Here is a 70,574-nt window from a genome sequence, read left to right as displayed (position 1 = left end):
CTTGTGATTTCTACCAAGTAAATATACACTCTAGCTACACACTGGTCCCTTCCTTGAATAAAGTTTATTTGGCACGGAATTCTGCGTGTAGCCAACCGCCTCCCCTTGGGAGCGCTCTGGGTAGGCTATCGGGCTCTGCTGCTTCTAAAACCCTGGAGTGTAAGAGGAAGAACTGTGCTTTGGTTACAGCAGGAAAGCAAGCCGACTTTCTCCTGTAAGGATGGGGTCTTAAGGTTTGACTTTAAAGAAGGAATGCGTTGCAGTTTTGGTTTCTCAGTGCTGCTCAGCCTAGGGCAATGAGGGAGATTTGAATGACATATAGGAATTGAGAGAACACATTTCCTGGAGTTGTTGGAGAGCTGAGGAAATCTAGCTCTTCCAAGGAAGAGTGCAGTGTTGCCCTACACACAAAATACACAGTGACTGGGAAACGTTTCCGGGCCTGGATGTTTCTTAGTAGCCCAGTGGAGCCTGCTGGTACTCGGTGCTCTTGCAGGGAATAGGGTGCCCACGAGAGGTCCTCGGTGTCTTGACAAGCTTACTAACCTTAAAAGAAAACAGACCTAAAACAAATGCCACAAGGAAACTGCTTCAAGCTCAGCTTCGGCAGGGCTATTCAAGGCTTTACCTGGAGGAAAGAACTCACGTCAAGTTTCCTTTATCTCTAGGGCGTCTGAGGAGAGGCTCCCACCCAGGCTATGAAAGCACCCTGTTGATGCAGAGAACACTCGTTCCCTTCCCAGAGCCCTGCCTACAATGACTAAAGACTCGTCCTAAAACTGTTATTTAGGTAACTTCAAGGCAGCATGCATGGAGCATTCAAAATGGGAAAGCAAGGCTTGTGCCATAAGGTCCCCGTTACCAGCGAACACGCGGCCTACCTACTTGTGATTTCTACCAAGTAAATATACACTCTAGCTAAACACTGGTCCCTTCCTTGAATAAAGTTTTTTTGGCACGGAGTTCTGCGTGTAGCCAACAGCCTCCCCCAAGGAGCGCTCTAGGTAGGCTATCTGGCTTAGCTTCTTCTAAAACCCTGCAGTGTAAGAGGAAGATCTGTGCTTTGGTTACAGCAGAAACGCAAGCTGACTTTCTCCTGTAAGGATGGGGTCTTAAGGTATGACTTTGTAGAAGGAATGCGAAGCAGTTTTGGTTTCTCAGAGCTGCTCAGCCTAGGGCAATGAGGCAGATTTGCATGATATGTAGGACGTGAGAGAACACATTTCCTGGGTCTGTTGGAGAGCTGAGGAAATCTAGCTCTTCCAAGGAAGAGTGCAGTGTGTTGGCCTACACACAAAATACACAGAGTGACTGGGAAAGGTTTCCGGGCCTGGATGTTTCTTAGTAGCCCAGTGGAGACTGCCGGTACTCGGTGGTCTTCCAGGGAATAAGGTGCCCAGGCGAGGTCCTCGGTGTCCTGAAAAGCTTACTAACCTTAAAAGGAAACAGACCTGAAACTAATGCCTCAAGGACTCCGCTCCAAGCTTCCACTTCGGCAGGGCTATTCTAGGCTTTACCTTGAGGAAAGGACTCACGTCAAGTTTCCTTTTAGCTGTAGAGCGTCTGAGGAGAGGCTCCCACCCAGGCTATGAAAGCACCCTGTTGATGTAGAGAACACTCGTTCCCTTCCCAGAGCCTTGCCTACAGAGACTAGAGACCCGTCCTAAAATTGTTATTTAGGCAGCTTCAAGGCAGCTTGAATGGAGCATTCAAAATGGGTAAGCAAGGCTTGTGCCATACGTTCCCCGTTTCCAGCGAACATGCAGCCTACCTCCTTGTGATTTCTACCAAGTAAATATACACTCTAGCTACACACTGGTCCCTTCCTTAAATAAAGTTTATTTGGCACGTAATTCTGCGTGTAGCCAACCGCCTCCCCCAGGGATCGCTCTGGGTAGGCTATCGGGCTTAGCTTCTTCTAAAACCCTGGAGTGTAAGAGGAAGAACTGTGCTGTGGTTACAGCAGAAACGCAAGCCGACTTTCTACTGTAAGGATGGGGTGTTAAGGTATGACTTTGTAGAAGGAATGTGAAGCAGTTTTGGTTTCTCAGTGCCGGTCAGCCTAGGGCAATGAGGCAGATTTGCATGATATGTAGGACGTGAGAGAACACATTTCCTGGAGCTGTTGGAGAGCTGAGGAAATCTAGCTCTTCCAAGGAAGAGTGTAGTGTGTTGGCCTACACACAAAATACAAAGAGTGAATGGGAAAAGTTTCCGGGCCTGGATGTTTCTTAGTAGCCCAGTGGAGCCTGCCGGTACTGGGTGTTCTTGCAGGGAATAGGGTGCCCAGGCGAGGTCCTCAGGGCCTTGAAAAGCTTACTAACCTTAAAAGAAAACAGACCTGAAACTAATGCCTCAAGAACTCCGCTCCAAGCTTCCACTTCGGCAGGGCTATTCTAGGCTTTACCTTGAGGAGAGGACTCACGTCAAGTTTCCTTTTAGCTCTAGAGTGTCTCAGGCGAGGCTCCTACCCAGTCTATGAAGGCACCCTGTTGATGTAGAGAACACTCGTTCCCTTCCCAGAGCCCTGCCTACAGACACTAGAGACCCGTCCTAAAATTGTAATTTAGGTAGCTTCAAGGCAGCTTGAATGGAGCATTCAAAAGTGGTAAGCAAGGCTTGTGCCATAAGTTCCCCGTTTCCAGCGAACATGCAGCCTACCTCCTTGTGATTTCTACCAAGTAAATATACACTCTAGCTACACACTGGTCCCTTCCTTGAATAAAGTTTATTTGGCACGGAATTCTGCGTGTAGCCAACCGCCTCCCCTTGGGAGCGCTCTGGGTAGGCTATCGGGCTCTGCTTCTTCTAAAACCCTGGAGTGTAAGAGGAAGAACTGTGCTTTGGTTACAGCAGGAAAGCAAGCCGACTTTCTCCTGTAAGGATGGGGTCTTAAGGTTTGACTTTAAAGAAGGAATGCGTTGCAGTTTTGGTTTCTCAGTGCTGCTCTGCCTAGGGCAATGAGGCAGATTTGAATGACATATAGGAATTGAGAGAACACATTTCCTGGAGTTGTTGGAGAGCTGAGGAAATCTAGCTCTTCCAAGGAAGAGTGCAGTGTTGCCCTACACACAAAATACACAGTGACTGGGAAACGTTTCCGGGCCTGGATGTTTCTTAGTAGCCCAGTGGAGCCTGCTGGTACTCGGTGCTCTTGCAGGGAATAGGGTGCCCACGAGAGGTCCTCGGTGTCTTGACAAGCTTACTAACCTTAAAAGAAAACAGACCTAAAACAAATGCCACAAGGAAACTGCTTCAAGCTCAGCTTCGGCAGGGCTATTCAAGGCTTTACCTGGAGGAAAGAACTCACGTCAAGTTTCCTTTATCTCTAGGGCGTCTGAGGAGAGGCTCCCACCCAGGCTATGAAAGCACCCTGTTGATGCAGAGAACACTCGTTCCCTTCCCAGAGCCCTGCCTACAATGACTAAAGACTCGTCCTAAAACTGTTATTTAGGTAACTTCAAGGCAGCATGCATGGAGCATTCAAAATGGGAAAGCAAGGCTTGTGCCATAAGGTCCCCGTTACCAGCGAACACGCGGCCTACCTACTTGTGATTTCTACCAAGTGAATATACACTCTAGCTAAACACTGGTCCCTTCCTTGAATAAAGTTTATTTGGCACGGAGTTCTGCGTGTAGCCAACAGCCTCCCCCAAGGAGCGCTCTAGGTAGGCTATCTGGCTTAGCTTCTTCTAAAACCCTGCAGTGTAAGAGGAAGATCTGTGCTTTGGTTACAGCAGAAACGCAAGCTGACTTTCTCCTGTAAGGATGGGGTCTTAAGGTATGACTTTGTAGAAGGAATGCGAAGCAGTTTTGGTTTCTCAGAGCTGCTCAGCCTAGGGCAATGAGGCAGATTTGCATGATATGTAGGACGTGAGAGAACACATTTCCTGGGGCTGTTGGAGAGCTGAGGAAATCTAGCTCTTCCAAGGAAGAGTGCAGTGTGTTGGCCTACACACAAAATACACAGAGTGACTGGGAAAGGTTTCCGGGCCTGGATGTTTCTTAGTAGCCCAGTGGAGACTGCCGGTACTCGGTGGTCTTCCAGGGAATAAGGTGCCCAGGCGAGGTCCTCGGTGTCCTGAAAAGCTTACTAACCTTAAAAGGAAACAGACCTGAAACTAATGCCTCAAGGACTCCGCTCCAAGCTTCCACTTCGGCAGGGCTATTCTAGGCTTTACCTTGAGGAAAGGACTCACGTCAAGTTTCCTTTTAGCTGTAGAGCGTCTGAGGAGAGGCTCCCACCCAGGCTATGAAAGCACCCTGTTGATGTAGAGAACACTCGTTCCCTTCCCAGAGCCTTGCCTACAGAGACTAGAGACCCGTCCTAAAATTGTTATTTAGGCAGCTTCAAGGCAGCTTGAATGGAGCATTCAAAATGGGTAAGCAAGGCTTGTGCCATACGTTCCCCGTTTCCAGCGAACATGCAGCCTACCTCCTTGTGATTTCTACCAAGTAAATATACACTCTAGCTACACACTGGTCCCTTCCTTAAATAAAGTTTATTTGGCACGTAATTCTGCGTGTAGCCAACCGCCTCCCCCAGGGATCGCTCTGGGTAGGCTATCGGGCTTAGCTTCTTCTAAAACCCTGGAGTGTAAGAGGAAGAACTGTGCTGTGGTTACAGCAGAAACGCAAGCCGACTTTCTACTGTAAGGATGGGGTGTTAAGGTATGACTTTGTAGAAGGAATGTGAAGCAGTTTTGGTTTCTCAGTGCCGGTCAGCCTAGGGCAATGAGGCAGATTTGCATGATATGTAGGACGTGAGAGAACACATTTCCTGGAGCTGTTGGAGAGCTGAGGAAATCTAGCTCTTCCAAGGAAGAGTGTAGTGTGTTGGCCTACACACAAAATACAAAGAGTGAATGGGAAAAGTTTCCGGGCCTGGATGTTTCTTAGTAGCCCAGTGGAGCCTGCCGGTACTCGGTGTTCTTGCAGGGAATAGGGTGCCCAGGCGAGGTCCTCAGGGCCTTGAAAAGCTTACTAACCTTAAAAGAAAACAGACCTGAAACTAATGCCTCAAGAACTCCGCTCCAAGCTTCCACTTCGGCAGGGCTATTCTAGGCTTTACCTTGAGGAGAGGACTCACGTCAAGTTTCCTTTTAGCTCTAGAGTGTCTCAGGCGAGGCTCCTACCCAGTCTATGAAGGCACCCTGTTGATGTAGAGAACACTCGTTCCCTTCCCAGAGCCCTGCCTACAGACACTAGAGACCCGTCCTAAAATTGTAATTTAGGTAGCTTCAAGGCAGCTTGAATGGAGCATTCAAAAGTGGTAAGCAAGGCTTGTGCCATAAGTTCCCCGTTTCCAGCGAACATGCAGCCTACCTCCTTGTGATTTCTACCAAGTAAATATACACTCTAGCTACACACTGGTCCCTTCCTTGAATAAAGTTTATTTGGCACGGAATTCTGCGTGTAGCCAACCGCCTCCCCTTGGGAGCGCTCTGGGTAGGCTATCGGGCTCTGCTTCTTCTAAAACCCTGGAGTGTAAGAGGAAGAACTGTGCTTTGGTTACAGCAGGAAAGCAAGCCGACTTTCTCCTGTAAGGATGGGGTCTTAAGGTTGGACTTTAAAGAAGGAATGCGTTGCAGTTTTGGTTTCTCAGTGCTGCTCAGCCTAGGGCAATGAGGGAGATTTGCATGACATATAGGAATTGAGAGAACACATTTCCTGGAGTTGTTGGAGAGCTGAGGAAATCTAGCTCTTCCAAGGAAGAGTGCTGTGTGTTGCCCTACACACAAAATACACAGTGACTGGGAAACGTTTCCGGGCCTGGATGTTTCTTAGTAGCCCAGTGGAGCCTGCTGGTACTCGGCGCTCTTGCAGGGAATAGGGTGCCCACGAGAGGTCCTCGGTGTCTTGACAAGCTTACTAACCTTAAAAGAAAACAGACCTGAAACTAATGCCTCAAGGACTCCGCTCCAAGCTTCCACTTCGGCAGGGCTATTCTAGGCTTTACCTTGAGGAAAGGACTCACGTCAAGTTTCCTTTTAGCTGTAGAGCGTCTGAGGAGAGGCTCCCACCCAGGCCATGAAAGCACCCTGTTGATGCAGAGAACACTCGTTCCCTTCCCAGAGCCCTGCCTACAATGACTAAAGACTCGTCCTAAAACTGTTATTTAGGTAACTTCAAGGCAGCATGCATGGAGCATTCAAAATGGGAAAGCAAGGCTTGTGCCATAACGTCCCCGTTACCAGCGAACACGCGGCCTACCTACTTGTGATTTCTACCAAGTAAATATACACTCTAGCTAAACACTGGTCCCTTCCTTGAATAAAGTTTATTTGGCACGGAGTTCTGCGTGTAGCCAACAGCCTCCCCCAAGGAGCGCTCTAGGTAGGCTATCTGGCTTAGCTTCTTCTAAAACCCTGCAGTGTAAGAGGAAGATCTGTGCTTTGGTTACAGCAGAAACGCAAGCTGACTTTCTCCTGTAAGGATGGGGTCTTAAGGTATGACTTTGTAGAAGGAATGCGAAGCAGTTTTGGTTTCTCAGAGCTGCTCAGCCTAGGGCAATGAGGCAGATTTGCATGATATGTAGGACGTGAGAGAACACATTTCCTGGGGCTGTTGGAGAGCTGAGGAAATCTAGCTCTTCCAAGGAAGAGTGCAGTGTGTTGGCCTACACACAAAATACACAGAGTGACTGGGAAAGGTTTCCGGGCCTGGATGTTTCTTAGTAGCCCAGTGGAGACTGCCGGTACTCGGTGGTCTTCCAGGGAATAAGGTGCCCAGGCGAGGTCCTCGGTGTCCTGAAAAGCTTACTAACCTTAAAAGGAAACAGACCTGAAACTAATGCCTCAAGGACTCCGCTCCAAGCTTCCACTTCGGCAGGGCTATTCTAGGCTTTACCTTGAGGAAAGGACTCACGTCAAGTTTCCTTTTAGCTGTAGAGCGTCTGAGGAGAGGCTCCCACCCAGGCTATGAAAGCACCCTGTTGATGTAGAGAACACTCGTTCCCTTCCCAGAGCCTTGCCTACAGAGACTAGAGACCCGTCCTAAAATTGTTATTTAGGCAGCTTCAAGGCAGCTTGAATGGAGCATTCAAAATGGGTAAGCAAGGCTTGTGCCATACGTTCCCCGTTTCCAGCGAACATGCAGCCTACCTCCTTGTGATTTCTACCAAGTAAATATACACTCTAGCTACACACTGGTCCCTTCCTTAAATAAAGTTTATTTGGCACGTAATTCTGCGTGTAGCCAACCGCCTCCCCCAGGGATCGCTCTGGGTAGGCTATCGGGCTTAGCTTCTTCTAAAACCCTGGAGTGTAAGAGGAAGAACTGTGCTGTGGTTACAGCAGAAACGCAAGCCGACTTTCTACTGTAAGGATGGGGTGTTAAGGTTTGACTTTGTAGAAGGAATGTGAAGCAGTTTTGGTTTCTCAGTGCCGGTCAGCCTAGGGCAATGAGGCAGATTTGCATGATATGTAGGACGTGAGAGAACACATTTCCTGGAGCTGTTGGAGAGCTGAGGAAATCTAGCTCTTCCAAGGAAGAGTGTAGTGTGTTGGCCTACACACAAAATACAAAGAGTGAATGGGAAAAGTTTCCGGGCCTGGATGTTTCTTAGTAGCCCAGTGGAGCGTGCCGGTACTGGGTGTTCTTGCAGGGAATAGGGTGCCCAGGCGAGGTCCTCAGGGCCTTGAAAAGCTTACTAACCTTAAAAGAAAACAGACCTGAAACTAATGCCTCAAGAACTCCGCTCCAAGCTTCCACTTCGGCAGGGCTATTCTAGGCTTTACCTTGAGGAGAGGACTCACGTCAAGTTTCCTTTTAGCTCTAGAGTGTCTCAGGCGAGGCTCCTACCCAGTCTATGAAAGCACCCTGTTGATGTAGAGAACACTCGTTCCCTTCCCAGAGCCCTGCCTACAGACACTAGAGACCCGTCCTAAAATTGTAATTTAGGTAGCTTCAAGGCAGCTTGAATGGAGCATTCAAAAGTGGTAAGCAAGGCTTGTGCCATAAGTTCCCCGTTTCCAGCGAACATGCAGCCTACCTCCTTGTGATTTCTACCAAGTAAATATACACTCTAGCTACACACTGGTCCCTTCCTTGAATAAAGTTTATTTGGCACGGAATTCTGCGTGTAGCCAACCGCCTCCCCTTGGGAGCGCTCTGGGTAGGCTATCGAGCTCTGCTTCTTCTAAAACCCTGGAGTGTAAGAGGAAGAACTGTGCTTTGGTTACAGCAGGAAAGCAAGCCGACTTTCTCCTGTAAGGATGGGGTCTTAAGGTTTGACTTTAAAGAAGGAATGCGTTGCAGTTTTGGTTTCTCAGTGCTGCTCAGCCTAGGGCAATGAGGGAGATTTGCATGACATATAGGAATTGAGAGAACACATTTCCTGGAGTTGTTGGAGAGCTGAGGAAATCTAGCTCTTCCAAGGAAGAGTGCTGTGTGTTGCCCTACACACAAAATACACAGTGACTGGGAAACGTTTCCGGGCCTGGATGTTTCTTAGTAGCCCAGTGGAGCCTGCTGGTACTCGGTGCTCTTGCAGGGAATAGGGTGCCCACGAGAGGTCCTCGGTGTCTTGACAAGCTTACTAACCTTAAAAGAAAACAGACCTAAAACAAATGCCACAAGGAAACTGCTTCAAGCTCAGCTTCGGCAGGGCTATTCAAGGCTTTACCTGGAGGAAAGAACTCACGTCAAGTTTCCTTTATCTCTAGGGCGTCTGAGGAGAGGCTCCCACCCAGGCCATGAAAGCACCCTGTTGATGCAGAGAACACTCGTTCCCTTCCCAGAGCCCTGCCTACAATGACTAAAAACTCGTCCTAAAACTGTTATTTAGGTAACTTCAAGGCAGCATGCATGGAGCATTCAAAATGGGAAAGCAAGGCTTGTGCCATATGGTCCCCGTTACCAGCGAACACGCGGCCTACCTACTTGTGATTTCTACCAAGTAAATATACACTCTAGCTAAACACTGGTCCCTTCCTTGAATAAAGTTTATTTGGCACGGAGTTCTGCGTGTAGCCAACAGCCTCCCCCAAGGAGCGCTCTAGGTAGGCTATCTGGCTTAGCTTCTTCTAAAACCCTGCAGTGTAAGAGGAAGATCTGTGCTTTGGTTACAGCAGAAACGCAAGCTGACTTTCTCCTGTAAGGATGGGGTCTTAAGGTATGATTTTGTAGAAGGAATGCGAAGCAGTTTTGGTTTCTCAGAGCTGCTCAGCCTAGGGCAATGAGGCAGATTTGCATGATATGTAGGACGTGAGAGAACACATTTCCTGGGGCTGTTGGAGAGCTGAGGAAATCTAGCTCTTCCAAGGAAGAGTGCAGTGTGTTGGCCTACACACAAAATACACAGAGTGACTGGGAAAGGTTTCCGGGCCTGGTTGTTTCTTAGTAGCCCAGTGGAGACTGCCGGTACTCGGTGGTCTTCCAGGGAATAAGGTGCCCAGGCGAGGTCCTCGGTGTCCTGAAAAGCTTACTAACCTTAAAAGGAAACAGACCTGAAACTAATGCCTCAAGGACTCCGCTCCAAGCTTCCACTTCGGCAGGGCTATTCTAGGCTTTACCTTGAGGAAAGGACTCACGTCAAGTTTCCTTTTAGCTGTAGAGCGTCTGAGGAGAGGCTCCCACCCAGGCTATGAAAGCACCCTGTTGATGTAGAGAACACTCGTTCCCTTCCCAGAGCCTTGCCTACAGAGCCTAGAGACTCGTCCTAAAATTGTTATTTAGGCAGCTTCAAGGCAGCTTGAATGGAGCATTCAAAATGGGTAAGCAAGGCTTGTGCCATACGTTCCCCGTTTCCAGCGAACATGCAGCCTACCTCCTTGTGATTTCTACCAAGTAAATATACACTCTAGCTACACACTGGTCCCTTCCTTAAATAAAGTTTATTTGGCACGTAATTCTGCGTGTAGCCAACCGCCTCCCCCAGGGATCGCTCTGGGTAGGCTATCGGGCTTAGCTTCTTCTAAAACCCTGGAGTGTAAGAGGAAGAACTGTGCTGTGGTTACAGCAGAAACGCAAGCCGACTTTCTACTGTAAGGATGGGGTGTTAAGGTATGACTTTGTAGAAGGAATGTGAAGCAGTTTTGGTTTCTCAGTGCCGGTCAGCCTAGGGCAATGAGGCAGATTTGCATGATATGTAGGACGTGAGAGAACACATTTCCTGGAGCTGTTGGAGAGCTGAGGAAATCTAGCTCTTCCAAGGAAGAGTGTAGTGTGTTGGCCTACACACAAAATACAAAGAGTGAATGGGAAAAGTTTCCGGGCCTGGATGTTTCTTAGTAGCCCAGTGGAGCCTGCCGGTACTGGGTGTTCTTGCAGGGAATAGGGTACCCAGGCGAGGTCCTCAGGGCCTTGAAAAGCTTACTAACCTTAAAAGAAAACAGACCTGAAACTAATGCCTCAAGAACTCCGCTCCAAGCTTCCACTTCGGCAGGGCTATTCTAGGCTTTACCTTGAGGAGAGGACTCACGTCAAGTTTCCTTTTAGCTCTAGAGTGTCTCAGGCGAGGCTCCTACCCAGTCTATGAAAGCACCCTGTTGATGTAGAGAACACTCGTTCCCTTCCCAGAGCCCTGCCTACAGACACTAGAGACCCGTCCTAAAATTGTAATTTAGGTAGCTTCAAGGCAGCTTGAATGGAGCATTCAAAAGTGGTAAGCAAGGCTTGTGCCATAAGTTCCCCGTTTCCAGCGAACATGCAGCCTACCTCCTTGTGATTTCTACCAAGTAAATATACACTCTACCTACACACTGGTCCCTTCCTTGAATAAAGTTTATTTGGCACGGAATTCTGCGTGTAGCCAACCGCCTCCCCTTGGGAGCGCTCTGGGTAGGCTATCGAGCTCTGCTTCTTCTAAAACCCTGGAGTGTAAGAGGAAGAACTGTGCTTTGGTTACAGCAGGAAAGCAAGCCGACTTTCTCCTGTAAGGATGGGGTCTTAAGGTTGGACTTTAAAGAAGGAATGCGTTGCAGTTTTGGTTTCTCAGTGCTGCTCAGCCTAGGGCAATGAGGGAGATTTGCATGACATATAGGAATTGAGAGAACACATTTCCTGGAGTTGTTGGAGAGCTGAGGAAATCTAGCTCTTCCAAGGAAGAGTGCTGTGTGTTGCCCTACACACAAAATACACAGTGACTGGGAAACGTTTCCGGGCCTGGATGTTTCTTAGTAGCCCAGTGGAGCCTGCTGCTACTCGGTGCTCTTGCAGGGAATAGGGTGCCCACGAGAGGTCCTCGGTGTCTTGACAAGCTTACTAACCTTAAAAGAAAACAGACCTAAAACAAATGCCACAAGGAAACTGCTTCAAGCTCAGCTTCGGCAGGGCTATTCAAGGCTTTACCTGGAGGAAAGAACTCACGTCAAGTTTCCTTTATCTCTAGGGCGTCTGAGGAGAGGCTCCCACCCAGGCCATGAAAGCACCCTGTTGATGCAGAGAACACTCGTTCCCTTCCCAGAGCCCTGCCTACAATGACTAAAGACTCGTCCTAAAACTGTTATTTAGGTAACTTCAAGGCAGCATGCATGGAGCATTCAAAATGGGAAAGCAAGGCTTGTGCCATAACGTCCCCGTTACCAGCGAACACGCGGCCTACCTACTTGTGATTTCTACCAAGTAAATATACACTCTAGCTAAACACTGGTCCCTTCCTTGAATAAAGTTTATTTGGCACGGAGTTCTGCGTGTAGCCAACAGCCTCCCCCAAGGAGCGCTCTAGGTAGGCTATCTGGCTTAGCTTCTTCTAAAACCCTGCAGTGTAAGAGGAAGATCTGTGCTTTGGTTACAGCAGAAACGCAAGCTGACTTTCTCCTGTAAGGATGGGGTCTTAAGGTATGACTTTGTAGAAGGAATGCGAAGCAGTTTTGGTTTCTCAGAGCTGCTCAGCCTAGGGCAATGAGGCAGATTTGCATGATATGTAGGACGTGAGAGAACACATTTCCTGGGGCTGTTGGAGAGCTGAGGAAATCTAGCTCTTCCAAGGAAGAGTGCAGTGTGTTGGCCTACACACAAAATACACAGAGTGACTGGGAAAGGTTTCCGGGCCTGGATGTTTCTTAGTAGCCCAGTGGAGACTGCCGGTACTCGGTGGTCTTCCAGGGAATAAGGTGCCCAGGCGAGGTCCTCGGTGTCCTGAAAAGCTTACTAACCTTAAAAGGAAACAGACCTGAAACTAATGCCTCAAGGACTCCGCTCCAAGCTTCCACTTCGGCAGGGCTATTCTAGGCTTTACCTTGAGGAAAGGACTCACGTCAAGTTTCCTTTTAGCTGTAGAGCGTCTGAGGAGAGGCTCCCACCCAGGCTATGAAAGCACCCTGTTGATGTAGAGAACACTCGTTCCCTTCCCAGAGCCTTGCCTACAGAGACTAGAGACCCGTCCTAAAATTGTTATTTAGGCAGCTTCAAGGCAGCTTGAATGGAGCATTCAAAATGGGTAAGCAAGGCTTGTGCCATAAGTTCCCCGTTTCCAGCGAACATGCAGCCTACCTCCTTGTGATTTCTACCAACTAAATATACACTCTAGCTACACACTGGTCCCTTCCTTAAATAAAGTTTATTTGGCACGTAATTCTGCGTGTAGCCAACCGCCTCCCCCAGGGATCGCTCTGGGTAGGCTATCGGGCTTAGCTTCTTCTAAAACCCTGGAGTGTAAGAGGAAGAACTGTGCTGTGGTTACAGCAGAAACGCAAGCCGACTTTCTACTGTAAGGATGGGGTGTTAAGGTATGACTTTGTAGAAGGAATGTGAAGCAGTTTTGGTTTCTCAGTGCCGGTCAGCCTAGGGCAATGAGGCAGATTTGCATGATATGTAGGACGTGAGAGAACACATTTCCTGGAGCTGTTGGAGAGCTGAGGAAATCTAGCTCTTCCAAGGAAGAGTGTAGTGTGTTGGCCTACACACAAAATACAAAGAGTGAATGGGAAAAGTTTCCGGGCCTGGATGTTTCTTAGTAGCCCAGTGGAGCCTGCCGGTACTCGGTGTTCTTGCAGGGAATAGGGTGCCCAGGCGAGGTCCTCAGGGCCTTGAAAAGCTTACTAACCTTAAAAGAAAACAGACCTGAAACTAATGCCTCAAGAACTCCGCTCCAAGCTTCCACTTCGGCAGGGCTATTCTAGGCTTTACCTTGAGGAGAGGACTCACGTCAAGTTTCCTTTTAGCTCTAGAGTGTCTCAGGCGAGGCTCCTACCCAGTCTATGAAGGCACCCTGTTGATGTAGAGAACACTCGTTCCCTTCCCAGAGCCCTGCCTACAGACACTAGAGACCCGTCCTAAAATTGTAATTTAGGTAGCTTCAAGGCAGCTTGAATGGAGCATTCAAAAGTGGTAAGCAAGGCTTGTGCCATAAGTTCCCCGTTTCCAGCGAACATGCAGCCTACCTCCTTGTGATTTCTACCAAGTAAATATACACTCTAGCTACACACTGGTCCCTTCCTTGAATAAAGTTTATTTGGCACGGAATTCTGCGTGTAGCCAACCGCCTCCCCTTGGGAGCGCTCTGGGTAGGCTATCGGGCTCTGCTTCTTCTAAAACCCTGGAGTGTAAGAGGAAGAACTGTGCTTTGGTTACAGCAGGAAAGCAAGCCGACTTTCTCCTGTAAGGATGGGGTCTTAAGGTTGGACTTTAAAGAAGGAATGCGTTGCAGTTTTGGTTTCTCAGTGCTGCTCAGCCTAGGGCAATGAGGGAGATTTGCATGACATATAGGAATTGAGAGAACACATTTCCTGGAGTTGTTGGAGAGCTGAGGAAATCTAGCTCTTCCAAGGAAGAGTGCAGTGTTGCCCTACACACAAAATACACAGTGACTGGGAAACGTTTCCGGGCCTGGATGTTTCTTAGTAGCCCAGTGGAGCCTGCTGGTACTCGGTGCTCTTGCAGGGAATAGGGTGCCCACGAGAGGTCCTCGGTGTCTTGACAAGCTTACTAACCTTAAAAGAAAACAGACCTAAAACAAATGCCACAAGGAAACTGCTTCAAGCTCAGCTTCGGCAGGGCTATTCAAGGCTTTACCTGGAGGAAAGAACTCACGTCAAGTTTCCTTTATCTCTAGGGCGTCTGAGGAGAGGCTCCCACCCAGGCTATGAAAGCACCCTGTTGATGCAGAGAACACTCGTTCCCTTCCCAGAGCCCTGCCTACAATGACTAAAGACTCGTCCTAAAACTGTTATTTAGGTAACTTCAAGGCAGCATGCATGGAGCATTCAAAATGGGAAAGCAAGGCTTGTGCCATAAGGTCCCCGTTACCAGCGAACACGCGGCCTACCTACTTGTGATTTCTACCAAGTAAATATACACTCTAGCTAAACACTGGTCCCTTCCTTGAATAAAGTTTATTTGGCACGGAGTTCTGCGTGTAGCCAACAGCCTCCCCCAAGGAGCGCTCTAGGTAGGCTATCTGGCTTAGCTTCTTCTAAAACCCTGCAGTGTAAGAGGAAGATCTGTGCTTTGGTTACAGCAGAAACGCAAGCTGACTTTCTCCTGTAAGGATGGGGTCTTAAGGTATGACTTTGTAGAAGGAATGCGAAGCAGTTTTGGTTTCTCAGAGCTGCTCAGCCTAGGGCAATGAGGCAGATTTGCATGATATGTAGGACGTGAGAGAACACATTTCCTGGGGCTGTTGGAGAGCTGAGGAAATCTAGCTCTTCCAAGGAAGAGTGCAGTGTGTTGGCCTACACACAAAATACACAGAGTGACTGGGAAAGGTTTCCGGGCCTGGATGTTTCTTAGTAGCCCAGTGGAGACTGCCGGTACTCGGTGGTCTTCCAGGGAATAAGGTGCCCAGGCGAGGTCCTCGGTGTCCTGAAAAGCTTACTAACCTTAAAAGGAAACAGACCTGAAACTAATGCCTCAAGGACTCCGCTCCAAGCTTCCACTTCGGCAGGGCTATTCTAGGCTTTACCTTGAGGAAAGGACTCACGTCAAGTTTCCTTTTAGCTGTAGAGCGTCTGAGGAGAGGCTCCCACCCAGGCTATGAAAGCACCCTGTTGATGTAGAGAACACTCGTTCCCTTCCCAGAGCCTTGCCTACAGAGACTAGAGACCCGTCCTAAAATTGTTATTTAGGCAGCTTCAAGGCAGCTTGAATGGAGCATTCAAAATGGGTAAGCAAGGCTTGTGCCATACGTTCCCCGTTTCCAGCGAACATGCAGCCTACCTCCTTGTGATTTCTACCAAGTAAATATACACTCTAGCTACACACTGGTCCCTTCCTTAAATAAAGTTTATTTGGCACGTAATTCTGCGTGTAGCCAACCGCCTCCCCCAGGGATCGCTCTGGGTAGGCTATCGGGCTTAGCTTCTTCTAAAACCCTGGAGTGTAAGAGGAAGAACTGTGCTGTGGTTACAGCAGAAACGCAAGCCGACTTTCTACTGTAAGGATGGGGTGTTAAGGTATGACTTTGTAGAAGGAATGTGAAGCAGTTTTGGTTTCTCAGTGCCGGTCAGCCTAGGGCAATGAGGCAGATTTGCATGATATGTAGGACGTGAGAGAACACATTTCCTGGAGCTGTTGGAGAGCTGAGGAAATCTAGCTCTTCCAAGGAAGAGTGTAGTGTGTTGGCCTACACACAAAATACAAAGAGTGAATGGGAAAAGTTTCCGGGCCTGGATGTTTCTTAGTAGCCCAGTGGAGCCTGCCGGTACTGGGTGTTCTTGCAGGGAATAGGGTGCCCAGGCGAGGTCCTCAGGGCCTTGAAAAGCTTACTAACCTTAAAAGAAAACAGACCTGAAACTAATGCCTCAAGAACTCCGCTCCAAGCTTCCACTTCGGCAGGGCTATTCTAGGCTTTACCTTGAGGAGAGGACTCACGTCAAGTTTCCTTTTAGCTCTAGAGTGTCTCAGGCGAGGCTCCTACCCAGTCTATGAAAGCACCCTGTTGATGTAGAGAACACTCGTTCCCTTCCCAGAGCCCTGCCTACAGACACTAGAGACCCGTCCTAAAATTGTAATTTAGGTAGCTTCAAGGCAGCTTGAATGGAGCATTCAAAAGTGGTAAGCAAGGCTTGTGCCATAAGTTCCCCGTTTCCAGCGAACATGCAGCCTACCTCCTTGTGATTTCTACCAAGTAAATATACACTCTAGCTACACACTGGTCCCTTCCTTGAATAAAGTTTATTTGGCACGGAATTCTGCGTGTAGCCAACCGCCTCCCCTTGGGAGCGCTCTGGGTAGGCTATCGAGCTCTGCTTCTTCTAAAACCCTGGAGTGTAAGAGGAAGAACTGTGCTTTGGTTACAGCAGGAAAGCAAGCCGACTTTCTCCTGTAAGGATGGGGTCTTAAGGTTTGACTTTAAAGAAGGAATGCGTTGCAGTTTTGGTTTCTCAGTGCTGCTCAGCCTAGGGCAATGAGGGAGATTTGCATGACATATAGGAATTGAGAGAACACATTTCCTGGAGTTGTTGGAGAGCTGAGGAAATCTAGCTCTTCCAAGGAAGAGTGCTGTGTGTTGCCCTACACACAAAATACACAGTGACTGGGAAACGTTTCCGGGCCTGGATGTTTCTTAGTAGCCCAGTGGAGCCTGCTGGTACTCGGTGCTCTTGCAGGGAATAGGGTGCCCACGAGAGGTCCTCGGTGTCTTGACAAGCTTACTAACCTTAAAAGAAAACAGACCTAAAACAAATGCCACAAGGAAACTGCTTCAAGCTCAGCTTCGGCAGGGCTATTCAAGGCTTTACCTGGAGGAAAGAACTCACGTCAAGTTTCCTTTATCTCTAGGGCGTCTGAGGAGAGGCTCCCACCCAGGCTATGAAAGCACCCTGTTGATGCAGAGAACACTCGTTCCCTTCCCAGAGCCCTGCCTACAATGACTAAAAACTCGTCCTAAAACTGTTATTTAGGTAACTTCAAGGCAGCATGCATGGAGCATTCAAAATGGGAAAGCAAGCCTTGTGCCATATGGTCACCGTTACCAGCGAACACGCGGCCTACCTACTTGTGATTTCTACCAAGTAAATATACACTCTAGCTAAACACTGGTCCCTTCCTTGAATAAAGTTTATTTGGCACGGAGTTCTGCGTGTAGCCAACAGCCTCCCCCAAGGAGCGCTCTAGGTAGGCTATCTGGCTTAGCTTCTTCTAAAACCCTGCAGTGTAAGAGGAAGATCTGTGCTTTGGTTACAGCAGAAACGCAAGCTGACTTTCTCCTGTAAGGATGGGGTCTTAAGGTATGACTTTGTAGAAGGAATGCGAAGCAGTTTTGGTTTCTCAGAGCTGCTCAGCCTAGGGCAATGAGGCAGATTTGCATGATATGTAGGACGTGAGAGAACACATTTCCTGGGGCTGTTGGAGAGCTGAGGAAATCTAGCTCTTCCAAGGAAGAGTGCAGTGTGTTGGCCTACACACAAAATACACAGAGTGACTGGGAAAGGTTTCCGGGCCTGGTTGTTTCTTAGTAGCCCAGTGGAGACTGCCGGTACTCGGTGGTCTTCCAGGGAATAAGGTGCCCAGGCGAGGTCCTCGGTGTCCTGAAAAGCTTACTAACCTTAAAAGGAAACAGACCTGAAACTAATGCCTCAAGGACTCCGCTCCAAGCTTCCACTTCGGCAGGGCTATTCTAGGCTTTACCTTGAGGAAAGGACTCACGTCAAGTTTCCTTTTAGCTGTAGAGCGTCTGAGGAGAGGCTCCCACCCAGGCTATGAAAGCACCCTGTTGATGTAGAGAACACTCGTTCCCTTCCCAGAGCCTTGCCTACAGAGACTAGAGACTCGTCCTAAAATTGTTATTTAGGCAGCTTCAAGGCAGCTTGAATGGAGCATTCAAAATGGGTAAGCAAGGCTTGTGCCATACGTTCCCCGTTTCCAGCGAACATGCAGCCTACCTCCTTGTGATTTCTACCAAGTAAATATACACTCTAGCTACACACTGGTCCCTTCCTTAAATAAAGTTTATTTGGCACGTAATTCTGCGTGTAGCCAACCGCCTCCCCCAGGGATCGCTCTGGGTAGGCTATCGGGCTTAGCTTCTTCTAAAACCCTGGAGTGTAAGAGGAAGAACTGTGCTGTGGTTACAGCAGAAACGCAAGCCGACTTTCTACTGTAAGGATGGGGTGTTAAGGTATGACTTTGTAGAAGGAATGTGAAGCAGTTTTGGTTTCTCAGTGCCGGTCAGCCTAGGGCAATGAGGCAGATTTGCATGATATGTAGGACGTGAGAGAACACATTTCCTGGAGCTGTTGGAGAGCTGAGGAAATCTAGCTCTTCCAAGGAAGAGTGTAGTGTGTTGGCCTACACACAAAATACAAAGAGTGAATGGGAAAAGTTTCCGGGCCTGGATGTTTCTTAGTAGCCCAGTGGAGCGTGCCGGTACTGGGTGTTCTTGCAGGGAATAGGGTGCCCAGGCGAGGTCCTCAGGGCCTTGAAAAGCTTACTAACCTTAAAAGAAAACAGACCTGAAACTAATGCCTCAAGAACTCCGCTCCAAGCTTCCACTTCGGCAGGGCTATTCTAGGCTTTACCTTGAGGAGAGGACTCACGTCAAGTTTCCTTTTAGCTCTAGAGTGTCTCAGGCGAGGCTCCTACCCAGTCTATGAAAGCACCCTGTTGATGTAGAGAACACTCGTTCCCTTCCCAGAGCCCTGCCTACAGACACTAGAGACCCGTCCTAAAATTGTAATTTAGGTAGCTTCAAGGCAGCTTGAATGGAGCATTCAAAAGTGGTAAGCAAGGCTTGTGCCATAAGTTCCCCGTTTCCAGCGAACATGCAGCCTACCTCCTTGTGATTTCTACCAAGTAAATATACACTCTAGCTACACACTGGTCCCTTCCTTGAATAAAGTTTATTTGGCACGGAATTCTGCGTGTAGCCAACCGCCTCCCCTTGGGAGCGCTCTGGGTAGGCTATCGAGCTCTGCTTCTTCTAAAACCCTGGAGTGTAAGAGGAAGAACTGTGCTTTGGTTACAGCAGGAAAGCAAGCCGACTTTCTCCTGTAAGGATGGGGTCTTAAGGTTTGACTTTAAAGAAGGAATGCGTTGCAGTTTTGGTTTCTCAGTGCTGCTCAGCCTAGGGCAATGAGGGAGATTTGCATGACATATAGGAATTGAGAGAACACATTTCCTGGAGTTGTTGGAGAGCTGAGGAAATCTAGCTCTTCCAAGGAAGAGTGCTGTGTGTTGCCCTACACACAAAATACACAGTGACTGGGAAACGTTTCCGGGCCTGGATGTTTCTTAGTAGCCCAGTGGAGCCTGCTGGTACTCGGTGCTCTTGCAGGGAATAGGGTGCCCACGAGAGGTCCTCGGTGTCTTGACAAGCTTACTAACCTTAAAAGAAAACAGACCTAAAACAAATGCCACAAGGAAACTGCTTCAAGCTCAGCTTCGGCAGGGCTATTCAAGGCTTTACCTGGAGGAAAGAACTCACGTCAAGTTTCCTTTATCTCTAGGGCGTCTGAGGAGAGGCTCCCACCCAGGCTATGAAAGCACCCTGTTGATGCAGAGAACACTCGTTCCCTTCCCAGAGCCCTGCCTACAATGACTAAAAACTCGTCCTAAAACTGTTATTTAGGTAACTTCAAGGCAGCATGCATGGAGCATTCAAAATGGGAAAGCAAGGCTTGTGCCATATGGTCACCGTTACCAGCGAACACGCGGCCTACCTACTTGTGATTTCTACCAAGTAAATATACACTCTAGCTAAACACTGGTCCCTTCCTTGAATAAAGTTTATTTGGCACGGAGTTCTGCGTGTAGCCAACAGCCTCCCCCAAGGAGCGCTCTAGGTAGGCTATCTGGCTTAGCTTCTTCTAAAACCCTGCAGTGTAAGAGGAAGATCTGTGCTTTGGTTACAGCAGAAACGCAAGCTGACTTTCTCCTGTAAGGATGGGGTCTTAAGGTATGACTTTGTAGAAGGAATGCGAAGCAGTTTTGGTTTCTCAGAGCTGCTCAGCCTAGGGCAATGAGGCAGATTTGCATGATATGTAGGACGTGAGAGAACACATTTCCTGGGGCTGTTGGAGAGCTGAGGAAATCTAGCTCTTCCAAGGAAGAGTGCAGTGTGTTGGCCTACACACAAAATACACAGAGTGACTGGGAAAGGTTTCCGGGCCTGGTTGTTTCTTAGTAGCCCAGTGGAGACTGCCGGTACTCGGTGGTCTTCCAGGGAATAAGGTGCCCAGGCGAGGTCCTCGGTGTCCTGAAAAGCTTACTAACCTTAAAAGGAAACAGACCTGAAACTAATGCCTCAAGGACTCCGCTCCAAGCTTCCACTTCGGCAGGGCTATTCTAGGCTTTACCTTGAGGAAAGGACTCACGTCAAGTTTCCTTTTAGCTGTAGAGCGTCTGAGGAGAGGCTCCCACCCAGGCTATGAAAGCACCCTGTTGATGTAGAGAACACTCGTTCCCTTCCCAGAGCCTTGCCTACAGAGACTAGAGACTCGTCCTAAAATTGTTATTTAGGCAGCTTCAAGGCAGCTTGAATGGAGCATTCAAAATGGGTAAGCAAGGCTTGTGCCATACGTTCCCCGTTTCCAGCGAACATGCAGCCTACCTCCTTGTGATTTCTACCAAGTAAATATACACTCTAGCTACACACTGGTCCCTTCCTTAAATAAAGTTTATTTGGCACGTAATTCTGCGTGTAGCCAACCGCCTCCCCCAGGGATCGCTCTGGGTAGGCTATCGGGCTTAGCTTCTTCTAAAACCCTGGAGTGTAAGAGGAAGAACTGTGCTGTGGTTACAGCAGAAACGCAAGCCGACTTTCTACTGTAAGGATGGGGTGTTAAGGTATGACTTTGTAGAAGGAATGTGAAGCAGTTTTGGTTTCTCAGTGCCGGTCAGCCTAGGGCAATGAGGCAGATTTGCATGATATGTAGGACGTGAGAGTACACATTTCCTGGAGCTGTTGGAGAGCTGAGGAAATCTAGCTCTTCCAAGGAAGAGTGTAGTGTGTTGGCCTACACACAAAATACAAAGAGTGAATGGGAAAAGTTTCCGGGCCTGGATGTTTCTTAGTAGCCCAGTGGAGCGTGCCGGTACTGGGTGTTCTTGCAGGGAATAGGGTGCCCAGGCGAGGTCCTCAGGGCCTTGAAAAGCTTACTAACCTTAAAAGAAAACAGACCTGAAACTAATGCCTCAAGAACTCCGCTCCAAGCTTCCACTTCGGCAGGGCTATTCTAGGCTTTACCTTGAGGAGAGGACTCACGTCAAGTTTCCTTTTAGCTCTAGAGTGTCTCAGGCGAGGCTCCTACCCAGTCTATGAAAGCACCCTGTTGATGTAGAGAACACTCGTTCCCTTCCCAGAGCCCTGCCTACAGACACTAGAGACCCGTCCTAAAATTGTAATTTAGGTAGCTTCAAGGCAGCTTGAATGGAGCATTCAAAAGTGGTAAGCAAGGCTTGTGCCATAAGTTCCCCGTTTCCAGCGAACATGCAGCCTACCTCCTTGTGATTTCTACCAAGTAAATATACACTCTAGCTACACACTGGTCCCTTCCTTGAATAAAGTTTATTTGGCACGGAATTCTGCGTGTAGCCAACCGCCTCCCCTTGGGAGCGCTCTGGGTAGGCTATCGAGCTCTGCTTCTTCTAAAACCCTGGAGTGTAAGAGGAAGAGCTGTGCTTTGGTTACAGCAGGAAAGCAAGCCGACTTTCTCCTGTAAGGATGGGGTCTTAAGGTTTGACTTTAAAGAAGGAATGCGTTGCAGTTTTGGTTTCTCAGTGCTGCTCAGCCTAGGGCAATGAGGGAGATTTGCATGACATATAGGAATTGAGAGAACACATTTCCTGGAGTTGTTGGAGAGCTGAGGAAATCTAGCTCTTCCAAGGAAGAGTGCTGTGTGTTGCCCTACACACAAAATACACAGTGACTGGGAAACGTTTCCGGGCCTGGATGTTTCTTAGTAGCCCAGTGGAGCCTGTTGGTACTCGGTGCTCTTGCAGGGAATAGGGTGCCCACGAGAGGTCCTCGGTGTCTTGACAAGCTTACTAACCTTAAAAGAAAACAGACCTAAAACAAATGCCACAAGGAAACTGCTTCAAGCTCAGCTTCGGCAGGGCTATTCAAGGCTTTACCTGGAGGAAAGAACTCACGTCAAGTTTCCTTTATCTCTAGGGCGTCTGAGGAGAGGCTCCCACCCAGGCTATGAAAGCACCCTGTTGATGCAGAGAACACTCGTTCCCTTCCCAGAGCCCTGCCTACAATGACTAAAAACTCGTCCTAAAACTGTTATTTAGGTAACTTCAAGGCAGCATGCATGGAGCATTCAAAATGGGAAAGCAAGGCTTGTGCCATATGGTCACCGTTACCAGCGAACACGCGGCCTACCTACTTGTGATTTCTACCAAGTAAATATACACTCTAGCTAAACACTGGTCCCTTCCTTGAATAAAGTTTATTTGGCACGGAGTTCTGCGTGTAGCCAACAGCCTCCCCCAAGGAGCGCTCTAGGTAGGCTATCTGGCTTAGCTTCTTCTAAAACCCTGCAGTGTAAGAGGAAGATCTGTGCTTTGGTTACAGCAGAAACGCAAGCTGACTTTCTCCTGTAAGGATGGGGTCTTAAGGTATGACTTTGTAGAAGGAATGCGAAGCAGTTTTGGTTTCTCAGAGCTGCTCAGCCTAGGGCAATGAGGCAGATTTGCATGATATGTAGGACGTGAGAGAACACATTTCCTGGGGCTGCTGGAGAGCTGAGGAAATCTAGCTCTTCCAAGGAAGAGTGCAGTGTGTTGGCCTACACACAAAATACACAGAGTGACTGGGAAAGGTTTCCGGGCCTGGATGTTTCTTAGTAGCCCAGTGGAGCCTGCCGGTACTCGGTGTTCTTGCAGGGAATAGGGTGCCCAGGCGAGGTCCTCAGGGCCTTGAAAAGCTTACTAACCTTAAAAGAAAACAGACCTGAAACTAATGCCTCAAGAACTCCGCTCCAAGCTTCCACTTCGGCAGGGCTATTCTAGGCTTTACCTTGAGGAGAGGACTCACGTCAAGTTTCCTTTTAGCTCTAGAGTGTCTCAGGCGAGGCTCCTACCCAGTCTATGAAGGCACCCTGTTGATGTAGAGAACACTCGTTCCCTTCCCAGAGCCCTGCCTACAGACACTAGAGACCCGTCCTAAAATTGTAATTTAGGTAGCTTCAAGGCAGCTTGAATGGAGCATTCAAAAGTGGTAAGCAAGGCTTGTGCCATAAGTTCCCCGTTTCCAGCGAACATGCAGCCTACCTCCTTGTGATTTCTACCAAGTAAATATACACTCTAGCTACACACTGGTCCCTTCCTTGAATAAAGTTTATTTGGCACGGAATTCTGCGTGTAGCCAACCGCCTCCCCTTGGGAGCGCTCTGGGTAGGCTATCGGGCTCTGCTTCTTCTAAAACCCTGGAGTGTAAAAGGAAGAACTGTGCTTTGGTTACAGCAGGAAAGCAAGCCGACTTTCTCCTGTAAGGATGGGGTCTTAAGGTTGGACTTTAAAGAAGGAATGCGTTGCAGTTTTGGTTTCTCAGTGCTGCTCAGCCTAGGGCAATGAGGGAGATTTGCATGACATATAGGAATTGAGAGAACACATTTCCTGGAGTTGTTGGAGAGCTGAGGAAATCTAGCTCTTCCAAGGAAGAGTGCTGTGTGTTGCCCTACACACAAAATACACAGTGACTGGGAAACGTTTCCGGGCCTGGATGTTTCTTAGTAGCCCAGTGGAGCCTGCTGGTACTCGGCGCTCTTGCAGGGAATAGGGTGCCCACGAGAGGTCCTCGGTGTCTTGACAAGCTTACTAACCTTAAAAGAAAACAGACCTGAAACTAATGCCTCAAGGACTCCGCTCCAAGCTTCCACTTCGGCAGGGCTATTCTAGGCTTTACCTTGAGGAAAGGACTCACGTCAAGTTTCCTTTTAGCTGTAGAGCGTCTGAGGAGAGGCTCCCACCCAGGCCATGAAAGCACCCTGTTGATGCAGAGAACACTCGTTCCCTTCCCAGAGCCCTGCCTACAATGACTAAAGACTCGTCCTAAAACTGTTATTTAGGTAACTTCAAGGCAGCATGCATGGAGCATTCAAAATGGGAAAACAAGGCTTGTGCCATAACGTCCCCGTTACCAGCGAACACGCGGCCTACCTACTTGTGATTTCTACCAAGTAAATATACACTCTAGCTAAACACTGGTCCCTTCCTTGAATAAAGTTTATTTGGCACGGAGTTCTGCGTGTAGCCAACAGCCTCCCCCAAGGAGCGCTCTAGGTAGGCTATCTGGCTTAGCTTCTTCTAAAACCCTGCAGTGTAAGAGGAAGATCTGTGCTTTGGTTACAGCAGAAACGCAAGCTGACTTTCTCCTGTAAGGATGGGGTCTTAAGGTATGACTTTGTAGAAGGAATGCGAAGCAGTTTTGGTTTCTCAGAGCTGCTCAGCCTAGGGCAATGAGGCAGATTTGCATGATATGTAGGACGTGAGAGAACACATTTCCTGGGGCTGTTGGAGAGCTGAGGAAATCTAGCTCTTCCAAGGAAGAGTGCAGTGTGTTGGCCTACACACAAAATACACAGAGTGACTGGGAAAGGTTTCCGGGCCTGGATGTTTCTTAGTAGCCCAGTGGAGACTGCCGGTACTCGGTGGTCTTCCAGGGAATAAGGTGCCCAGGCGAGGTCCTCGGTGTCCTGAAAAGCTTACTAACCTTAAAAGGAAACAGACCTGAAACTAATGCCTCAAGGACTCCGCTCCAAGCTTCCACTTCGGCAGGGCTATTCTAGGCTTTACCTTGAGGAAAGGACTCACGTCAAGTTTCCTTTTAGCTGTAGAGCGTCTGAGGAGAGGCTCCCACCCAGGCTATGAAAGCACCCTGTTGATGTAGAGAACACTCGTTCCCTTCCCAGAGCCTTGCCTACAGAGACTAGAGACCCGTCCTAAAATTGTTATTTAGGCAGCTTCAAGGCAGCTTGAATGGAGCATTCAAAATGGGTAAGCAAGGCTTGTGCCATACGTTCCCCGTTTCCAGCGAACATGCAGCCTACCTCCTTGTGATTTCTACCAAGTAAATATACACTCTAGCTACACACTGGTCCCTTCCTTAAATAAAGTTTATTTGGCACGTAATTCTGCGTGTAGCCAACCGCCTCCCCCAGGGATCGCTCTGGGTAGGCTATCGGGCTTAGCTTCTTCTAAAACCCTGGAGTGTAAGAGGAAGAACTGTGCTGTGGTTACAGCAGAAACGCAAGCCGACTTTCTACTGTAAGGATGGGGTGTTAAGGTATGACTTTGTAGAAGGAATGTGAAGCAGTTTTGGTTTCTCAGTGCCGGTCAGCCTAGGGCAATGAGGCAGATTTGCATGATATGTAGGACGTGAGAGAACACATTTCCTGGAGCTGTTGGAGAGCTGAGGAAATCTAGCTCTTCCAAGGAAGAGTGTAGTGTGTTGGCCTACACACAAAATACAAAGAGTGAATGGGAAAAGTTTCCGGGCCTGGATGTTTCTTAGTAGCCCAGTGGAGCCTGCCGGTACTGGGTGTTCTTGCAGGGAATAGGGTGCCCAGGCGAGGTCCTCAGGGCCTTGAAAAGCTTACTAACCTTAAAAGAAAACAGACCTGAAACTAATGCCTCAAGAACTCCGCTCCAAGCTTCCACTTCGGCAGGGCTATTCTAGGCTTTACCTTGAGGAGAGGACTCACGTCAAGTTTCCTTTTAGCTCTAGAGTGTCTCAGGCGAGGCTCCTACCCAGTCTATGAAGGCACCCTGTTGATGTAGAGAACACTCGTTCCCTTCCCAGAGCCCTGCCTACAGACACTAGAGACCCGTCCTAAAATTGTAATTTAGGTAGCTTCAAGGCAGCTTGAATGGAGCATTCAAAAGTGGTAAGCAAGGCTTGTGCCATAAGTTCCCCGTTTCCAGCGAACATGCAGCCTACCTCCTTGTGATTTCTACCAAGTAAATATACACTCTAGCTACACACTGGTCCCTTCCTTGAATAAAGTTTATTTGGCACGGAATTCTGCGTGTAGCCAACCGCCTCCCCTTGGGAGCGCTCTGGGTAGGCTATCGGGCTCTGCTTCTTCTAAAACCCTGGAGTGTAAGAGGAAGAACTGTGCTTTGGTTACAGCAGGAAAGCAAGCCGACTTTCTCCTGTAAGGATGGGGTCTTAAGGTTTGACTTTAAAGAAGGAATGCGTTGCAGTTTTGGTTTCTCAGTGCTGCTCAGCCTAGGGCAATGAGGGAGATTTGCATGACATATAGGAATTGAGAGAACACATTTCCTGGAGTTGTTGGAGAGCTGAGGAAATCTAGCTCTTCCAAGGAAGAGTGCAGTGTGTTGCCCTACACACAAAATACACAGTGACTGGGAAACGTTTCCGGGCCTGGATGTTTCTTAGTAGCCCAGTGGAGCCTGCTGGTACTCGGTGCTCTTGCAGGGAATAGGGTGCCCACGAGAGGTCCTCGGTGTCTTGACAAGCTTACTAACCTTAAAAGAAAACAGACCTAAAACAAATGCCACAAGGAAACTGCTTCAAGCTCAGCTTCGGCAGGGCTATTCAAGGCTTTACCTGGAGGAAAGAACTCACGTCAAGTTTCCTTTATCTCTAGGGCGTCTGAGGAGAGGCTCCCACCCAGGCTATGAAAGCACCCTGTTGATGCAGAGAACACTCGTTCCCTTCCCAGAGCCCTGCCTACAATGACTAAAAACTCGTCCTAAAACTGTTATTTAGGTAACTTCAAGGCAGCATGCATGGAGCATTCAAAATGGGAAAGCAAGGCTTGTGCCATATGGTCACCGTTACCAGCGAACACGCGGCCTACCTACTTGTGATTTCTACCAAGTAAATATACACTCTAGCTAAACACTGGTCCCTTCCTTGAATAAAGTTTATTTGGCACGGAGTTCTGCGTGTAGCCAACAGCCTCCCCCAAGGAGCGCTCTAGGTAGGCTATCTGGCTTAGCTTCTTCTAAAACCCTGCAGTGTAAGAGGAAGATCTGTGCTTTGGTTACAGCAGAAACGCAAGCTGACTTTCTCCTGTAAGGATGGGGTCTTAAGGTATGACTTTGTAGAAGGAATGCGAAGCAGTTTTGGTTTCTCAGAGCTGCTCAGCCTAGGGCAATGAGGCAGATTTGCATGATATGTAGGACGTGAGAGAACACATTTCCTGGGGCTGCTGGAGAGCTGAGGAAATCTAGCTCTTCCAAGGAAGAGTGCAGTGTGTTGGCCTACACACAAAATACACAGAGTGACTGGGAAAGGTTTCCGGGCCTGGATGTTTCTTAGTAGCCCAGTGGAGCCTGCCGGTACTCGGTGTTCTTGCAGGGAATAGGGTGCCCAGGCGAGGTCCTCAGGGCCTTGAAAAGCTTACTAACCTTAAAAGAAAACAGACCTGAAACTAATGCCTCAAGAACTCCGCTCCAAGCTTCCACTTCGGCAGGGCTATTCTAGGCTTTACCTTGAGGAGAGGACTCACGTCAAGTTTCCTTTTAGCTCTAGAGTGTCTCAGGCGAGGCTCCTACCCAGTCTATGAAGGCACCCTGTTGATGTAGAGAACACTCGTTCCCTTCCCAGAGCCCTGCCTACAGACACTAGAGACCCGTCCTAAAATTGTAATTTAGGTAGCTTCAAGGCAGCTTGAATGGAGCATTCAAAAGTGGTAAGCAAGGCTTGTGCCATAAGTTCCCCGTTTCCAGCGAACATGCAGCCTACCTCCTTGTGATTTCTACCAAGTAAATATACACTCTAGCTACACACTGGTCCCTTCCTTGAATAAAGTTTATTTGGCACGGAATTCTGCGTGTAGCCAACCGCCTCCCCTTGGGAGCGCTCTGGGTAGGCTATCGGGCTCTGCTTCTTCTAAAACCCTGGAGTGTAAAAGGAAGAACTGTGCTTTGGTTACAGCAGGAAAGCAAGCCGACTTTCTCCTGTAAGGATGGGGTCTTAAGGTTGGACTTTAAAGAAGGAATGCGTTGCAGTTTTGGTTTCTCAGTGCTGCTCAGCCTAGGGCAATGAGGGAGATTTGCATGACATATAGGAATTGAGAGAACACATTTCCTGGAGTTGTTGGAGAGCTGAGGAAATCTAGCTCTTCCAAGGAAGAGTGCTGTGTGTTGCCCTACACACAAAATACACAGTGACTGGGAAACGTTTCCGGGCCTGGATGTTTCTTAGTAGCCCAGTGGAGCCTGCTGGTACTCGGCGCTCTTGCAGGGAATAGGGTGCCCACGAGAGGTCCTCGGTGTCTTGACAAGCTTACTAACCTTAAAAGAAAACAGACCTGAAACTAATGCCTCAAGGACTCCGCTCCAAGCTTCCACTTCGGCAGGGCTATTCTAGGCTTTACCTTGAGGAAAGGACTCACGTCAAGTTTCCTTTTAGCTGTAGAGCGTCTGAGGAGAGGCTCCCACCCAGGCCATGAAAGCACCCTGTTGATGCAGAGAACACTCGTTCCCTTCCCAGAGCCCTGCCTACAATGACTAAAGACTCGTCCTAAAACTGTTATTTAGGTAACTTCAAGGCAGCATGCATGGAGCATTCAAAATGGGAAAACAAGGCTTGTGCCATAACGTCCCCGTTACCAGCGAACACGCGGCCTACCTACTTGTGATTTCTACCAAGTAAATATACACTCTAGCTAAACACTGGTCCCTTCCTTGAATAAAGTTTATTTGGCACGGAGTTCTGCGTGTAGCCAACAGCCTCCCCCAAGGAGCGCTCTAGGTAGGCTATCTGGCTTAGCTTCTTCTAAAACCCTGCAGTGTAAGAGGAAGATCTGTGCTTTGGTTACAGCAGAAACGCAAGCTGACTTTCTCCTGTAAGGATGGGGTCTTAAGGTATGACTTTGTAGAAGGAATGCGAAGCAGTTTTGGTTTCTCAGAGCTGCTCAGCCTAGGGCAATGAGGCAGATTTGCATGATATGTAGGACGTGAGAGAACACATTTCCTGGGGCTGTTGGAGAGCTGAGGAAATCTAGCTCTTCCAAGGAAGAGTGCAGTGTGTTGGCCTACACACAAAATACACAGAGTGACTGGGAAAGGTTTCCGGGCCTGGATGTTTCTTAGTAGCCCAGTGGAGACTGCCGGTACTCGGTGGTCTTCCAGGGAATAAGGTGCCCAGGCGAGGTCCTCGGTGTCCTGAAAAGCTTACTAACCTTAAAAGGAAACAGACCTGAAACTAATGCCTCAAGGACTCCGCTCCAAGCTTCCACTTCGGCAGGGCTATTCTAGGCTTTACCTTGAGGAAAGGACTCACGTCAAGTTTCCTTTTAGCTGTAGAGCGTCTGAGGAGAGGCTCCCACCCAGGCTATGAAAGCACCCTGTTGATGTAGAGAACACTCGTTCCCTTCCCAGAGCCTTGCCTACAGAGACTAGAGACCCGTCCTAAAATTGTTATTTAGGCAGCTTCAAGGCAGCTTGAATGGAGCATTCAAAATGGGTAAGCAAGGCTTGTGCCATACGTTCCCCGTTTCCAGCGAACATGCAGCCTACCTCCTTGTGATTTCTACCAAGTAAATATACACTCTAGCTACACACTGGTCCCTTCCTTAAATAAAGTTTATTTGGCACGTAATTCTGCGTGTAGCCAACCGCCTCCCCCAGGGATCGCTCTGGGTAGGCTATCGGGCTTAGCTTCTTCTAAAACCCTGGAGTGTAAGAGGAAGAACTGTGCTGTGGTTACAGCAGAAACGCAAGCCGACTTTCTACTGTAAGGATGGGGTGTTAAGGTATGACTTTGTAGAAGGAATGTGAAGCAGTTTTGGTTTCTCAGTGCCGGTCAGCCTAGGGCAATGAGGCAGATTTGCATGATATGTAGGACGTGAGAGAACACATTTCCTGGAGCTGTTGGAGAGCTGAGGAAATCTAGCTCTTCCAAGGAAGAGTGTAGTGTGTTGGCCTACACACAAAATACAAAGAGTGAATGGGAAAAGTTTCCGGGCCTGGATGTTTCTTAGTAGCCCAGTGGAGCCTGCCGGTACTGGGTGTTCTTGCAGGGAATAGGGTGCCCAGGCGAGGTCCTCAGGGCCTTGAAAAGCTTACTAACCTTAAAAGAAAACAGACCTGAAACTAATGCCTCAAGAACTCCGCTCCAAGCTTCCACTTCGGCAGGGCTATTCTAGGCTTTACCTTGAGGAGAGGACTCACGTCAAGTTTCCTTTTAGCTCTAGAGTGTCTCAGGCGAGGCTCCTACCCAGTCTATGAAGGCACCCTGTTGATGTAGAGAACACTCGTTCCCTTCCCAGAGCCCTGCCTACAGACACTAGAGACCCGTCCTAAAATTGTAATTTAGGTAGCTTCAAGGCAGCTTGAATGGAGCATTCAAAAGTGGTAAGCAAGGCTTGTGCCATAAGTTCCCCGTTTCCAGCGAACATGCAGCCTACCTCCTTGTGATTTCTACCAAGTAAATATACACTCTAGCTACACACTGGTCCCTTCCTTGAATAAAGTTTATTTGGCACGGAATTCTGCGTGTAGCCAACCGCCTCCCCTTGGGAGCGCTCTGGGTAGGCTATCGGGCTCTGCTTCTTCTAAAACCCTGGAGTGTAAGAGGAAGAACTGTGCTTTGGTTACAGCAGGAAAGCAAGCCGACTTTCTCCTGTAAGGATGGGGTCTTAAGGTTTGACTTTAAAGAAGGAATGCGTTGCAGTTTTGGTTTCTCAGTGCTGCTCAGCCTAGGGCAATGAGGGAGATTTGCATGACATATAGGAATTGAGAGAACACATTTCCTGGAGTTGTTGGAGAGCTGAGGAAATCTAGCTCTTCCAAGGAAGAGTGCAGTGTGTTGCCCTACACACAAAATACACAGTGACTGGGAAACGTTTCCGGGCCTGGATGTTTCTTAGTAGCCCAGTGGAGCCTGCTGGTACTCGGTGCTCTTGCAGGGAATAGGGTGCCCACGAGAGGTCCTCGGTGTCTTGACAAGCTTACTAACCTTAAAAGAAAACAGACCTAAAACAAATGCCACAAGGAAACTGCTTCAAGCTCAGGTTCGGCAGGGCTATTCAAGGCTTTACCTGGAGGAAAGAACTCACGTCAAGTTTCCTTTATCTCTAGGGCGTCTGAGCAGAGGCTCCCACCCAGGCCATGAAAGCACCCTGTTGATGCAGAGAACACTCGTTCCCTTCCCAGAGCCCTGCCTACAATGACTAAAGACTCGTCCTAAAACTGTTATTTAGGTAACTTCAAGGCAGCATGCATGGAGCATTCAAAATGAGAAAGCAAGGCTTGTGCCATAAGGTCCCCGATACCAGCGAACACGCGGCCTACCTACTTGTGATTTCTACCAAGTAAATATACACTCTAGCTAAACACTGGTCCCTTCCTTGAATAAAGTTTATTTGGCACGGAGTTCTGCGTGTAGCCAACAGCCTCCCCCAAGGAGCGCTCTAGGTAGGCTATCTGGCTTAGCTTCTTCTAAAACCCTGCAGTGTAAGAGGAAGATCTGTGCTTTGGTTACAGCAGAAACGCAAGCTGACTTTCTCCTGTAAGGATGGGGTCTTAAGGTATGACTTTGTAGAAGGAATGCGAAGCAGTTTTGGTTTCTCAGAGCTGCTCAGCCTAGGGCAATGAGGCAGATTTGCATGATATGTAGGACGTGAGAGAACACATTTCCTGGGGCTGTTGGAGAGCTGAGGAAATCTAGCTCTTCCAAGGAAGAGTGCAGTGTGTTGGCCTACACACAAAATACACAGAGTGACTGGGAAAGGTTTCCGGGCCTGGATGTTTCTTAGTAGCCCAGTGGAGACTGCCGGTACTCGGTGGTCTTCCAGGGAATAAGGTGCCCAGGCGAGGTCCTCGGTGTCCTGAAAAGCTTACTAACCTTAAAAGGAAACAGACCTGAAACTAATGCCTCAAGGACTCCGCTCCAAGCTTCCACTTCGGCAGGGCTATTCTAGGCTTTACCTTGAGGAAAGGACTCACGTCAAGTTTCCTTTTAGCTGTAGAGCGTCTGAGGAGAGGCTCCCACCCAGGCTATGAAAGCACCCTGTTGATGGAGAGAACACTCGTTCCCTTCCCAGAGCCTTGCCTACAGAGACTAGAGACTCGTCCTAAAATTGTTATTTAGGCAGCTTCAAGGCAGCTTGAATGGAGCATTCAAAATGGGTAAGCAAGGCTTGTGCCATACGTTCCCCGTTTCCAGCGAACATGCAGCCTACCTCCTTGTGATTTCTACCAAGTAAATATACACTCTAGCTACACACTGGTCCCTTCCTTAAATAAAGTTTATTTGGCACGTAATTCTGCGTGTAGCCAACCGCCTCCCCCAGGGATCGCTCTGGGTAGGCTATCGGGCTTAGCTTCTTCTAAAACCCTGGAGTGTAAGAGGAAGAACTGTGCTGTGGTTACAGCAGAAACGCAAGCCGACTTTCTACTGTAAGGATGGGGTGTTAAGGTATGACTTTGTAGAAGGAATGTGAAGCAGTTTTGGTTTCTCAGTGCCGGTCAGCCTAGGGCAATGAGGCAGATTTGCATGATATGTAGGACGTGAGAGAACACATTTCCTGGAGCTGTTGGAGAGCTGAGGAAATCTAGCTCTTCCAAGGAAGAGTGTAGTGTGTTGGCCTACACACAAAATACAAAGAGTGAATGGGAAAAGTTTCCGGGCCTGGATGTTTCTTAGTAGCCCAGTGGAGCGTGCCGGTACTGGGTGTTCTTGCAGGGAATAGGGTGCCCAGGCGAGGTCCTCAGGGCCTTGAAAAGCTTACTAACCTTAAAAGAAAACAGACCTGAAACTAATGCCTCAAGAACTCCGCTCCAAGCTTCCACTTCGGCAGGGCTATTCTAGGCTTTACCTTGAGGAGAGGACTCACGTCAAGTTTCCTTTTAGCTCTAGAGTGTCTCAGGCGAGGCTCCTACCCAGTCTATGAAAGCACCCTGTTGATGTAGAGAACACTCGTTCCCTTCCCAGAGCCCTGCCTACAGACACTAGAGACCCGTCCTAAAATTGTAATTTAGGTAGCTTCAAGGCAGCTTGAATGGAGCATTCAAAAGTGGTAAGCAAGGCTTGTGCCATAAGTTCCCCGTTTCCAGCGAACATGCAGCCTACCTCCTTGTGATTTCTACCAAGTAAATATACACTCTAGCTACACACTGGTCCCTCCTTGAATAAAGTTTATTTGGCACGGAATTCTGCGTGTAGCCAACCGCCTCCCCTTGGGAGCGCTCTGGGTAGGCTATCGAGCTCTGCTTCTTCTAAAACCCTGGAGTGTAAGAGGAAGAACTGTGCTTTGGTTACAGCAGGAAAGGAAGCCGACTTTCTCCTGTAAGGATGGGGTCTTAAGGTTTGACTTTAAAGAAGGAATGCGTTGCAGTTTTGGTTTCTCAGTGCTGCTCAGCCTAGGGCAATGAGGGAGATTTGCATGACATATAGGAATTGAGAGAACACATTTCCTGGAGTTGTTGGAGAGCTGAGGAAATCTAGCTCTTCCAAGGAAGAGTGCAGTGTGTTGGCCTACACACAAAATACACAGAGTGACTGGGAAAGGTTTCCGGGCCTGGTTGTTTCTTAGTAGCCCAGTGGAGACTGCCGGTACTCGGTGGTCTTCCAGGGAATAAGGTGCCCAGGCGAGGTCCTCGGTGTCCTGAAAAGCTTACTAACCTTAAAAGGAAACAGACCTGAAACTAATGCCTCAAGGACTCCGCTCCAAGCTTCCACTTCGGCAGGGCTATTCTAGGCTTTACCTTGAGGAAAGGACTCACGTCAAGTTTCCTTTTAGCTGTAGAGCGTCTGAGGAGAGGCTCCCACCCAGGCTATGAAAGCACCCTGTTGATGTAGAGAACACTCGTTCCCTTCCCAGAGCCTTGCCTACAGAGACTAGAGACTCGTCCTAAAATTGTTATTTAGGCAGCTTCAAGGCAGCTTGAATGGAGCATTCAAAATGGGTAAGCAAGGCTTGTGCCATACGTTCCCCGTTTCCAGCGAACATGCAGCCTACCTCCTTGTGATTTCTACCAAGTAAATATACACTCTAGCTACACACTGGTCCCTTCCTTAAATAAAGTTTATTTGGCACGTAATTCTGCGTGTAGCCAACCGCCTCCCCCAGGGATCGCTCTGGGTAGGCTATCGGGCTTAGCTTCTTCTAAAACCCTGGAGTGTAAGAGGAAGAACTGTGCTGTGGTTACAGCAGAAACGCAAGCCGACTTTCTACTGTAAGGATGGGGTGTTAAGGTATGACTTTGTAGAAGGAATGTGAAGCAGTTTTGGTTTCTCAGTGCCGGTCAGCCTAGGGCAATGAGGCAGATTTGCATGATATGTAGGACGTGAGAGAACACATTTCCTGGAGCTGTTGGAGAGCTGAGGAAATCTAGCTCTTCCAAGGAAGAGTGTAGTGTGTTGGCCTACACACAAAATACAAAGAGTGAATGGGAAAAGTTTCCGGGCCTGGATGTTTCTTAGTAGCCCAGTGGAGCGTGCCGGTACTGGGTGTTCTTGCAGGGAATAGGGTGCCCAGGCGAGGTCCTCAGGGCCTTGAAAAGCTTACTAACCTTAAAAGAAAACAGACCTGAAACTAATGCCTCAAGAACTCCGCTCCAAGCTTCCACTTCGGCAGGGCTATTCTAGGCTTTACCTTGAGGAGAGGACTCACGTCAAGTTTCCTTTTAGCTCTAGAGTGTCTCAGGCGAGGCTCCTACCCAGTCTATGAAAGCACCCTGTTGATGTAGAGAACACTCGTTCCCTTCCCAGAGCCCTGCCTACAGACACTAGAGACCCGTCCTAAAATTGTAATTTAGGTAGCTTCAAGGCAGCTTGAATGGAGCATTCAAAAGTGGTAAGCAAGGCTTGTGCCATAAGTTCCCCGTTTCCAGCGAACATGCAGCCTACCTCCTTGTGATTTCTACCAAGTAAATATACACTCTAGCTACACACTGGTCCCTCCTTGAATAAAGTTTATTTGGCACGGAATTCTGCGTGTAGCCAACCGCCTCCCCTTGGGAGCGCTCTGGGTAGGCTATCGAGCTCTGCTTCTTCTAAAACCCTGGAGTGTAAGAGGAAGAACTGTGCTTTGGTTACAGCAGGAAAGGAAGCCGACTTTCTCCTGTAAGGATGGGGTCTTAAGGTTTGACTTTAAAGAAGGAATGCGTTGCAGTTTTGGTTTCTCAGTGCTGCTCAGCCTAGGGCAATGAGGGAGATTTGCATGACATATAGGAATTGAGAGAACACATTTCCTGGAGTTGTTGGAGAGCTGAGGAAATCTAGCTCTTCCAAGGAAGAGTGCAGTGTGTTGGCCTACACACAAAATACACAGAGTGACTGGGAAAGGTTTCCGGGCCTGGTTGTTTCTTAGTAGCCCAGTGGAGACTGCCGGTACTCGGTGGTCTTCCAGGGAATAAGGTGCCCAGGCGAGGTCCTCGGTGTCCTGAAAAGCTTACTAACCTTAAAAGGAAACAGACCTGAAACTAATGCCTCAAGGACTCCGCTCCAAGCTTCCACTTCGGCAGGGCTATTCTAGGCTTTACCTTGAGGAAAGGACTCACGTCAAGTTTCCTTTTAGCTGTAGAGCGTCTGAGGAGAGGCTCCCACCCAGGCTATGAAAGCACCCTGTTGATGTAGAGAACACTCGTTCCCTTCCCAGAGCCTTGCCTACAGAGACTAGAGACTCGTCCTAAAATTGTTATTTAGGCAGCTTCAAGGCAGCTTGAATGGAGCATTCAAAATGGGTAAGCAAGGCTTGTGCCATACGTTCCCCGTTTCCAGCGAACATGCAGCCTACCTCCTTGTGATTTCTACCAAGTAAATATACACTCTAGCTACACACTGGTCCCTTCCTTAAATAAAGTTTATTTGGCACGTAATTCTGCGTGTAGCCAACCGCCTCCCCCAGGGATCGCTCTGGGTAGGCTATCGGGCTTAGCTTCTTCTAAAACCCTGGAGTGTAAGAGGAAGAACTGTGCTGTGGTTACAGCAGAAACGCAAGCCGACTTTCTACTGTAAGGATGGGGTGTTAAGGTATGACTTTGTAGAAGGAATGTGAAGCAGTTTTGGTTTCTCAGTGCCGGTCAGCCTAGGGCAATGAGGCAGATTTGCATGATATGTAGGACGTGAGAGAACACATTTCCTGGAGCTGTTGGAGAGCTGAGGAAATCTAGCTCTTCCAAGGAAGAGTGTAGTGTGTTGGCCTACACACAAAATACAAAGAGTGAATGGGAAAAGTTTCCGGGCCTGGATGTTTCTTAGTAGCCCAGTGGAGCGTGCCGGTACTGGGTGTTCTTGCAGGGAATAGGGTGCCCAGGCGAGGTCCTCAGGGCCTTGAAAAGCTTACTAACCTTAAAAGAAAACAGACCTGAAACTAATGCCTCAAGAACTCCGCTCCAAGCTTCCACTTCGGCAGGGCTATTCTAGGCTTTACCTTGAGGAGAGGACTCACGTCAAGTTTCCTTTTAGCTCTAGAGTGTCTCAGGCGAGGCTCCTACCCAGTCTATGAAAGCACCCTGTTGATGTAGAGAACACTCGTTCCCTTCCCAGAGCCCTGCCTACAGACACTAGAGACCCGTCCTAAAATTGTAATTTAGGTAGCTTCAAGGCAGCTTGAATGGAGCATTCAAAAGTGGTAAGCAAGGCTTGTGCCATAAGTTCCCCGTTTCCAGCGAACATGCAGCCTACCTCCTTGTGATTTCTACCAAGTAAATATACACTCTAGCTACACACTGGTCCCTTCCTTGAATAAAGTTTATTTGGCACGGAATTCTGCGTGTAGCCAACCGCCTCCCCTTGGGAGCGCTCTGTGTAGGCTATCGAGCTCTGCTTCTTCTAAAACCCTGGAGTGTAAGAGGAAGAACTGTGCTTTGGTTACAGCAGGAAAGCAAGCCGACTTTCTCCTGTAAGGATGGGGTCTTAAGGTTTGACTTTAAAGAAGGAATGCGTTGCAGTTTTGGTTTCTCAGTGCTGCTCAGCCTAGGGCAATGAGGGAGATTTGCATGACATATAGGAATTGAGAGAACACATTTCCTGGAGTTGTTGGAGAGCTGAGGAAATCTAGCTCTTCCAAGGAAGAGTGCTGTGTGTTGCCCTACACACAAAATACACAGTGACTGGGAAACGTTTCCGGGCCTGGATGTTTCTTAGTAGCCCAGTGGAGCCTGTTGGTACTCGGTGCTCTTGCAGGGAATAGGGTGCCCACGAGAGGTCCTCGGTGTCTTGACAAGCTTACTAACCTTAAAAGAAAACAGACCTAAAACAAATGCCACAAGGAAACTGCTTCAAGCTCAGCTTCGGCAGGGCTATTCAAGGCTTTACCTGGAGGAAAGAACTCACGTCAAGTTTCCTTTATCTCTAGGGCGTCTGAGGAGAGGCTCCCACCCAGGCTATGAAAGCACCCTGTTGATGCAGAGAACACTCGTTCCCTTCCCAGAGCCCTGCCTACAATGACTAAAAACTCGTCCTAAAACTGTTATTTAGGTAACTTCAAGGCAGCATGCATGGAGCATTCAAAATGGGAAAGCAAGGCTTGTGCCATATGGTCACCGTTACCAGCGAACACGCGGCCTACCTACTTGTGATTTCTACCAAGTAAATATACACTCTAGCTAAACACTGGTCCCTTCCTTGAATAAAGTTTATTTGGCACGGAGTTCTGCGTGTAGCCAACAGCGTCCCCCAAGGAGCGCTCTAGGTAGGCTATCTGGCTTAGCTTCTTCTAAAACCCTGCAGTGTAAGAGGAAGATCTGTGCTTTGGTTACAGCAGAAACGCAAGCTGACTTTCTCCTGTAAGGATGGGGTCTTAAGGTATGACTTTGTAGAAGGAATGCGAAGCAGTTTTGGTTTCTCAGAGCTGCTCAGCCTAGGGCAATGAGGCAGATTTGCATGATATGTAGGACGTGAGAGAACACATTTCCTGGGGCTGTTGGAGAGCTGAGGAAATCTAGCTCTTCCAAGGAAGAGTGCAGTGTGTTGGCCTACACACAAAATACACAGAGTGACTGGGAAAGGTTTCCGGGCCTGGATGTTTCTTAGTAGCCCAGTGGAGACTGCCGGTACTCGGTGGTCTTCCAGGGAATAAGGTGCCCAGGCGAGGTCCTCGGTGTCCTGAAAAGCTTACTAACCTTAAAAGGAAACAGACCTGAAACTAATGCCTCAAGGACTCCGCTCCAAGCTTCCACTTCGGCAGGGCTATTCTAGGCTTTACCTTGAGGAAAGGACTCACGTCAAGTTTCCTTTTAGCTGTAGAGCGTCTGAGGAGAGGCTCCCACCCAGGCTATGAAAGCACCCTGTTGATGTAGAGAACACTCGTTCCCTTCCCAGAGCCTTGCCTACAGAGACTAGAGACCCGTCCTAAAATTGTTATTTAGGCAGCTTCAAGGCAGCTTGAATGGAGCATTCAAAATGGGTAAGCAAGGCTTGTGCCATACGTTCCCCGTTTCCAGCGAACATGCAGCCTACCTCCTTGTGATTTCTACCAAGTAAATATACACTCTAGCTACACACTGGTCCCTTCCTTAAATAAAGTTTATTTGGCACGTAATTCTGCGTGTAGCCAACCGCCTCCCCGAGGGATCGCTCTGGGTAGGCTATCGGGCTTAGCTTCTTCTAAAACCCTGGAGTGTAAGAGGAAGAACTGTGCTGTGGTTACAGCAGAAACGCAAGCCGACTTTCTACTGTAAGGATGGGGTGTTAAGGTATGACTTTGTAGAAGGAATGTGAAGCAGTTTTGGTTTCTCAGTGCCGGTCAGCCTAGGGCAATGAGGCAGATTTGCATGATATGTAGGACGTGAGAGAACACATTTCCTGGAGCTGTTGGAGAGCTGAGGAAATCTAGCTCTTCCAAGGAAGAGTGTAGTGTGTTGGCCTACACACAAAATACAAAGAGTGAATGGGAAAAGTTTCCGGGCCTGGATGTTTCTTAGTAGCCCAGTGGAGCCTGCCGGTACTGGGTGTTCTTGCAGGGAATAGGGTGCCCAGGCGAGGTCCTCAGGGCCTTGAAAAGCTTACTAACCTTAAAAGAAAACAGACCTGAAACTAATGCCTCAAGAACTCCGCTCCAAGCTTCCACTTCGGCAGGGCTATTCTAGGCTTTACCTTGAGGAGAGGACTCACGTCAAGTTTCCTTTTAGCTCTAGAGTGTCTCAGGCGAGGCTCCTACCCAGTCTATGAAGGCACCCTGTTGATGTAGAGAACACTCGTTCCCTTCCCAGAGCCCTGCCTACAGACACTAGAGACCCGTCCTAAAATTGTAATTTAGGTAGCTTCAAGGCAGCTTGAATGGAGCATTCAAAAGTGGTAAGCAAGGCTTGTGCCATAAGTTCCCCGTTTCCAGCGAACATGCAGCCTACCTCCTTGTGATTTCTACCAAGTAAATATACACTCTAGCTACACACTGGTCCCTTCCTTGAATAAAGTTTATTTGGCACGGAATTCTGCGTGTAGCCAACCGCCTCCCCTTGGGAGCGCTCTGGGTAGGCTATCGGGCTCTGCTTCTTCTAAAACCCTGGAGTGTAAGAGGAAGAACTGTGCTTTGGTTACAGCAGGAAAGCAAGCCGACTTTCTCCTGTAAGGATGGGGTCTTAAGGTTTGACTTTAAAGAAGGAATGCGTTGCAGTTTTGGTTTCTCAGTGCTGCTCAGCCTAGGGCAATGAGGGAGATTTGCATGACATATAGGAATTGAGAGAACACATTTCCTGGAGTTGTTGGAGAGCTGAGGAAATCTAGCTCTTCCAAGGAAGAGTGCTGTGTGTTGCCCTACACACAAAATACACAGTGACTGGGAAACGTTTCCGGGCCTGGATGTTTCTTAGTAGCCCAGTGGAGCCTGCTGGTACTCGGTGCTCTTGCAGGGAATAGGGTGCCCACGAGAGGTCCTCGGTGTCTTGACAAGCTTACTAACCTTAAAAGAAAACAGACCTAAAACAAATGCCACAAGGAAACTGCTTCAAGCTCAGCTTCGGCAGGGCTATTCAAGGCTTTACCTGGAGGAAAGAACTCACGTCAAGTTTCCTTTATCTCTAGGGCGTCTGAGGAGAGGCTCCCACCCAGGCTATGAAAGCACCCTGTTGATGCAGAGAACACTCGTTCCCTTCCCAGAGCCCTGCCTACAATGACTAAAGACTCGTCCTAAAACTGTTATTTAGGTAACTTCAAGGCAGCATGCATGGAGCATTCAAAATGGGAAAGCAAGGTTTGTGCCATAAGGTCACCGTTACCAGCGAACACGCGGCCTACCTACTTGTGATTTCTACCAAGTAAATATACACTCTAGCTAAACACTGGTCCCTTCCTTGAATAAAGTTTATTTGGCACGGAGTTCTGCGTGTAGCCAACAGCCTCCCCCAAGGAGCGCTCTAGGTAGGCTATCTGGCTTAGCTTCTTCTAAAACCCTGCAGTGTAAGAGGAAGATCTGTGCTTTGGTTACAGCAGAAACGCAAGCTGACTTTCTCCTGTAAGGATGGGGTCTTAAGGTATGACTTTGTAGAAGGAATGCGAAGCAGTTTTGGTTTCTCAGAGCTGCTCAGCCTAGGGCAAAGAGGAAGATTTGCATGATATGTAGGACGTGAGAGAACACATTTCCTGGGGCTGTTGGAGAGCTGAGGAAATCTAGCTCTTCCAAGGAAGAGTGCAGTGTGTTGGCCTACACACAAAATACACAGGGTGACTGGGAAAGGTTTCCGGGCCTGGATGTTTCTTAGTAGCCCAGTGGAGACTGCCGGTACTCGGTGGTCTTCCAGGGAATAAGGTGCCCAGGCGAGGTCCTCGGTGTCCTGAAAAGCTTACTAACCTTAAAAGGAAACAGACCTGAAACTAATGCCTCAAGGACTCCGCTCCAAGCTTCCACTTCGGCAGGGCTATTCTAGGCTTTACCTTGAGGAAAGGACTCACGTCAAGTTTCCTTTTAGCTGTAGAGCGTCTGAGGAGAGGCTCCCACCCAGGCTATGAAAGCACCCTGTTGATGTAGAGAACACTCGTTCCCTTCCCAGAGCCTTGCCTACAGAGACTAGAGACCCGTCCTAAAATTGTTATTTAGGCAGCTTCAAGGCAGCTTGAATGGAGCATTCAAAATGGGTAAGCAAGGCTTGTGCCATACGTTCCCCGTTTCCAGCGAACATGCAGCCTACCTCCTTGTGATTTCTACCAAGTAAATATACACTCTAGCTACACACTGGTCCCTTCCTTGAATAAAGTTTATTTGGCACGTAATTCTGCGTGTAGCCAACCGCCTCCCCCAGGGATCGCTCTGGGTAGGCTATCGGGCTTAGCTTCTTCTAAAACCCTGGAGTGTAAGAGGAAGAACTGTGCTGTGGTTACAGCAGAAACGCAAGCCGACTTTCTACTGTAAGGATGGGGTGTTAAGGTATGACTTTGTAGAAGGAATGTGAAGCAGTTTTGGTTTCTCAGTGCCGGTCAGCCTAGGGCAATGAGGCAGATTTGCATGATATGTAGGACGTGAGAGAACACATTTCCTGGAGCTGTTGGAGAGCTGAGGAAATCTAGCTCTTCAAAGGAAGAGTGTAGTGTGTTGGCCTACACACAAAATACAAAGAGTGAATGGGAAAAGTTTCCGGGCCTGGATGTTTCTTAGTAGCCCAGTGGAGCCTGCCGGTACTGGGTGTTCTTGCAGGGAATAGGGTGCCCAGGCGAGGTCCTCAGGGCCTTGAAAAGCTTACTAACCTTAAAAGAAAACAGACCTGAAACTAATGCCTCAAGAACTCCGCTCCAAGCTTCCACTTCGGCAGGGCTATTCTAGGCTTTACCTTGAGGAGAGGACTCACGTCAAGTTTCCTTTTAGCTCTAGAGTGTCTCAGGCGAGGCTCCTACCCAGTCTATGAAGGCACCCTGTTGATGTAGAGAACACTCGTTCCCTTCCCAGAGCCCTGCCTACAGACACTAGAGACCCGTCCTAAAATTGTAATTTAGGTAGCTTCAAGGCAGCTTGAATGGAGCATTCAAAAGTGGTAAGCAAGGCTTGTGCCATAAGTTCCCCGTTTCCAGCGAACATGCAGCCTACCTCCTTGTGATTTCTACCAAGTAAATATACACTCTAGCTACACACTGGTCCCTTCCTTGAATAAAGTTTATTTGGCACGGAATTCTGCGTGTAGCCAACCGCCTCCCCTTGGGAGCGCTCTGGGTAGGCTATCGGGCTCTGCTTCTTCTAAAACCCTGGAGTGTAAGAGGAAGAACTGTGCTTTGGTTACAGCAGGAAAGCAAGCCGACTTTCTCCTGTAAGGATGGGGTCTTAAGGTTTGACTTTAAAGAAGGAATGCGTTGCAGTTTTGGTTTCTCAGTGCTGCTCAGCCTAGGGCAATGAGGGAGATTTGCATGACATATAGGAATTGAGAGAACACATTTCCTGGAGTTGTTGGAGAGCTGAGGAAATCTAGCTCTTCCAAGGAAGAGTGCTGTGTGTTGCCCTACACACAAAATACACAGTGACTGGGAAACGTTTCCGGGCCTGGATGTTTCTTAGTAGCCCAGTGGAGCCTGCTGGTACTCGGTGCTCTTGCAGGGAATAGGGTGCCCACGAGAGGTCCTCGGTGTCTTGACAAGCTTACTAACCTTAAAAGAAAACAGACCTAAAACAAATGCCACAAGGAAACTGCTTCAAGCTCAGCTTCGGCAGGGCTATTCAAGGCTTTACCTGGAGGAAAGAACTCACGTCAAGTTTCCTTTATCTCTAGGGCGTCTGAGGAGAGGCTCCCACCCAGGCTATGAAAGCACCCTGTTGATGCAGAGAACACTCGTTCCCTTCCCAGAGCCCTGCCTACAATGACTAAAGACTCGTCCTAAAACTGTTATTTAGGTAACTTCAAGGCAGCATGCATGGAGCATTCAAAATGGGAAAGCAAGGTTTGTGCCATAAGGTCACCGTTACCAGCGAACACGCGGCCTACCTACTTGTGATTTCTACCAAGTAAATATACACTCTAGCTAAACACTGGTCCCTTCCTTGAATAAAGTTTATTTGGCACGGAGTTCTGCGTGTAGCCAACAGCCTCCCCCAAGGAGCGCTCTAGGTAGGCTATCTGGCTTAGCTTCTTCTAAAACCCTGCAGTGTAAGAGGAAGATCTGTGCTTTGGTTACAGCAGAAACGCAAGCTGACTTTCTCCTGTAAGGATGGGGTCTTAAGGTATGACTTTGTAGAAGGAATGCGAAGCAGTTTTGGTTTCTCAGAGCTGCTCAGCCTAGGGCAAAGAGGAAGATTTGCATGATATGTAGGACGTGAGAGAACACATTTCCTGGGGCTGTTGGAGAGCTGAGGAAATCTAGCTCTTCCAAGGAAGAGTGCAGTGTGTTGGCCTACACACAAAATACACAGGGTGACTGGGAAAGGTTTCCGGGCCTGGATGTTTCTTAGTAGCCCAGTGGAGACTGCCGGTACTCGGTGGTCTTCCAGGGAATAAGGTGCCCAGGCGAGGTCCTCGGTGTCCTGAAAAGCTTACTAACCTTAAAAGGAAACAGACCTGAAACTAATGCCTCAAGGACTCCGCTCCAAGCTTCCACTTCGGCAGGGCTATTCTAGGCTTTACCTTGAGGAAAGGACTCACGTCAAGTTTCCTTTTAGCTGTAGAGCGTCTGAGGAGAGGCTCCCACCCAGGCTATGAAAGCACCCTGTTGATGTAGAGAACACTCGTTCCCTTCCCAGAGCCTTGCCTACAGACACTAGAGACCCGTCCTAAAATTGTAATTTAGGTAGCTTCAAGGCAGCTTGAATGGAGCATTCAAAAGTGGTAAGCAAGGCTTGTGCCATACGTTCCCCGTTTCCAGCGAACATGCAGCCTAGCTCCTTGTGATTTCTACCAAGTAAATATACACTCTAGCTACACACTGGTCCCTTCCTTGAATAAAGTTTATTTGGCACGTAATTCTGCGTGTAGCCAACCGCCTCCCCCAGGGATCGCTCTGGGTAGGCTATCGGGCTTAGCTTCTTCTAAAACCCTGGAGTGTAAGAGGAAGAACTGTGCTTTGGTTACAGCAGAAACGCAAGCCGACTTTCTACTGTAAGGATGGGGTGTTAAGGTATGACTTTGTAGAAGGAATGTGAAGCAGTTTTGGTTTCTCAGTGCCGGTCAGCCTAGGGCAATGAGGCAGATTTGCATGATATGTAGGACGTGAGAGAACACATTTCCTGGAGCTGTTGGAGAGCTGAGGAAATCTAGCTCTTCCAAGGAAGAGTGTAGTGTGTTGGCCTACACACAAAATACAAAGAGTGAATGGGAAAAGTTTCCGGGCCTGGATGTTTCTTAGTAGCCCAGTGGAGCCTGCCGGTACTGGGTGTTCTTGCAGGGAATAGGGTGCCCAGGCGAGGTCCTCAGGGCCTTGAAAAGCTTACTAACCTTAAAAGAAAACAGACCTGAAACTACTGCCTCAAGAACTCCGCTCCAAGCTTCCACTTCGGCAGGGCTATTCTAGGCTTTACCTTGAGGAGAGGACTCACGTCAAGTTTCCTTTTAGCTCTAGAGTGTCTCAGGCGAGGCTCCTACCCAGTCTATGAAGGCACCCTGTTGATGTAGAGAACACTCGTTCCCTTCCCAGAGCCCTGCCTACAGACACTAGAGACCCGTCCTAAAATTGTAATTTAGGTAGCTTCAAGGCAGCTTGAATGGAGCATTCAAAAGTGGTAAGCAAGGCTTGTGCCATAAGTTCCCCGTTTCCAGCGAACATGCAGCCTACCTCCTTGTGATTTCTACCAAGTAAATATACACTCTAGCTACACACTGGTCCCTTCCTTGAATAAAGTTTATTTGGCACGGAATTCTGCGTGTAGCCAACCGCCTCCCCTTGGGAGCGCTCTGGGTAGGCTATCGGGCTCTGCTTCTTCTAAAACCCTGGAGTGTAAGAGGAAGAACTGTGCTTTGGTTACAGCAGGAAAGCAAGCCGACTTTCTCCTGTAAGGATGGGGTCTTAAGGTTTGACTTTAAAGAAGGAATGCGTTGCAGTTTTGGTTTCTCAGTGCTGCTCAGCCTAGGGCAATGAGGGAGATTTGAATGACATATAGGAATTGAGAGAACACATTTCCTGGAGTTGTTGGAGAGCTGAGGAAATCTAGCTCTTCCAAGGAAGAGTGCAGTGTTGCCCTACACACAAAATACACAGTGACTGGGAAACGTTTCCGGGACTGGATGTTTCTTAGTAGCCCAGTGGAGCCTGCTGGTACTCGGTGCTCTTGCAGGGAATAGGGTGCCCACGAGAGGTCCTCGGTGTCTTGACAAGCTTACTAACCTTAAAAGAAAACAGACCTAAAACAAATGCCACAAGGAAACTGCTTCAAGCTCAGCTTCGGCAGGGCTATTCAAGGCTTTACCTGGAGGAAAGAACTCACGTCAAGTTTCCTTTATCTCTAGGGCGTCTGAGGAGAGGCTCCCACCCAGGCTATGAAAGCACCCTGTTGATGCAGAGAACACTCGTTCCCTTCCCAGAGCCCTGCCTACAATGACTAAAGACTCGTCCTAAAACTGTTATTTAGGTAACTTCAAGGCAGCATGCATGGAGCATTCAAAATGGGAAAGCAAGGCTTGTGCCATAAGGTCCCCGTTACCAGCGAACACGCGGCCTACCTACTTGTGATTTCTACCAAGTAAATATACACTCTAGCTAAACACTGGTCCCTTCCTTGAATAAAGTTTATTTGGCACGGAGTTCTGCGTGTAGCCAACAGCCTCCCCCAAGGAGCGCTCTAGGTAGGCTATCTGGCTTAGCTTCTTCTAAAACCCTGCAGTGTAAGAGGAAGATCTGTGCTTTGGTTACAGCAGAAACGCAAGCTGACTTTCTCCTGTAAGGATGGGGTCTTAAGGTATGACTTTGTAGAAGGAATGCGAAGCAGTTTTGGTTTCTCAGAGCTGCTCAGCCTAGGGCAATGAGGCAGATTTGCATGATATGTAGGACGTGAGAGAACACATTTCCTGGGGCTGTTGGAGAGCTGAGGAAATCTAGCTCTTCCAAGGAAGAGTGCAGTGTGTTGGCCTACACACAAAATACACAGAGTGACTGGGAAAGGTTTCCGGGCCTGGATGTTTCTTAGTAGCCCAGTGGAGACTGCCGGTACTCGGTGGTCTTCCAGGGAATAAGGTGCCCAGGCGAGGTCCTCGGTGTCCTGAAAAGCTTACTAACCTTAAAAGGAAACAGACCTGAAACTAATGCCTCAAGGACTCCGCTCCAAGCTTCCACTTCGGCAGGGCTATTCTAGGCTTTACCTTGAGGAAAGGACTCACGTCAAGTTTCCTTTTAGCTGTAGAGCGTCTGAGGAGAGGCTCCCACCCAGGCTATGAAAGCACCCTGTTGATGTAGAGAACACTCGTTCCCTTCCCAGAGCCTTGCCTACAGAGACTAGAGACCCGTCCTAAAATTGTTATTTAGGCAGCTTCAAGGCAGCTTGAATGGAGCATTCAAAATGGGTAAGCAAGGCTTGTGCCATACGTTCCCCGTTTCCAGCGAACATGCAGTCTACCTCCTTGTGATTTCTACCAAGTAAATATACACTCTAGCTACACACTGGTCCCTTCCTTAAATAAAGTTTATTTGGCACGTAATTCTGCGTGTAGCCAACCGCCTCCCCCAGGGATCGCTCTGGGTAGGCTATCGGGCTTAGCTTCTTCTAAAACCCTGGAGTGTAAGAGGAAGAACTGTGCTGTGGTTACAGCAGAAACGCAAGCCGACTTTCTACTGTAAGGATGGGGTGTTAAGGTATGACTTTGTAGAAGGAATGTGAAGCAGTTTTGGTTTCTCAGTGCCGGTCAGCCTAGGGCAATGAGGCAGATTTGCATGATATGTAGGACGTGAGAGAACACATTTCCTGGAGCTGTTGGAGAGCTGAGGAAATCTAGCTCTTCCAAGGAAGAGTGTAGTGTGTTGGCCTACACACAAAATACAAAGAGTGAATGGGAAAAGTTTCCGGGCCTGGATGTTTCTTAGTAGCCCAGTGGAGCCTGCCGGTACTGGGTGTTCTTGCAGGGAATAGGGTGCCCAGGCGAGGTCCTCAGGGCCTTGAAAAGCTTACTAACCTTAAAAGAAAACAGACCTGAAACTAATGCCTCAAGAACTCCGCTCCAAGCTTCCACTTCGGCAGGGCTATTCTAGGCTTTACCTTGAGGAGAGGACTCACGTCAAGTTTCCTTTTAGCTCTAGAGTGTCTCAGGCGAGGCTCCTACCCAGTCTATGAAGGCACCCTGTTGATGTAGAGAACACTCGTTCCCTTCCCAGAGCCCTGCCTACAGACACTAGAGACCCGTCCTAAAATTGTAATTTAGGTAGCTTCAAGGCAGCTTGAATGGAGCATTCAAAAGTGGTAAGCAAGGCTTGTGCCATAAGTTCCCCGTTTCCAGCGAACATGCAGCCTACCTCCTTGTGATTTCTACCAAGTAAATATACACTCTAGCTACACACTGGTCCCTTCCTTGAATAAAGTTTATTTGGCACGGAATTCTGCGTGTAGCCAACCGCCTCCCCTTGGGAGCGCTCTGGGTAGGCTATCGGGCTCTGCTTCTTCTAAAACCCTGGAGTGTAAGAGGAAGAACTGTGCTTTGGTTACAGCAGGAAAGCAAGCCGACTTTCTCCTGTAAGGATGGGGTCTTAAGGTTTGACTTTAAAGAAGGAATGCGTTGCAGTTTTGGTTTCTCAGTGCTGCTCAGCCTAGGGCAATGAGGGAGATTTGCATGACATATAGGAATTGAGAGAACACATTTCCTGGAGTTGTTGGAGAGCTGAGGAAATCTAGCTCTTCCAAGGAAGAGTGCTGTGTGTTGCCCTACACACAAAATACACAGTGACTGGGAAACGTTTCCGGGCCTGGATGTTTCTTAGTAGCCCAGTGGAGCCTGCTGGTACTCGGTGCTCTTGCAGGGAATAGGGTGCCCACGAGAGGTCCTCGGTGTCTTGACAAGCTTACTAACCTTAAAAGAAAACAGACCTAAAACAAATGCCACAAGGAAACTGCTTCAAGCTCAGCTTCGGTAGGGCTATTCAAGGCTTTACCTGGAGGAAAGAACTCACGTCAAGTTTCCTTTATCTCTAGGGCGTCTGAGGAGAGGCTCCCACCCAGGCTATGAAAGCACCCTGTTGATGCAGAGAACACTCGTTCCCTTCCCAGAGCCCTGCCTACAATGACTAAAGACTCGTCCTAAAACTGTTATTTAGGTAACTTCAAGGCAGCATGCATGGAGCATTCAAAATGGGAAAGCAAGGTTTGTGCCATAAGGTCACCGTTACCAGCGAACACGCGGCCTACCTACTTGTGATTTCTACCAAGTAAATATACACTCTAGCTAAACACTGGTCCCTTCCTTGAATAAAGTTTATTTGGCACGGAGTTCTGCGTGTAGCCAACAGCCTCCCCCAAGGAGCGCTCTAGGTAGGCTATCTGGCTTAGCTTCTTCTAAAACCCTGCAGTGTAAGAGGAAGATCTGTGCTTTGGTTACAGCAGAAACGCAAGCTGACTTTCTCCTGTAAGGATGGGGTCTTAAGGTATGACTTTGTAGAAGGAATGCGAAGCAGTTTTGGTTTCTCAGAGCTGCTCAGCCTAGGGCAAAGAGGAAGATTTGCATGATATGTAGGACGTGAGAGAACACATTTCCTGGGGCTGTTGGAGAGCTGAGGAAATCTAGCTCTTCCAAGGAAGAGTGCAGTGTGTTGGCCTACACACAAAATACACAGGGTGACTGGGAAAGGTTTCCGGGCCTGGATGTTTCTTAGTAGCCCAGTGGAGACTGCCGGTACTCGGTGGTCTTCCAGGGAATAAGGTGCCCAGGCGAGGTCCTCGGTGTCCTGAAAAGCTTACTAACCTTAAAAGGAAACAGACCTGAAACTAATGCCTCAAGGACTCCGCTCCAAGCTTCCACTTCGGCAGGGCTATTCTAGGCTTTACCTTGAGGAAAGGACTCACGTCAAGTTTCCTTTTAGCTGTAGAGCGTCTGAGGAGAGGCTCCCACCCAGGCTATGAAAGCACCCTGTTGATGTAGAGAACACTCGTTCCCTTCCCAGAGCCTTGCCTACAGAGACTAGAGACCCGTCCTAAAATTGTTATTTAGGCAGCTTCAAGGCAGCTTGAATGGAGCATTCAAAATGGGTAAGCAAGGCTTGTGCCATACGTTCCCCGTTTCCAGCGAACATGCAGCCTACCTCCTTGTGATTTCTACCAAGTAAATATACACTCTAGCTACACACTGGTCCCTTCCTTGAATAAAGTTTATTTGGCACGTAATTCTGCGTGTAGCCAACCGCCTCCCCCAGGGATCGCTCTGGGTAGGCTATCGGGCTTAGCTTCTTCTAAAACCCTGGAGTGTAAGAGGAAGAACTGTGCTGTGGTTACAGCAGAAACGCAAGCCGACTTTCTACTGTAAGGATGGGGTGTTAAGGTATGACTTTGTAGAAGGAATGTGAAGCAGTTTTGGTTTCTCAGTGCCGGTCAGCCTAGGGCAATGAGGCAGATTTGCATGATATGTAGGACGTGAGAGAACACATTTCCTGGAGCTGTTGGAGAGCTGAGGAAATCTAGCTCTTCCAAGGAAGAGTGTAGTGTGTTGGCCTACACACAAAATACAAAGAGTGAATGGGAAAAGTTTCCGGGCCTGGATGTTTCTTAGTAGCCCAGTGGAGCCTGCCGGTACTGGGTGTTCTTGCAGGGAATAGGGTGCCCAGGCGAGGTCCTCAGGGCCTTGAAAAGCTTACTAACCTTAAAAGAAAACAGACCTGAAACTACTGCCTCAAGAACTCCGCTCCAAGCTTCCACTTCGGCAGGGCTATTCTAGGCTTTACCTTGAGGAGAGGACTCACGTCAAGTTTCCTTTTAGCTCTAGAGTGTCTCAGGCGAGGCTCCTACCCAGTCTATGAAGGCACCCTGTTGATGTAGAGAACACTCGTTCCCTTCCCAGAGCCCTGCCTACAGACACTAGAGACCCGTCCTAAAATTGTAATTTAGGTAGCTTCAAGGCAGCTTGAATGGAGCATTCAAAAGTGGTAAGCAAGGCTTGTGCCATAAGTTCCCCGTTTCCAGCGAACATGCAGCCTACCTCCTTGTGATTTCTACCAAGTAAATATACACTCTAGCTACACACTGGTCCCTTCCTTGAATAAAGTTTATTTGGCACGGAATTCTGCGTGTAGCCAACCGCCTCCCCTTGGGAGCGCTCTGGGTAGGCTATCGGGCTCTGCTTCTTCTAAAACCCTGGAGTGTAAGAGGAAGAACTGTGCTTTGGTTACAGCAGGAAAGCAAGCCGACTTTCTCCTGTAAGGATGGGGTCTTAAGGTTTGACTTTAAAGAAGGAATGCGTTGCAGTTTTGGTTTCTCAGTGCTGCTCAGCCTAGGGCAATGAGGGAGATTTGAATGACATATAGGAATTGAGAGAACACATTTCCTGGAGTTGTTGGAGAGCTGAGGAAATCTAGCTCTTCCAAGGAAGAGTGCAGTGTTGCCCTACACACAAAATACACAGTGACTGGGAAACGTTTCCGGGCCTGGATGTTTCTTAGTAGCCCAGTGGAGCCTGCTGGTACTCGGTGCTCTTGCAGGGAATAGGGTGCCCACGAGAGGTCCTCGGTGTCTTGACAAGCTTACTAACCTTAAAAGAAAACAGACCTAAAACAAATGCCACAAGGAAACTGCTTCAAGCTCAGCTTCGGCAGGGCTATTCAAGGCTTTACCTGGAGGAAAGAACTCACGTCAAGTTTCCTTTATCTCTAGGGCGTCTGAGGAGAGGCTCCCACCCAGGCTATGAAAGCACCCTGTTGATGCAGAGAACACTCGTTCCCTTCCCAGAGCCCTGCCTACAATGACTAAAGACTCGTCCTAAAACTGTTATTTAGGTAACTTCAAGGCAGCATGCATGGAGCATTCAAAATGGGAAAGCAAGGCTTATGCCATAAGGTCCCCGTTACCAGCGAACACGCGGCCTACCTACTTGTGATTTCTACCAAGTAAATATACACTCTAGCTAAACACTGGTCCCTTCCTTGAATAAAGTTTATTTGGCACGGAGTTCTGCGTGTAGCCAACAGCCTCCCCCAAGGAGCGCTCTAGGTAGGCTATCTGGCTTAGCTTCTTCTAAAACCCTGCAGTGTAAGAGGAAGATCTGTGCTTTGGTTACAGCAGAAACGCAAGCTGACTTTCTCCTGTAAGGATGGGGTCTTAAGGTATGACTTTGTAGAAGGAATGCGAAGCAGTTTTGGTTTCTCAGAGCTGCTCAGCCTAGGGCAATGAGGCAGATTTGCATGATATGTAGGACGTGAGAGAACACATTTCCTGGGGCTGTTGGAGAGCTGAGGAAATCTAGCTCTTCCAAGGAAGAGTGCAGTGTGTTGGCCTACACACAAAATACACAGAGTGACTGGGAAAGGTTTCCGGGCCTGGATGTTTCTTAGTAGCCCAGTGGAGACTGCCGGTACTCGGTGGTCTTCCAGGGAATAAGGTGCCCAGGCGAGGTCCTCGGTGTCCTGAAAAGCTTACTAACCTTAAAAGGAAACAGACCTGAAACTAATGCCTCAAGGACTCCGCTCCAAGCTTCCACTTCGGCAGGGCTATTCTAGGCTTTACCTTGAGGAAAGGACTCACGTCAAGTTTCCTTTTAGCTGTAGAGCGTCTGAGGAGAGGCTCCCACCCAGGCTATGAAAGCACCCTGTTGATGTAGAGAACACTCGTTCCCTTCCCAGAGCCTTGCCTACAGAGACTAGAGACCCGTCCTAAAATTGTTATTTAGGCAGCTTCAAGGCAGCTTGAATGGAGCATTCAAAATGGGTAAGCAAGGCTTGTGCCATACGTTCCCCGTTTCCAGCGAACATGCAGCCTACCTCCTTGTGATTTCTACCAAGTAAATATACACTCTAGCTACACACTGGTCCCTTCCTTAAATAAAGTTTATTTGGCACGTAATTCTGCGTGTAGCCAACCGCCTCCCCCAGGGATCGCTCTGGGTAGGCTATCGGGCTTAGCTTCTTCTAAAACCCTGGAGTGTAAGAGGAAGAACTGTGCTGTGGTTACAGCAGAAACGCAAGCCGACTTTCTACTGTAAGGATGGGGTGTTAAGGTATGACTTTGTAGAAGGAATGTGAAGCAGTTTTGGTTTCTCAGTGCCGGTCAGCCTAGGGCAATGAGGCAGATTTGCATGATATGTAGGACGTGAGAGAACACATTTCCTGGAGCTGTTGGAGAGCTGAGGAAATCTAGCTCTTCCAAGGAAGAGTGTAGTGTGTTGGCCTACACACAAAATACAAAGAGTGAATGGGAAAAGTTTCCGGGCCTGGATGTTTCTTAGTAGCCCAGTGGAGCCTGCCGGTACTCGGTGTTCTTGCAGGGAATAGGGTGCCCAGGCGAGGTCCTCAGGGCCTTGAAAAGCTTACTAACCTTAAAAGAAAACAGACCTGAAACTAATGCCTCAAGAACTCCGCTCCAAGCTTCCACTTCGGCAGGGCTATTCTAGGCTTTACCTTGAGGAGAGGACTCACGTCAAGTTTCCTTTTAGCTCTAGAGTGTCTCAGGCGAGGCTCCTACCCAGTCTATGAAGGCACCCTGTTGATGTAGAGAACACTCGTTCCCTTCCCAGAGCCCTGCCTACAGACACTAGAGACCCGTCCTAAAATTGTAATTTAGGTAGCTTCAAGGCAGCTTGAATGGAGCATTCAAAAGTGGTAAGCAAGGCTTGTGCCATAAGTTCCCCGTTTCCAGCGAACATGCAGCCTACCTCCTTGTGATTTCTACCAAGTAAATATACACTCTAGCTACACACTGGTCCCTTCCTTGAATAAAGTTTATTTGGCACGGAATTCTGCGTGTAGCGAACCGCCTCCCCTTGGGAGCGCTCTGGGTAGGCTATCGGGCTCTGCTTCTTCTAAAACCCTGGAGTGTAAGAGGAAGATCTGTGCTTTGGTTACAGCAGAAACGCAAGCTGACTTTCTCCTGTAAGGATGGGGTCTTAAGGTATGACTTTGTAGAAGGAATGCGAAGCAGTTTTGGTTTCTCAGAGCTGCTCAGCCTAGGGCAATGAGGCAGATTTGCATGATATGTAGGACGTGAGAGAACACATTTCCTGGGGCTGTTGGAGAGCTGAGGAAATCTAGCTCTTCCAAGGAAGAGTGCAGTGTTGCCCTACACACAAAATACACAGTGACTGGGAAACGTTTCCGGGCCTGGATGTTTCTTAGTAGCCCAGTGGAGCCTGCTGGTACTCGGTGCTCTTGCAGGGAATAGGGTGCCCACGAGAGGTCCTCGGTGTCTTGACAAGCTTACTAACCTTAAAAGAAAACAGACCTAAAACAAATGCCACAAGGAAACTGCTTCAAGCTCAGCTTCGGCAGGGCTATTCAAGGCTTTACCTGGAGGAAAGAACTCACGTCAAGTTTCCTTTATCTCTAGGGCGTCTGAGGAGAGGCTCCCACCCAGGCTATGAAAGCACCCTGTTGATGCAGAGAACACTCGTTCCCTTCCCAGAGCCCTGCCTACAATGACTAAAGACTCGTCCTAAAACTGTTATTTAGGTAACTTCAAGGCAGCATGCATGGAGCATTCAAAATGGGAAAGCAAGGCTTATGCCATAAGGTCCCCGTTACCAGCGAACACGCGGCCTACCTACTTGTGATTTCTACCAAGTAAATATACACTCTAGCTAAACACTGGTCCCTTCCTTGAATAAAGTTTATTTGGCACGGAGTTCTGCGTGTAGCCAACAGCCTCCCCCAAGGAGCGCTCTAGGTAGGCTATCTGGCTTAGCTTCTTCTAAAACCCTGCAGTGTAAGAGGAAGATCTGTGCTTTGGTTACAGCAGAAACGCAAGCTGACTTTCTCCTGTAAGGATGGGGTCTTAAGGTATGACTTTGTAGAAGGAATGCGAAGCAGTTTTGGTTTCTCAGAGCTGCTCAGCCTAGGGCAATGAGGCAGATTTGCATGATATGTAGGACGTGAGAGAACACATTTCCTGGGGCTGTTGGAGAGCTGAGGAAATCTAGCTCTTCCAAGGAAGAGTGCAGTGTGTTGGCCTACACACAAAATACACAGAGTGACTGGGAAAGGTTTCCGGGCCTGGATGTTTCTTAGTAGCCCAGTGGAGACTGCCGGTACTCGGTGGTCTTCCAGGGAATAAGGTGCCCAGGCGAGGTCCTCGGTGTCCTGAAAAGCTTACTAACCTTAAAAGGAAACAGACCTGAAACTAATGCCTCAAGGACTCCGCTCCAAGCTTCCACTTCGGCAGGGCTATTCTAGGCTTTACCTTGAGGAAAGGACTCACGTCAAGTTTCCTTTTAGCTGTAGAGCGTCTGAGGAGAGGCTCCCACCCAGGCTATGAAAGCACCCTGTTGATGTAGAGAACACTCGTTCCCTTCCCAGAGCCTTGCCTACAGAGACTAGAGACCCGTCCTAAAATTGTTATTTAGGCAGCTTCAAGGCAGCTTGAATGGAGCATTCAAAATGGGTAAGCAAGGCTTGTGCCATACGTTCCCCGTTTCCAGCGAACATGCAGCCTACCTCCTTGTGATTTCTACCAAGTAAATATACACTCTAGCTACACACTGGTCCCTTCCTTAAATAAAGTTTATTTGGCACGTAATTCTGCGTGTAGCCAACCGCCTCCCCCAGGGATCGCTCTGGGTAGGCTATCGGGCTTAGCTTCTTCTAAAACCCTGGAGTGTAAGAGGAAGAACTGTGCTGTGGTTACAGCAGAAACGCAAGCCGACTTTCTACTGTAAGGATGGGGTGTTAAGGTATGACTTTGTAGAAGGAATGTGAAGCAGTTTTGGTTTCTCAGTGCCGGTCAGCCTAGGGCAATGAGGCAGATTTGCATGATATGTAGGACGTGAGAGAACACATTTCCTGGAGCTGTTGGAGAGCTGAGGAAATCTAGCTCTTCCAAGGAAGAGTGTAGTGTGTTGGCCTACACACAAAATACAAAGAGTGAATGGGAAAAGTTTCCGGGCCTGGATGTTTCTTAGTAGCCCAGTGGAGCCTGCCGGTACTCGGTGTTCTTGCAGGGAATAGGGTGCCCAGGCGAGGTCCTCAGGGCCTTGAAAAGCTTACTAACCTTAAAAGAAAACAGACCTGAAACTAATGCCTCAAGAACTCCGCTCCAAGCTTCCACTTCGGCAGGGCTATTCTAGGCTTTACCTTGAGGAGAGGACTCACGTCAAGTTTCCTTTTAGCTCTAGAGTGTCTCAGGCGAGGCTCCTACCCAGTCTATGAAGGCACCCTGTTGATGTAGAGAACACTCGTTCCCTTCCCAGAGCCCTGCCTACAGACACTAGAGACCCGTCCTAAAATTGTAATTTAGGTAGCTTCAAGGCAGCTTGAATGGAGCATTCAAAAGTGGTAAGCAAGGCTTGTGCCATAAGTTCCCCGTTTCCAGCGAACATGCAGCCTACCTCCTTGTGATTTCTACCAAGTAAATATACACTCTAGCTACACACTGGTCCCTTCCTTGAATAAAGTTTATTTGGCACGGAATTCTGCGTGTAGCGAACCGCCTCCCCTTGGGAGCGCTCTGGGTAGGCTATCGGGCTCTGCTTCTTCTAAAACCCTGGAGTGTAAGAGGAAGAACTGTGCTTTGGTTACAGCAGGAAAGCAAGCCGACTTTCTCCTGTAAGGATGGGGTCTTAAGGTTGGACTTTAAAGAAGGAATGCGTTGCAGTTTTGGTTTCTCAGTGCTGCTCAGCCTAGGGCAATGAGGGAGATTTGCATGACATATAGGAATTGAGAGAACACATTTCCTGGAGTTGTTGGAGAGCTGAGGAAATCTAGCTCTTCCAAGGAAGAGTGCTGTGTGTTGCCCTACACACAAAATACACAGTGACTGGGAAACGTTTCCGGGCCTGGATGTTTCTTAGTAGCCCAGTGGAGCCTGCTGGTACTCGGCGCTCTTGCAGGGAATAGGGTGCCCACGAGAGGTCCTCGGTGTCTTGACAAGCTTACTAACCTTAAAAGAAAACAGACCTGAAACTAATGCCTCAAGGACTCCGCTCCAAGCTTCCACTTCGGCAGGGCTATTCTAGGCTTTACCTTGAGGAAAGGACTCACGTCAAGTTTCCTTTTAGCTGTAGAGCGTCTGAGGAGAGGCTCCCACCCAGGCCATGAAAGCACCCTGTTGATGCAGAGAACACTCGTTCCCTTCCCAGAGCCCTGCCTACAATGACTAAAGACTCGTCCTAAAACTGTTATTTAGGTAACTTCAAGGCAGCATGCATGGAGCATTCAAAATGGGAAAGCAAGGCTTGTGCCATAACGTCCCCGTTACCAGCGAACACGCGGCCTACCTACTTGTGATTTCTACCAAGTAAATATACACTCTAGCTAAACACTGGTCCCTTCCTTGAATAAAGTTTATTTGGCACGGAGTTCTGCGTGTAGCCAACAGCCTCCCCCAAGGAGCGCTCTAGGTAGGCTATCTGGCTTAGCTTCTTCTAAAACCCTGCAGTGTAAGAGGAAGATCTGTGCTTTGGTTACAGCAGAAACGCAAGCTGACTTTCTCCTGTAAGGATGGGGTCTTAAGGTATGACTTTGTAGAAGGAATGCGAAGCAGTTTTGGTTTCTCAGAGCTGCTCAGCCTAGGGCAATGAGGCAGATTTGCATGATATGTAGGACGTGAGAGAACACATTTCCTGGGGCTGTTGGAGAGCTGAGGAAATCTAGCTCTTCCAAGGAAGAGTGCAGTGTGTTGGCCTACACACAAAATACACAGAGTGACTGGGAAAGGTTTCCGGGCCTGGATGTTTCTTAGTAGCCCAGTGGAGACTGCCGGTACTCGGTGGTCTTCCAGGGAATAAGGTGCCCAGGCGAGGTCCTCGGTGTCCTGAAAAGCTTACTAACCTTAAAAGGAAACAGACCTGAAACTAATGCCTCAAGGACTCCGCTCCAAGCTTCCACTTCGGCAGGGCTATTCTAGGCTTTACCTTGAGGAAAGGACTCACGTCAAGTTTCCTTTTAGCTGTAGAGCGTCTGAGGAGAGGCTCCCACCCAGGCTATGAAAGCACCCTGTTGATGTAGAGAACACTCGTTCCCTTCCCAGAGCCTTGCCTACAGAGACTAGAGACCCGTCCTAAAATTGTTATTTAGGCAGCTTCAAGGCAGCTTGAATGGAGCATTCAAAATGGGTAAGCAAGGCTTGTGCCATACGTTCCCCGTTTCCAGCGAACATGCAGCCTACCTCCTTGTGATTTCTACCAAGTAAATATACACTCTAGCTACACACTGGTCCCTTCCTTAAATAAAGTTTATTTGGCACGTAATTCTGCGTGTAGCCAACCGCCTCCCCCAGGGATCGCTCTGGGTAGGCTATCGGGCTTAGCTTCTTCTAAAACCCTGGAGTGTAAGAGGAAGAACTGTGCTGTGGTTACAGCAGAAACGCAAGCCGACTTTCTACTGTAAGGATGGGGTGTTAAGGTATGACTTTGTAGAAGGAATGTGAAGCAGTTTTGGTTTCTCAGTGCCGGTCAGCCTAGGGCAATGAGGCAGATTTGCATGATATGTAGGACGTGAGAGAACACATTTCCTGGAGCTGTTGGAGAGCTGAGGAAATCTAGCTCTTCCAAGGAAGAGTGTAGTGTGTTGGCCTACACACAAAATACAAAGAGTGAATGGGAAAAGTTTCCGGGCCTGGATGTTTCTTAGTAGCCCAGTGGAGCCTGCCGGTACTGGGTGTTCTTGCAGGGAATAGGGTGCCCAGGCGAGGTCCTCAGGGCCTTGAAAAGCTTACTAACCTTAAAAGAAAACAGACCTGAAACTAATGCCTCAAGAACTCCGCTCCAAGCTTCCACTTCGGCAGGGCTATTCTAGGCTTTACCTTGAGGAGAGGACTCACGTCAAGTTTCCTTTTAGCTCTAGAGTGTCTCAGGCGAGGCTCCTACCCAGTCTATGAAGGCACCCTGTTGATGTAGAGAACACTCGTTCCCTTCCCAGAGCCCTGCCTACAGACACTAGAGACCCGTCCTAAAATTGTAATTTAGGTAGCTTCAAGGCAGCTTGAATGGAGCATTCAAAAGTGGTAAGCAAGGCTTGTGCCATAAGTTCCCCGTTTCCAGCGAACATGCAGCCTACCTCCTTGTGATTTCTACCAAGTAAATATACACTCTAGCTACACACTGGTCCCTTCCTTGAATAAAGTTTATTTGGCACGGAATTCTGCGTGTAGCCAACCGCCTCCCCTTGGGAGCGCTCTGGGTAGGCTATCGGGCTCTGCTTCTTCTAAAACCCTGGAGTGTAAGAGGAAGAACTGTGCTTTGGTTACAGCAGGAAAGCAAGCCGACTTTCTCCTGTAAGGATGGGGTCTTAAGGTTTGACTTTAAAGAAGGAATGCGTTGCAGTTTTGGTTTCTCAGTGCTGCTCAGCCTAGGGCAATGAGGGAGATTTGAATGACATATAGGAATTGAGAGAACACATTTCCTGGAGTTGTTGGAGAGCTGAGGAAATCTAGCTCTTCCAAGGAAGAGTGCAGTGTTGCCCTACACACAAAATACACAGTGACTGGGAAACGTTTCCGGGCCTGGATGTTTCTTAGTAGCCCAGTGGAGCCTGCTGGTACTCGGTGCTCTTGCAGGGAATAGGGTGCCCACGAGAGGTCCTCGGTGTCTTGACAAGCTTACTAACCTTAAAAGAAAACAGACCTAAAACAAATGCCACAAGGAAACTGCTTCAAGCTCAGCTTCGGCAGGGCTATTCAAGGCTTTACCTGGAGGAAAGAACTCACGTCAAGTTTCCTTTATCTCTAGGGCGTCTGAGGAGAGGCTCCCACCCAGGCTATGAAAGCACCCTGTTGATGCAGAGAACACTCGTTCCCTTCCCAGAGCCCTGCCTACAATGACTAAAGACTCGTCCTAAAACTGTTATTTAGGTAACTTCAAGGCAGCATGCATGGAGCATTCAAAATGGGAAAGCAAGGCTTGTGCCATAAGGTCCCCGTTACGAGCGAACACGCGGCCTACCTACTTGTGATTTCTACCAAGTAAATATACACTCTAGCTAAACACTGGTCCCTTCCTTGAATAAAGTTTATTTGGCACGGAGTTCTGCGTGTAGCCAACAGCCTCCCCCAAGGAGCGCTCTAGGTAGGCTATCTGGCTTAGCTTCTTCTAAAACCCTGCAGTGTAAGAGGAAGATCTGTGCTTTGGTTACAGCAGAAACGCAAGCTGACTTTCTCCTGTAAGGATGGGGTCTTAAGGTATGACTTTGTAGAAGGAATGCGAAGCAGTTTTGGTTTCTCAGAGCTGCTCAGCCTAGGGCAATGAGGCAGATTTGCATGATATGTAGGACGTGAGAGAACACATTTCCTGGGGCTGTTGGAGAGCTGAGGAAATCTAGCTCTTCCAAGGAAGAGTGCAGTGTGTTGGCCTACACACAAAATACACAGAGTGACTGGGAAAGGTTTCCGGGCCTGGATGTTTCTTAGTAGCCCAGTGGAGACTGCCGGTACTCGGTGGTCTTCCAGGGAATAAGGTGCCCAGGCGAGGTCCTCGGTGTCCTGAAAAGCTTACTAACCTTAAAAGGAAACAGACCTGAAACTAATGCCTCAAGGACTCCGCTCCAAGCTTCCACTTCGGCAGGGCTATTCTAGGCTTTACCTTGAGGAAAGGACTCACGTCAAGTTTCCTTTTAGCTGTAGAGCGTCTGAGGAGAGGCTCCCACCCAGGCTATGAAAGCACCCTGTTGATGTAGAGAACACTCGTTCCCTTCCCAGAGCCTTGCCTACAGAGACTAGAGACCCGTCCTAAAATTGTTATTTAGGCAGCTTCAAGGCAGCTTGAATGGAGCATTCAAAATGGGTAAGCAAGGCTTGTGCCATACGTTCCCCGTTTCCAGCGAACATGCAGCCTACCTCCTTGTGATTTCTACCAAGTAAATATACACTCTAGCTACACACTGGTCCCTTCCTTAAATAAAGTTTATTTGGCACGTAATTCTGCGTGTAGCCAACCGCCTCCCCCAGGGATCGCTCTGGGTAGGCTATCGGGCTTAGCTTCTTCTAAAACCCTGGAGTGTAAGAGGAAGAACTGTGCTGTGGTTACAGCAGAAACGCAAGCCGACTTTCTACTGTAAGGATGGGGTGTTAAGGTATGACTTTGTAGAAGGAATGTGAAGCAGTTTTGGTTTCTCAGTGCCGGTCAGCCTAGGGCAATGAGGCAGATTTGCATGATATGTAGGACGTGAGAGAACACATTTCCTGGAGCTGTTGGAGAGCTGAGGAAATCTAGCTCTTCCAAGGAAGAGTGTAGTGTGTTGGCCTACACACAAAATACAAAGAGTGAATGGGAAAAGTTTCCGGGCCTGGATGTTTCTTAGTAGCCCAGTGGAGCCTGCCGGTACTCGGTGTTCTTGCAGGGAATAGGGTGCCCAGGCGAGGTCCTCAGGGCCTTGAAAAGCTTACTAACCTTAAAAGAAAACAGACCTGAAACTAATGCCTCAAGAACTCCGCTCCAAGCTTCCACTTCGGCAGGGCTATTCTAGGCTTTACCTTGAGGAGAGGACTCACGTCAAGTTTCCTTTTAGCTCTAGAGTGTCTCAGGCGAGGCTCCTACCCAGTCTATGAAGGCACCCTGTTGATGTAGAGAACACTCGTTCCCTTCCCAGAGCCCTGCCTACAGACACTAGAGACCCGTCCTAAAATTGTAATTTAGGTAGCTTCAAGGCAGCTTGAATGGAGCATTCAAAAGTGGTAAGCAAGGCTTGTGCCATAAGTTCCCCGTTTCCAGCGAACATGCAGCCTACCTCCTTGTGATTTCTACCAAGTAAATATACACTCTAGCTACACACTGGTCCCTTCCTTGAATAAAGTTTATTTGGCACGGAATTCTGCGTGTAGCGAACCGCCTCCCCTTGGGAGCGCTCTGGGTAGGCTATCGGGCTCTGCTTCTTCTAAAACCCTGGAGTGTAAGAGGAAGAACTGTGCTTTGGTTACAGCAGGAAAGCAAGCCGACTTTCTCCTGTAAGGATGGGGTCTTAAGGTTGGACTTTAAAGAAGGAATGCGTTGCAGTTTTGGTTTCTCAGTGCTGCTCAGCCTAGGGCAATGAGGGAGATTTGCATGACATATAGGAATTGAGAGAACACATTTCCTGGAGTTGTTGGAGAGCTGAGGAAATCTAGCTCTTCCAAGGAAGAGTGCTGTGTGTTGCCCTACACACAAAATACACAGTGACTGGGAAACGTTTCCGGGCCTGGATGTTTCTTAGTAGCCCAGTGGAGCCTGCTGGTACTCGGCGCTCTTGCAGGGAATAGGGTGCCCACGAGAGGTCCTCGGTGTCTTGACAAGCTTACTAACCTTAAAAGAAAACAGACCTGAAACTAATGCCTCAAGGACTCCGCTCCAAGCTTCCACTTCGGCAGGGCTATTCTAGGCTTTACCTTGAGGAAAGGACTCACGTCAAGTTTCCTTTTAGCTGTAGAGCGTCTGAGGAGAGGCTCCCACCCAGGCCATGAAAGCACCCTGTTGATGCAGAGAACACTCGTTCCCTTCCCAGAGCCCTGCCTACAATGACTAAAGACTCGTCCTAAAACTGTTATTTAGGTAACTTCAAGGCAGCATGCATGGAGCATTCAAAATGGGAAAGCAAGGCTTGTGCCATAACGTCCCCGTTACCAGCGAACACGCGGCCTACCTACTTGTGATTTCTACCAAGTAAATATACACTCTAGCTAAACACTGGTCCCTTCCTTGAATAAAGTTTATTTGGCACGGAGTTCTGCGTGTAGCCAACAGCCTCCCCCAAGGAGCGCTCTAGGTAGGCTATCTGGCTTAGCTTCTTCTAAAACCCTGCAGTGTAAGAGGAAGATCTGTGCTTTGGTTACAGCAGAAACGCAAGCTGACTTTCTCCTGTAAGGATGGGGTCTTAAGGTATGACTTTGTAGAAGGAATGCGAAGCAGTTTTGGTTTCTCAGAGCTGCTCAGCCTAGGGCAATGAGGCAGATTTGCATGATATGTAGGACGTGAGAGAACACATTTCCTGGGGCTGTTGGAGAGCTGAGGAAATCTAGCTCTTCCAAGGAAGAGTGCAGTGTGTTGGCCTACACACAAAATACACAGAGTGACTGGGAAAGGTTTCCGGGCCTGGATGTTTCTTAGTAGCCCAGTGGAGACTGCCGGTACTCGGTGGTCTTCCAGGGAATAAGGTGCCCAGGCGAGGTCCTCGGTGTCCTGAAAAGCTTACTAACCTTAAAAGGAAACAGACCTGAAACTAATGCCTCAAGGACTCCGCTCCAAGCTTCCACTTCGGCAGGGCTATTCTAGGCTTTACCTTGAGGAAAGGACTCACGTCAAGTTTCCTTTTAGCTGTAGAGCGTCTGAGGAGAGGCTCCCACCCAGGCTATGAAAGCACCCTGTTGATGTAGAGAACACTCGTTCCCTTCCCAGAGCCTTGCCTACAGAGACTAGAGACCCGTCCTAAAATTGTTATTTAGGCAGCTTCAAGGCAGCTTGAATGGAGCATTCAAAATGGGTAAGCAAGGCTTGTGCCATACGTTCCCCGTTTCCAGCGAACATGCAGCCTACCTCCTTGTGATTTCTACCAAGTAAATATACACTCTAGCTACACACTGGTCCCTTCCTTAAATAAAGTTTATTTGGCACGTAATTCTGCGTGTAGCCAACCGCCTCCCCCAGGGATCGCTCTGGGTAGGCTATCGGGCTTAGCTTCTTCTAAAACCCTGGAGTGTAAGAGGAAGAACTGTGCTGTGGTTACAGCAGAAACGCAAGCCGACTTTCTACTGTAAGGATGGGGTGTTAAGGTATGACTTTGTAGAAGGAATGTGAAGCAGTTTTGGTTTCTCAGTGCCGGTCAGCCTAGGGCAATGAGGCAGATTTGCATGATATGTAGGACGTGAGAGAACACATTTCCTGGAGCTGTTGGAGAGCTGAGGAAATCTAGCTCTTCCAAGGAAGAGTGTAGTGTGTTGGCCTACACACAAAATACAAAGAGTGAATGGGAAAAGTTTCCGGGCCTGGATGTTTCTTAGTAGCCCAGTGGAGCCTGCCGGTACTGGGTGTTCTTGCAGGGAATAGGGTGCCCAGGCGAGGTCCTCAGGGCCTTGAAAAGCTTACTAACCTTAAAAGAAAACAGACCTGAAACTAATGCCTCAAGAACTCCGCTCCAAGCTTCCACTTCGGCAGGGCTATTCTAGGCTTTACCTTGAGGAGAGGACTCACGTCAAGTTTCCTTTTAGCTCTAGAGTGTCTCAGGCGAGGCTCCTACCCAGTCTATGAAGGCACCCTGTTGATGTAGAGAACACTCGTTCCCTTCCCAGAGCCCTGCCTACAGACACTAGAGACCCGTCCTAAAATTGTAATTTAGGTAGCTTCAAGGCAGCTTGAATGGAGCATTCAAAAGTGGTAAGCAAGGCTTGTGCCATAAGTTCCCCGTTTCCAGCGAACATGCAGCCTACCTCCTTGTGATTTCTACCAAGTAAATATACACTCTAGCTACACACTGGTCCCTTCCTTGAATAAAGTTTATTTGGCACGGAATTCTGCGTGTAGCCAACCGCCTCCCCTTGGGAGCGCTCTGGGTAGGCTATCGGGCTCTGCTTCTTCTAAAACCCTGGAGTGTAAGAGGAAGAACTGTGCTTTGGTTACAGCAGGAAAGCAAGCCGACTTTCTCCTGTAAGGATGGGGTCTTAAGGTTTGACTTTAAAGAAGGAATGCGTTGCAGTTTTGGTTTCTCAGTGCTGCTCAGCCTAGGGCAATGAGGGAGATTTGCATGACATATAGGAATTGAGAGAACACATTTCCTGGAGTTGTTGGAGAGCTGAGGAAATCTAGCTCTTCCAAGGAAGAGTGCTGTGTGTTGCCCTACACACAAAATACACAGTGACTGGGAAACGTTTCCGGGCCTGGATGTTTCTTAGTAGCCCAGTGGAGCCTGCTGGTACTCGGTGCTCTTGCAGGGAATAGGGTGCCCACGAGAGGTCCTCGGTGTCTTGACAAGCTTACTAACCTTAAAAGAAAACAGACCTAAAACAAATGCCACAAGGAAACTGCTTCAAGCTCAGCTTCGGCAGGGCTATTCAAGGCTTTACCTGGAGGAAAGAACTCACGTCAAGTTTCCTTTATCTCTAGGGCGTCTGAGGAGAGGCTCCCACCCAGGCTATGAAAGCACCCTGTTGATGCAGAGAACACTCGTTCCCTTCCCAGAGCCCTGCCTACAATGACTAAAAACTCGTCCTAAAACTGTTATTTAGGTAACTTCAAGGCAGCATGCATGGAGCATTCAAAATGGGAAAGCAAGGCTTGTGCCATATGGTCACCGTTACCAGCGAACACGCGGCCTACCTACTTGTGATTTCTACCAAGTAAATATACACTCTAGCTAAACACTGGTCCCTTCCTTGAATAAAGTTTATTTGGCACGGAGTTCTGCGTGTAGCCAACAGCCTCCCCCAAGGAGCGCTCTAGGTAGGCTATCTGGCTTAGCTTCTTCTAAAACCCTGCAGTGTAAGAGGAAGATCTGTGCTTTGGTTACAGCAGAAACGCAAGCTGACTTTCTCCTGTAAGGATGGGGTCTTAAGGTATGACTTTGTAGAAGGAATGCGAAGCAGTTTTGGTTTCTCAGAGCTGCTCAGCCTAGGGCAATGAGGCAGATTTGCATGATATGTAGGACGTGAGAGAACACATTTCCTGGGGCTGTTGGAGAGCTGAGGAAATCTAGCTCTTCCAAGGAAGAGTGCAGTGTGTTGGCCTACACACAAAATACACAGAGTGACTGGGAAAGGTTTCCGGGCCTGGTTGTTTCTTAGTAGCCCATTGGAGACTGCCGGTACTCGGTGGTCTTCCAGGGAATAAGGTGCCCAGGCGAGGTCCTCGGTGTCCTGAAAAGCTTACTAACCTTAAAAGGAAACAGACCTGAAACTAATGCCTCAAGGACTCCGCTCCAAGCTTCCACTTCGGCAGGGCTATTCTAGGCTTTACCTTGAGGAAAGGACTCACGTCAAGTTTCCTTTTAGCTGTAGAGCGTCTGAGGAGAGGCTCCCACCCAGGCTATGAAAGCACCCTGTTGATGTAGAGAACACTCGTTCCCTTCCCAGAGCCTTGCCTACAGAGACTAGAGACTCGTCCTAAAATTGTTATTTAGGCAGCTTCAAGGCAGCTTGAATGGAGCATTCAAAATGGGTAAGCAAGGCTTGTGCCATACGTTCCCCGTTTCCAGCGAACATGCAGCCTACCTCCTTGTGATTTCTACCAAGTAAATATACACTCTAGCTACACACTGGTCCCTTCCTTAAATAAAGTTTATTTGGCACGTAATTCTGCGTGTAGCCAACCGCCTCCCCCAGGGATCGCTCTGGGTAGGCTATCGGGCTTAGCTTCTTCTAAAACCCTGGAGTGTAAGAGGAAGAACTGTGCTGTGGTTACAGCAGAAACGCAAGCCGACTTTCTACTGTAAGGATGGGGTGTTAAGGTATGACTTTGTAGAAGGAATGTGAAGCAGTTTTGGTTTCTCAGTGCCGGTCAGCCTAGGGCAATGAGGCAGATTTGCATGATATGTAGGACGTGAGAGAACACATTTCCTGGAGCTGTTGGAGAGCTGAGGAAATCTAGCTCTTCCAAGGAAGAGTGTAGTGTGTTGGCCTACACACAAAATACAAAGAGTGAATGGGAAAAGTTTCCGGGCCTGGATGTTTCTTAGTAGCCCAGTGGAGCCTGCCGGTACTGGGTGTTCTTGCAGGGAATAGGGTGCCCAGGCGAGGTCCTCAGGGCCTTGAAAATTTACTAACCTTAAAAGAAAACAGACCTGAAACTAATGCCTCAAGAACTCCGCTCCAAGCTTCCACTTCGGCAGGGCTATTCTAGGCTTTACCTTGAGGAGAGGACTCACGTCAAGTTTCCTTTTAGCTCTAGAGTGTCTCAGGCGAGGCTCCTACCCAGTCTATGAAAGCACCCTGTTGATGTAGAGAACACTCGTTCCCTTCCCAGAGCCCTGCCTACAGACACTAGAGACCCGTCCTAAAATTGTAATTTAGGTAGCTTCAAGGCAGCTTGAATGGAGCATTCAAAAGTGGTAAGCAAGGCTTGTGCCATAAGTTCCCCGTTTCCAGCGAACATGCAGCCTACCTCCTTGTGATTTCTACCAAGTAAATATACACTCTAGCTACACACTGGTCCCTTCCTTGAATAAAGTTTATTTGGCACGGAATTCTGCGTGTAGCCAACCGCCTCCCCTTGGGAGCGCTCTGGGTAGGCTATCGAGCTCTGCTTCTTCTAAAACCCTGGAGTGTAAGAGGAAGAACTGTGCTTTGGTTACAGCAGGAAAGCAAGCCGACTTTCTCCTGTAAGGATGGGGTCTTAAGGTTTGACTTTAAAGAAGGAATGCGTTGCAGTTTTGGTTTCTCAGTGCTGCTCAGCCTAGGGCAATGAGGGAGATTTGCATGACATATAGGAATTGAGAGAACACATTTCCTGGAGTTGTTGGAGAGCTGAGGAAATCTAGCTCTTCCAAGGAAGAGTGCTGTGTGTTGCCCTACACACAAAATACACAGTGACTGGGAAACGTTTCCGGGCCTGGATGTTTCTTAGTAGCCCAGTGGAGCCTGTTGGTACTCGGTGCTCTTGCAGGGAATAGGGTGCCCACGAGAGGTCCTCGGTGTCTTGACAAGCTTACTAACCTTAAAAGAAAACAGACCTAAAACAAATGCCACAAGGAAACTGCTTCAAGCTCAGCTTCGGCAGGGCTATTCAAGGCTTTACCTGGAGGAAAGAACTCACGTCAAGTTTCCTTTATCTCTAGGGCGTCTGAGGAGAGGCTCCCACCCAGGCTATGAAAGCACCCTGTTGATGCAGAGAACACTCGTTCCCTTCCCAGAGCCCTGCCTATAATGACTAAAAACTCGTCCTAAAACTGTTATTTAGGTAACTTCAAGGCAGCATGCATGGAGCATTCAAAATGGGAAAGCAAGGCTTGTGCCATATGGTCACCGTTACCAGCGAACACGCGGCCTACCTACTTGTGATTTCTACCAAGTAAATATACACTCTAGCTAAACACTGGTCCCTTCCTTGAATAAAGTTTATTTGGCACGGAGTTCTGCGTGTAGCCAACAGCCTCCCCCAAGGAGCGCTCTAAGTAGGCTATCTGGCTTAGCTTCTTCTAAAACCCTGCAGTGTAAGAGGAAGATCTGTGCTTTGGTTACAGCAGAAACGCAAGCTGACTTTCTCCTGTAAGGATGGGGTCTTAAGGTATGACTTTGTAGAAGGAATGCGAAGCAGTTTTGGTTTCTCAGAGCTGCTCAGCCTAGGGCAATGAGGCAGATTTGCATGATATGTAGGACGTGAGAGAACACATTTCCTGGGGCTGTTGGAGAGCTGAGGAAATCTAGCTCTTCCAAGGAAGAGTGCAGTGTGTTGGCCTACACACAAAATACACAGAGTGACTGGGAAAGGTTTCCGGGCCTGGATGTTTCTTAGTAGCCCAGTGGAGACTGCCGGTACTCGGTGGTCTTCCAGGGAATAAGGTGCCCAGGCGAGGTCCTCGGTGTCCTGAAAAGCTTACTAACCTTAAAAGGAAACAGACCTGAAACTAATGCCTCAAGGACTCCGCTCCAAGCTTCCACTTCGGCAGGGCTATTCTAGGCTTTACCTTGAGGAAAGGACTCACGTCAAGTTTCCTTTTAGCTGTAGAGCGTCTGAGGAGAGGCTCCCACCCAGGCTATGAAAGCACCCTGTTGATGTAGAGAACACTCGTTCCCTTCCCAGAGCCTTGCCTACAGAGACTAGAGACCCGTCCTAAAATTGTTATTTAGGCAGCTTCAAGGCAGCTTGAATGGAGCATTCAAAATGGGTAAGCAAGGCTTGTGCAATACGTTCCCCGTTTCCAGCGAACATGCAGCCTACCTCCTTGTGATTTCTACCAAGTAAATATACACTCTAGCTACACACTGGTCCCTTCCTTAAATAAAGTTTATTTGGCACGTAATTCTGCGTGTAGCCAACCGCCTCCCCGAGGGATCGCTCTGGGTAGGCTATCGGGCTTAGCTTCTTCTAAAACCCTGGAGTGTAAGAGGAAGAACTGTGCTGTGGTTACAGCAGAAACGCAAGCCGACTTTCTACTGTAAGGATGGGGTGTTAAGGTATGACTTTGTAGAAGGAATGTGAAGCAGTTTTGGTTTCTCAGTGCCGGTCAGCCTAGGGCAATGAGGCAGATTTGCATGATATGTAGGACGTGAGAGAACACATTTCCTGGAGCTGTTGGAGAGCTGAGGAAATCTAGCTCTTCCAAGGAAGAGTGTAGTGTGTTGGCCTACACACAAAATACAAAGAGTGAATGGGAAAAGTTTCCGGGCCTGGATGTTTCTTAGTAGCCCAGTGGAGCCTGCCGGTACTGGGTGTTCTTGCAGGGAATAGGGTGCCCAGGCGAGGTCCTCAGGGCCTTGAAAAGCTTACTAACCTTAAAAGAAAACAGACCTGAAACTAATGCCTCAAGAACTCCGCTCCAAGCTTCCACTTCGGCAGGGCTATTCTAGGCTTTACCTTGAGGAGAGGACTCACGTCAAGTTTCCTTTTAGCTCTAGAGTGTCTCAGGCGAGGCTCCAACCCAGTCTATGAAGGCACCCTGTTGATGTAGAGAACACTCGTTCCCTTCCCAGAGCCCTGCCTACAGACACTAGAGACCCGTCCTAAAATTGTAATTTAGGTAGCTTCAAGGCAGCTTGAATGGAGCATTCAAAAGTGGTAAGCAAGGCTTGTGCCATAAGTTCCCCGTTTCCAGCGAACATGCAGCCTACCTCCTTGTGATTTCTACCAAGTAAATATACACTCTAGCTACACACTGGTCCCTTCCTTGAATAAAGTTTATTTGGCACGGAATTCTGCGTGTAGCCAACCGCCTCCCCTTGGGAGCGCTCTGGGTAGGCTATCGGGCTCTGCTTCTTCTAAAACCCTGGAGTGTAAGAGGAAGAACTGTGCTTTGGTTACAGCAGGAAAGCAAGCCGACTTTCTCCTGTAAGGATGGGGTCTTAAGGTTTGACTTTAAAGAAGGAATGCGTTGCAGTTTTGGTTTCTCAGTGCTGCTCAGCCTAGGGCAATGAGGGAGATTTGCATGACATATAGGAATTGAGAGAACACATTTCCTGGAGTTGTTGGAGAGCTGAGGAAATCTAGCTCTTCCAAGGAAGAGTGCTGTGTGTTGCCCTACACACAAAATACACAGTGACTGGGAAACGTTTCCGGGCCTGGATGTTTCTTAGTAGCCCAGTGGAGCCTGCTGGTACTCGGTGCTCTTGCAGGGAATAGGGTGCCCACGAGAGGTCCTCGGTGTCTTGACAAGCTTACTAACCTTAAAAGAAAACAGACCTAAAACAAATGCCACAAGGAAACTGCTTCAAGCTCAGCTTCGGCAGGGCTATTCAAGGCTTTACCTGGAGGAAAGAACTCACGTCAAGTTTCCTTTATCTCTAGGGCGTCTGAGGAGAGGCTCCCACCCAGGCTATGAAAGCACCCTGTTGATGCAGAGAACACTCGTTCCCTTCCCAGAGCCCTGCCTACAATGACTAAAGACTCGTCCTAAAACTGTTATTTAGGTAACTTCAAGGCAGCATGCATGGAGCATTCAAAATGGGAAAGCAAGGTTTGTGCCATAAGGTCACCGTTACCAGCGAACACGCGGCCTACCTACTTGTGATTTCTACCAAGTAAATATACACTCTAGCTAAACACTGGTCCCTTCCTTGAATAAAGTTTATTTGGCACGGAGTTCTGCGTGTAGCCAACAGCCTCCCCCAAGGAGCGCTCTAGGTAGGCTATCTGGCTTAGCTTCTTCTAAAACCCTGCAGTGTAAGAGGAAGATCTGTGCTTTGGTTACAGCAGAAACGCAAGCTGACTTTCTCCTGTAAGGATGGGGTCTTAAGGTATGACTTTGTAGAAGGAATGCGAAGCAGTTTTGGTTTCTCAGAGCTGCTCAGCCTAGGGCAAAGAGGAAGATTTGCATGATATGTAGGACGTGAGAGAACACATTTCCTGCGGCTGTTGGAGAGCTGAGGAAATCTAGCTCTTCCAAGGAAGAGTGCAGTGTGTTGGCCTACACACAAAATACACAGGGTGACTGGGAAAGGTTTCCGGGCCTGGATGTTTCTTAGTAGCCCAGTGGAGACTGCCGGTACTCGGTGGTCTTCCAGGGAATAAGGTGCCCAGGCGAGGTCCTCGGTGTCCTGAAAAGCTTACTAACCTTAAAAGGAAACAGACCTGAAACTAATGCCTCAAGGACTCCGCTCCAAGCTTCCACTTCGGCAGGGCTATTCTAGGCTTTACCTTGAGGAAAGGACTCACGTCAAGTTTCCTTTTAGCTGTAGAGCGTCTGAGGAGAGGCTCCCACCCAGGCTATGAAAGCACCCTGTTGATGTAGAGAACACTCGTTCCCTTCCCAGAGCCTTGCCTACAGAGACTAGAGACCCGTCCTAAAATTGTTATTTAGGCAGCTTCAAGGCAGCTTGAATGGAGCATTCAAAATGGGTAAGCAAGGCTTGTGCCATACGTTCCCCGTTTCCAGCGAACATGCAGCCTACCTCCTTGTGATTTCTACCAAGTAAATATACACTCTAGCTACACACTGGTCCCTTCCTTAAATAAAGTTTATTTGGCACGTAATTCTGCGTGTAGCCAACCGCCTCCCCCAGGGATCGCTCTGGGTAGGCTATCGGGCTTAGCTTCTTCTAAAACCCTGGAGTGTAAGAGGAAGAACTGTGCTGTGGTTACAGCAGAAACGCAAGCCGACTTTCTACTGTAAGGATGGGGTGTTAAGGTATGACTTTGTAGAAGGAATGTGAAGCAGTTTTGGTTTCTCAGTGCCGGTCAGCCTAGGGCAATGAGGCAGATTTGCATGATATGTAGGACGTGAGAGAACACATTTCCTGGAGCTGTTGGAGAGCTGAGGAAATCTAGCT

This window comes from Balaenoptera physalus (assembly GCF_965194825.1).
Source record: "Balaenoptera physalus genome assembly, chromosome: 17".
In the NCBI taxonomy this organism is placed as follows: Eukaryota; Metazoa; Chordata; class Mammalia; order Artiodactyla; family Balaenopteridae; genus Balaenoptera; species Balaenoptera physalus.
The sequence above is the reverse complement of the archived record's forward strand: the minus strand, read 5'-3'. Positions refer to the sequence as shown.